At 46.8% G+C, this 72,089-nt stretch overlaps 1 protein-coding gene, 1 long non-coding RNA gene and 1 pseudogene across 2 annotated transcripts; all 3 read left to right on the top strand.

The window, feature by feature from the left end:
- Nucleotides 1–29,097: 29,097 nt before the first annotated feature.
- Nucleotides 29,098–32,731, top strand: LOC147100178 (uncharacterized). The gene is made up of 2 exons (XR_015073862.1): nucleotides 29,098–29,302; nucleotides 32,510–32,731. It is a non-coding gene; the product is annotated as an uncharacterized LOC147100178 (long non-coding RNA).
- On the top strand, nucleotides 29,787–32,731 carry LOC147100177 (uncharacterized; annotated as a pseudogene).
- Nucleotides 32,732–39,952: 7,221 nt separating this feature from the next.
- Nucleotides 39,953–67,655, top strand: LOC147100176 (uncharacterized). Its single transcript, XM_085968949.1, has 3 exons — nucleotides 39,953–40,028; nucleotides 42,410–43,295; nucleotides 66,581–67,655. The coding sequence occupies exons 2-3, from the start codon at nucleotides 42,434–42,436 to the stop codon at nucleotides 66,874–66,876; spliced, it is 1,158 nt and encodes a 385-aa protein (XP_085825075.1). The 5' UTR covers nucleotides 39,953–40,028; nucleotides 42,410–42,433; the 3' UTR covers nucleotides 66,877–67,655.
- The last annotated feature ends 4,434 nt before the right edge of the window (nucleotides 67,656–72,089 follow it).

Raw genomic sequence — 72,089 nt, 5'->3', positions numbered from 1 at the left:
TTCATGGATTCAGTGAGGGTAAGTCCATACAAGTTACACTTGAAAAAAGCATGTGTAAAGTTGCTCCAAGGCTGCGGAGGAAGATATATATTATCGTGGAGCTTCTGAAAGGCAATATTTTTGTTTGGGAAAGGGAGGAAAGTTATTTTAAGAAATGCTGAGGTAAGTTTTAAAGTTTAAATTTTTTTTTTTTTTAAACGGATTTTCAGTACGGTAGGTAGAAGGAGCAATTGTGGCTGTGTGAATTGAATGTGAGAATGAGTGTTCTAAAATGAGTAATGTAACATTTCCAACACTTTTAAGAAGGAAACTTTTCATCAGTAATAAGTAATTATGTATGTATGTCCGCACATATTCCTTTACGTATATGTATGTATGTTCTATATTCCTTTACTTATGTGTATGAATGTATGTTTTTAATTATGATTTTCCAATAAGTTACTTTCTCTGAAAGTCATAATTAAATACATACATTCATACACATAAGTAAAGGAATATAGAACATACATACATATACGCAAAGGAATATATACAGACATACATACGTAATTACTTAAAAGAATATATTACTGATGAAAAGTTTCTTTCTTAAAAATGTTGGAGTCATTTTCACATTTAATAAACACAGCAAATTCAATTCACATAGCCACAATTGATCCTTCTAACTACAGCACTGAAAACCCATTTTAAAAAACAAAAATAAACTTTAAAACATACCTCAGCATTTCTTAAAATAACTTTCCTCCCTTTCCCAAACAAAAATATTGCCTTTCAGAAGCTCCACGATAAGAAATATCTTCCTCCGCAGCCTCTGGAGCAACTGTACTCATGCTTTTTTCATGTGTAAGTTGTAAGGACTTGACCTCACTGAAAGCATGAATGAAAGCGGTGAATTTTACTGCGCACGCGCTGCCTGTACAGTCGCACGCGTTCTGCCTCTGAACCCCTTCGTTCAGAGGACAGGAAATGCCGGTTTTCCCCGCATGCGCTGTGCATGCTGATAACCGGCATTTCCTCCGGCCAGACGCGTAAGTACCCCGACCGTACTCGCGCATTTGGAAGGGAATTACTGGGCCAACATTTTACATGTCAATAAAATGAAAAATTTAACAATTGCACGATTTTCCCCCTCGCATCTGTGACTGAGGTCCAAGGAGGTGCATTGCGCAAGAGGTCATCGTCGTACGTATCCTCACACTGTTCCCTTTCGGGAACTGTATGAAGTGGTGGAAGGATTCCTGGCCACGTTAACACTCCTTCCGTGACCATAACCATCTTCATACCAGCCATTAGGGTGGTTAGTCCTATGGCGTGAGGGTTTTACGGGCTACCACAACCCATCTGAGGGGGGGGCCACCCACACCCGCGGACGCAGGTATCCCGCTGGATGTCCACCCAGAATTTATAGTTGGAGCTCCGACTCCACTTGCCGGTACTGTCTGGAGCGGGGTTCGAAACCCTACTCCTTCTGGCCCAGCGGTGGGGATGCTTACTGCTACGCAAAAGGCCCACTCCGCGCAAAAGGTGACACCCATACATTTCCTGTGCCTTTTCCCTCCCCGTGACTGGAGCCCTATGCTGCCACTTGAAAGACCAAGCTATCATCTGTCCTTTTTGCGGCGCCTTTGACTTCTCATTACCAATGATGAGCAGGCGCTGCGCCTCCACCTCATTGAGGAGATTGCTGAGGTCATCATCAGTTCAATTGTGAGTTCTTTAAATGCCGTGAATTGTGCACATTCCAGCCATTTCACGTTGCTAATCGGATTGGGCCTTTGGCGTAGCGGTAGGATCCCCGCCGCTGGGCCAGACAGGGTAGGGTTTCAAACCCCGCTCCAGACAGTCCCAGCAAGTGGAGTTAGAGCTCCGGCTCTAAATTCTGTGTTGACATCCAGTGGGATATTTGCGTCCGTGGGTGTGGGTGGCCCCCCTCCTTGTATAGCTTGTGGGAGCCCGTAAAACCCTCCCGCCATAGGACTAACCACCCTAATGTCTGGTTCAAAGATGGTTACGGTCACGGAATGAGCATTAATCATGGCCATAAATCCTTCCACCACTTCATACAGTTCCCCAAAGGGAACAGTGTGAAGACACGTATGACGATGACATTGCTAAATAAATAAATGGAATTAAAAAAATTCTTTTAGGGCTTTTAAAAGTATTTAAATTGCTTTAATTCTGTTTAAAACTACTTCAGATTCTTCAAAATAATGTAAACGTTTTTAAAAGTTTATAAAAGTTACCAAAAGCTTCATAAAAATACCAAAAACCTATTAAAAATGCTGCTTTGCATGTAAAAATGCTTAGCAGCTTGTGAGAAACATTGGGGGCGTGTCCTATTAAACTGAGACCTCAAGGGGCGTGTCTCAGTTGCACAGCGCGCTACAGGCTTCGCGTTGGCTGCACTCCTGGGCGGTGTGACATCAGACGCTGCCCGGGAGTCAACATTTTAAAACAGCAATTCCAGGCATCCCTGAAGCTCAACGGCCGGCGCGTCGGGTAAGTGCATATCGGGGGCTTGCACGCACGGCAAGCCCCCGACCCGAATTTCTGGGCCAATATGTTCAAGTCCCCTTGCCCGATTTCTATGTCTACATCGTCTTTCTCCATAGTGAACAAAGATGCAAAAAATTCATTTAAAACCCCGCCTACATCATCTGGCTCTACACACAGGTTGCCACTTTGGTCCCTAATGGGCCCTACCCTTTCCTTGGTTAACCTCTTGCCCTTAATATACTTATAAAACATCTTAGGATTTTCCTTTATTTTGTGTTATTTCATGGCCCCTCCTCGCTCTCCTAATTTCTCTTTTAAGTATGCCCCTGCACTTTTTATACTCCTCTAGGGCTTCCTCCGTCTTTAGTCTTTTGTAACTGCTAAAAGCCCCCCTTTTTTTCCTAATGCATTTTTGTATATCCCTTGTCATCCAAGGTTCCCTTTGCTTGTTGGTCCCACCCTTGACCTTTACGGGAACATGCTGGCGTTGTACTCTCTCTATTTCCCTTCTGAAAGTCTCCCACTGCTTTAATGTGGATTTTCCTATAAGTAGCTGCTCCCAGTCCACTTTGGCCAGATCCTGCCTTATCATATTAAAATCGGCCTTCCCCCAATTTAGAACCCTTATTTCCGGGCCGTCTTTGTCTTTTTCCATGACCACCTTAAATCTCACTGAATTATGGTCACTGTCGCCAAAATGCTCTCCTACTGACACTTCCACCACTTGCCCGGCTACATTCCCTAGAGTTAGGTCCAGTACCGCCCCCTCTCTTGTAGGACTTTCTACATGTTGGCTCAAAAAGCTCTCCTGGATGCACTTTAAGAATTCTGCACCCTCTAAGCCTTTCACACTCTGACTATCCCAATTAATATTGGGGAAGTTGAAATCCCCCACTATTATTACCCTATTATTTTCGCACTTCTCTGAGATTTGCCTACATATCTGTTCCTCTAACTCCCCCTGACTGTTTGGGGGCCTATAGTACACTCCCAGCAAAGTGCTTGTCCCCTTGGGGACGGAAAGGGTATGCAGATCTCAGGGAGGAAGTTTTAGAAGTAATGGGAGTGGACGATGGTAGTCCGTTCGACCATGTGGAAGGGGCCGTGCAGCTATCTGGAGAACCCCCACGGGTTTTTGCAGAAAGGCTGTGGCCAATGTATCGACGCAGCTGTCCGGGCATGCCTGAACGGGTTGCAATTAATGACGAACAGTGGGTTCATTGGCTCCGTTGCTTGGTTACCAACAGTTTGCCACAGATACAGGCCCTAGCCAGATCCTGGTTTGATCCCCAAGGTCCCGGTGTCATGGAGGAGACGGTGCTCCGCCAGCTCAATGTTGCGTATAAGAATTGTAGAAGTCAGGAAACACCTCCCCAGAAGGGAAAGCTGCATGAGGCAAAACCCGCAGCCCCAAGCAAGAAGGAGTGGCGTCAGGAGGGGAATCGCCCTACCCAATTGCTACGAGTGTGGGAAGGATGGACATTGGCGCAAGGACTGTAGAAATCCGTGGAAGGATAATAAGGGAAAATTTCCTGCAGCCGAAGCCCAAGCCCAGACCACCGCACCAAGCCATAGCTCCTGCCCCAGCACAAGGAGTTGATGCGGCTATGGATCCCGCTGTGATAGAATCAATTATAGAGACAATGCGGTCTCTTATGATCACGCAGGGGAAGATAGCCATTACCACTGGTCTTGTCGTTCTTGAAACCCCGACCGCTGTGCCCAAATGACTAGAGCCAGCGCAGCCTGTCGACCTGTGTCCTCTAGAAAGACATGCACACGAAGAGACCTCCTGTAAAATGGAGGAATACCTGCAGTGCCAGGTTGCGGAGGCTAAGTCAGTTGAGCAGGCTTTAAGGGAGGAGAACGCTAGTTAACAGCGAGGGCTGGCAGTTTAGAGGGTCAGCTAAGGGCTTCTAAATGGTTTCACATCAATCAGTGCAAACTGTTTAAGCCGGGTGCAAGAGTATCAGCAACCGAAGCCTGGTCTGAGGGTAAAGATCATCAGCCTGAGGCGTGCGATGAGTCACAGACCACACAAGCTGGTGTTGTAGTCTGTTGGAAGGAGAAGCTGTCCCGCCCACCTGGGGGGAGGCTTCCCCCATGGCCTGGGACAAGGAGGAGCCTGAACAGCAAGGCCCCGCCCTCGACATGATTCTGGAGGAGGTGGAGTCGGAGGACGGAGGTCCCACCCTCGACTCAAGCGTGGAGGAGGTAGAAATTGGGGGCGGAGATCCTCCACCTGCAGGGACAGGTGAGGAGGAGTCATCTGCCACAGACCCAAATCCCAAAGGGGCGGAGCCTGAGGGGAGGGAGCCAAAGCCCACAGTCATGGAAGAGCCACGGGCTGTGAGAGCTAAGGTCCCACCTGAAGGTCCACTCGCCAAGGGAGCCTGCCCAAATCCCAAAGGGGCGGAGCCTGAGGGGAGGGAGCTGAAGCCCACAGTCATGGAAGAGCCACAGACTGTGAGAGCTAAGGTCCCACCCGAAGGTCCACTCATTAAGGGAGCCACGCCCAAAGTACCTTTTCGCAGGTCGACTCGAACGCTTCAGCCAGTAAAACCTTGGCCCGAGTCCCCCGTTCCCAGTAAACACCGACTTGAGAAATCCTTGACAAAACGCAGTCCCCGATTAACAGCAAAAGGCTGCGGGGAACCCAAGCCACAGGTCACTGCAGCCCCGCCACAGGGAGCGGCGAGCTGCAGTCCAATCAGGGATTGGCAAGCCGCCCGGGGACGGGCAGCGCTGTACATAAGTTTAAGTTTTAAGTTTAAGGTGTGTAAATATTAAAGTGATTAGTGATAAGTAGTTTTGGAATCTGCCCAGTATGTGTGTTGTTTGGGATCGCGGTCGAAAGAGCTGATCATGCCGTCACCTAAGCCAGAATCTCTTGGGAGCCTGGCTATATTGTTTAATTTATTACAGGAGCCAGAAAAGATGAGTGGGATCCTCGTCACGTTCATGATGATCGGAGGGAGCTGGGCCTATCGGGGCTGCACCAAAGACTCCACAATTTACGGGTGCTCTGGCAACAGAGGCCCCATCGCGACTGATGGAACTGGCCCACGGGACTCTGAAGAGACTGCCATATACTTCCATGAAGGGAGATGGCAGGCTGGCTGGGGTCAAACTCTACTGAATATTCCAGCCAGACGGGGTTTGCATACAGAGAAACGTCTCTGATGTGCCCAAGGGTGCGGATCATTGCGCCCAGAATCAGCATCACCGTCGGGAAAAGGATTTGCCTTGTCTGCTATGGACATGTACCTTTGGATCGCTGGTGGTGGCTGCGCAAGTTAAGCAGCACCATGAAGAACTCCACGGTCGAATGGGAAAGATTGGGTAACAACACCCATCGGACTATTACAGGAACCCATGGGGGGTTGAGTGTCTGTTGGGACAAATGGTGGGAACCAGATGAGGGGATCTACATCTGCATGTGGGGTTCAGAACGCGGTTGCCCCACAGGCGTCTCCATCTTTTTCCAAAGGCAGTGGCAGGATGCTGGACAAGGAATGAGGTGGGACATCAGCACACGGGTGTGCAGAGTCCCATACTCTCAGATCCCAGTAAACACCACTGAGCTCATCACCCGACCCCGCAAGCCCCTGCCCACAATTCCGGTAGCTAAAGCCCTCAAGGAAGGGTGCCCCACCAGAACAAAGGGACCCGGGAACGGACTGGTATTGGTACCCACAGGTCAGGTGCTGTACCAAGGGGTACACTATGCGGTGGCTTCGGTGATTTTAAACCTCACCGAGGTGCGGTTGCCAGAGTGGTGCCCCAGGGAAATGGAGCAATTATACCAGGTCCTGTTAACAAACATGTTCAAACAGTTTTACGAATTCGACTTTGCCAATGTCGACAGAGCCGAATTGTACACCACACCACATGAGGTCCTGGAAAGAATAGGGAGACAAAGAAGGGGTGCAGTAAATGATATCTTTACAGCCTTTAACACAGGGACTTTCGTCATCAACACTTTGGATGATGTGGAGCTGCAAACCCAAATCAATGGTTTGAAAACACAGTTAAGAAAGATACTGACTGATGAGAATAAGGTCGTGGGTTCTGAGTTACATGAGGACCAGGCCATGACACTACACTTGTATGATTTGGACAGGTTGGGTGATTGGGCAGAAGCATGGCAGATGCAATATAATGTGGATAAATGCGAGGTTATCAACTTTGGTGTCAACAACAGGAAGGCAGATTATTATCTGAATGGCAATAGATTGGGAGAAGGGGAAGTGCAACGAGACCTGGGCGTCCTTGTGCACCAGTCACTGAAAGTAAGCATGCAGGTGCAACAGGCGGCTAAGAAGGCAAAAGGTGTGTTGGCCTTCGTAGCAAGAGGGTTCGAGTATAAGAACAAGGATGTCTTGCTGCAGTTGTACAGGGTCTTGGTGAGACCACATCTTGAGTATTGTGTGCAGTTTTGGTCACCTTATCTGAGGAAGGATGTTCTTGCCATGGAAGGAGTGCAGTGAAGATTCACCAGGCTGATACCTGGGATGGCAGGAATGATGTATGAGGAGCGATTGGGTCGATTGGGCTTGTACTCGCTGGAGTTTAGAAGAATGAGGGGGGATCTCATCGAAACTTATAAAATTGTAACAGGACTAGACAGACTAGATGCAGGAAGGATGGTCGGGGAGTCCAGAAGTAGGCATCACAGTCTAAGGATAAGGGGTAAGCCATTTAGGACAGAGATGAGGAGGAATTTCTTCACCCAGAGAGTGGTGAACCTGTGGAATTCTCTGCCAAAGAAGGCAGTAGAGGCCAATTCATTAAATATATTTAAGAAGGAGTTGGATATATTTCTTAAGGCTAAAGGGATCAAGGGATATGGATAGAAGGCAGGGACAGGGTACTGAATTTAGATGATCAGCCATGATCTCATTGAATGGCCTACTCCTGCTCCTATTTTCTATGTTTCTATAACCTTTGGGGTTAGAGGTAACGGTGGGAGAGCGCGAAGATAAGCCATTGCAGGATATTCTCTGGCTCAGACTGCATAGGTAAGAGTGGAACCAGGCGTGGGCAGTTCCACACAGCTGGAAAATGAAAGAGAGGCGTGGTCAGCCGAGTCAGAGACGCGAAGAATGGAGAAGGATAGTGCACTATGGCCACAGACACAGAGGATATAATTTGTGACTTCGATAAGGGCCGCTTCAAGTGCTGTGCAAAGGAAGAAATTTGATTGGACAGATTTAGACAAGGGATTGCGGGAAAAATGGACACGAATTTGGGAGGCGACAATACTTTCACATATTTTGACAGGAATATGATGATAGAGATGGGGCGGTGAATTGCAAAATTCAGAGGGGTCAATGGTGGATTTTGCAGGAGGGAGTGATGGCGGCAGGTGTGAAAGGGAAAGGGACAGCAGAGTGAACCTTTCACAATATCAGATGGCATGGGGCGAGGAAGAAAGATTGGATGGTCCGCAGTTTAATGGGAATGGGGTAAGGCAGCAGGAGGTGGTTTTCGTGGACAACATGAGCTTACACAATCGGTAATAGTGGAATTAACGGGAATACAGTAAGTGTTTAATTAAATTACAGAACAACTAAATTTAGGGGAATGCAACAACTCTTTAATTAAAATAGAATAATGGAGATTTTAGGGGAATACAACAATTGCTTATTATTATAAGTAGAATAACGGGAACTATAGGGAAACGCAGTAAATGTTTAATTAGAAATAGAGAACAGGGTAATTTTGAGGAATACATTAATAATTTAATTAGAAATAGACTAAAGGTGAGTTTACAGGAACACAGTAGCTGTTAAATTAGAGATAGAGAAGATGGGAATTTAGGGGAACACAGTAACTGTATAATTAGAAACTGGGGCCCGTGGAACATAATAGCAATGTATGTAGAAGTAGGTGACAGGGAAAACAGCAACAGCTTAATAACAAAATGAGGTCACGGGAATGTCCGGAAAACGCAGTGACTGTAGTGAGTAATAGAGAATTAAGGGAACACGGAAACTGTTAAATTAGGAACAGGGGGCAGGAGAATCATAACCATATGGGACTGAATTTGACACGGCAATGTAATGGTTAACCTGTTCATGCCTTTGCTCTCTATTTTACATGTTGATATAAGATGATGAGGTTGATTACACATCGCCTTCTCACGATTGTAGCTGGGTGCAGATGCATCGCTGACTGATCGGAATACAACCCCTGCCTGCTGCCTGACTCGTGACTTAAATATTGTTGGCCGCCTGAGTCCAGTTAAATGAGAATGTGTCAATTACACCGAACAGCCCGCAATTCACCACCACTTCATTCAGAAGCTAGATGCCCGCCGGATTGGCAGAACCTGGGCACCATGGGAAATAAAACCATGAGGGGTTTGGCATTTTGAACCAATACAGTGTAACGTTAGCAGATTCAGGACAGTCTGACTAACCGTTTCTTCATAGAGCCCCCTATATTGGCATTAGAGTATTTAAGGCCATCACTAAATAACATCTGATCACCATCATATTTCTATCTATGGCGCAGATCTCTAATCATTGGTTTTACACATGATCTCACTCTCTAGACCCACATTAACCATTTCATGTAGCGTGATGTCAGCGTGACTGACCATGTCATGGACCCGTTATTCGGGGCATTTCATCATGCATATCACATACTGGTTGTTTCACCTGCAAGACGTCACTTCTCCACACACAGTGATATTCTAGTATCATCCAGCACAAGCCATCCGATACAAAGCATCCCTGCCCTTTCTGGCGATCCATCAAAAGATCGGCGGTCTGGAGTGGTTTCTTTAGAATCTCCCCCGGAATGGTCACAATGTTTCGGGTAGTGACCAAGCTAGCAAATACATTCTTCTCATTGTTCAGCACCAGCAACGTCACAACAATCTCCAGGAGAAAGTTATCTATTAACTATCTTATCTAAACTTTCCTCAATTTAATTGGATTGTGCATTGACAACAGACTTGTATATTTTGGCGAGTGGTGCCCAGGGGATTTAAGTTAAAAAGGATAGAAGCAGACGGATTCCATTAGCTGAGAGATCAAGAACTAACGCAAATAGATAAAAGAAATGTCAGAGTTGTTGGATAACACACGTTACACAGAGAGTTCTGAGACTGTGGATTTCACGGATGCAGGGATTATGTCAATATTCAATATCAAATTGGATAGATGGTTGAACAAAAAGTGGTAGAAGGGATGTGGAGTCGGCCAGGTAATGAGTGTGGAACTATTTGCTCGGGTGGAGTGTAAAAGCCGACAAGGACTGGTTGGGTTCCAACATTATGATGGCCAGTTGAGATTTTCAGTAAATATCTGTGAACAAAGATGTCTAATGTCACATTGACGAGTGAAATTCCTACTGTCTCCATCATCAGACACTAATCAGGAGACAGGGCCCCGTTCTATTGGTCCAGGAGACAATGGGGGCGGAGTCTGATGGGGAGACGAGCGCCTGCAACCTTCACACCAAGATTACAGAATTACAAATAACCACCATTGTAACACATTGTTTCTACTTTAAAGGAAACTTTAACTATTAATTAAAGTGGGGCGTCTCATTCCAGTACCTGGTGTGAGGCAGTTAACGCTGACGCCCACGTGCTCTACTCCACTGCTGAAGGTCAGTCTTGACCGTTCGCTTTGAATCTTGAACGGGAAGGGCGCTGATTTATGGGGATCGATTATGTTTAAACGGGAAAGTAGCAGACATCAACCACACGGCACAAAGTGGAGGAAATATTTTGTGATACCTGTTTATTCTCACAACAACAATCCATTTCTTTCTTAACAGAAAGACGGCCATTCTAAAATGGAACATGGGCTGTAAGTTAACTCTAGTTTGAACAGGAAGCTTTGGTTTATTTTTACATTGATTGAAACAGAACAATCCATTTTCATCGTAGTAGAATTGAGCTCCAGTTTGGACAAGAAGGTTTGCTTTAATTTTTCATTTTTTAACTAAATTCCGAATGAATGTCCAAGGAGATTTCACCACGTTCTTTAGCTGTTCCCTGAATTTAGTTTGTGTAATTGCATAAATGCATGTGTTTGTACAGGAACTCAAATAATGGAGCATATATCCGGTTTCTGTGGCAATGTATGCAGGGGATGTATAATCGCCTCGGTAATGCGCGGTGTTTGTCAGTTTGGTAGTTAAATAACTTACGACAGCTGTCAGCCACAACACAATAAAACTGCCCGAAACACTGAACAGTAAAATAATGGATTTCCTTCGGCTCTCCATCTCTGGATCGCTCGGATTTTCACTGCTGTGACCCCGGAGTCCCCTGCGGGCTCTACTGGCCACTAAAATACGCCGCACTGTCAAACCATTAAACAAAAATATCAATGCAAAAGGAATCCATGCAATTAAAATACTTTGCAACCAGGAGTATGCTACACCTGCAGGCGATATAAAAAAGGCCACACTGTAGCGGCAACCCCAGGGAACATTGTTAATTTTTCGCTCAGTTTCATATGCAAACCAAAAGGGGATGTTCTCTAAACAGATCAGGACAGAGACCGTTGTTATAACCGCGGCCGCAGATCTCACTGTGCAATACTTTGTTTTAAAGTTCTGACAACATATAGCTACAAATCGGTCAATTGTGAAGGAGACGGTAAACCACACAGACATACATACGGTAGCAGGATTCACACACATAATTAACTTACAAACGGCAGTGTAGTTCAGGAATGAATATGGAAAGTGATAACTGAAAGTTTGGTACACTATTACATGTAAGATAATGACCAGTAGATCTGCTGTTGCCATGGCCACCATGTACACAGAGATACATTTGGAAAGGCCGCAGTTTCCTCCTGAGAGGATCACGATTGTCAATAGGTTCGCTGTGAGAAAAAGGGACAAGAGGTCAGTAACGGGGGTCACTCAGATCTCACAGGTTATTGTGGGGAAATGTTCGGATCTGTCCCTGCTTAGGTTCATAGACACTGATTATTTCTTTATAAAATAGGCGATATTTGGACAATTTGTTTAAAAGAAATAAAACATTGAACACTGGCGATAGAGGGACTGAATGTCGGCTTTTTCCAGCATCTTACTGTCAGACATCGTCAGCTATTAAATATAATTTACAAACAATTACTGGAAAGATATGAATTCAAATAATACATTCAGCTGAGGCACAAACATTGGATGTAGGTCGAAACTCTGCGCTTTTTCTATTTCTAATCAGCCCGAGGGAGCTGCTCGGTAACAGAGCGGGAGTTGCTGGAGCCGTGAAGGTTCTTTGCAGCCGAGGGGAGGGGAGCCGCTCCCTGAGCGGCAATTATAGCTCAAAATGTCTTTCACCGTCCTCAGATGAGAGTAGGTGGTTGCTGTGCGAGTAATTATCAATCTAAATAGAAAACGAACAAAGGTACAGATGAAATGATTACCATGGACCACGTGGAACACATTCTGTAGTGAGCTATATACTATTAGAGGGGCCTCGTCCTCCCTCAGTACAGGGAGGAAAATTGAGCTCCCGGTTCCCGCGATCTACCGACCAGTGGCCGCGCGGACAGATACGATTCCGGCTGATATTCACCAACTGATCCCGGTGGATAAATGACTCTGCAATGAAGACACGCTCGGATTTTGTTACATTGACACTGAGATATTCAACAGCTATTAGGCAACAGGATACATTGACTTACCTGGAGCCCCAAAGGCTGCGAGAATAGGATAGTAAATGTTCTTTATCTGTACCATTGTTGGCCGTTCCATTGTTGTAGTATTTGCGAATTCTGTGCAGCTTCACGGCACCGACTGCAGTTGAACTGAGATCCGTAAATGCTCCCCTCTTTATAGATGAATCGCTGCCCCGGTGAGAAAATCAGATTACCCCATAATTGGCGTTAGTTACAGTCACTTAACAAACAAGGGCCGATTTTCCGCTTCAGTGCGCCCGGGCCGACACTGGGGAAATTGAACAGCTCAGTCCATGAAATTTCGTCCGTTAAAATCAATGAACGGAATGTAATACTAAAGGGAATGTGCTCTGCGCATGCCCCACAAACCGTGAAGGAAACATTTCTCCCGGACTCTGCATTAGGACCCTGGAGCCTCATATTAATTCGTTGAAACCTACACACATACATTCCATAATTTAAATGAGTTATGTCCTGAAATAATAAACACTAAGGACTCGGCTCTAACATTACCGGCGAAGACCCTGCATTAACATAAAGAGTAATTACCATATTCTAACATTCATGATGGTGAACCTACTCTAACATTACTGGTGGTGACTCTACTCTAACATTACTGGTGGTGAATCTACTCTAACATTACTGGTGGTGACTCTACTCTAACATTACTGGTGGTGAATCTACTCTAACATTACTGGTGGTGACCCTACTCTAACATTACAGGTGGTGAATCTACTCTAACATTACTGGTGGTGACCCTACTCTAACATTAGTGGTGGTGAATCTACTCTAACATTACTGGTGGTGACTCTACTCTAACATTACTGGTGGTGACCCTACTCTAACATTAGTGGTGGTGAATCTACTCTAACATTACAGGTGGTGAAACTACACTAGCATTACTGGTGGAGATCCTAATCTAACAATATTGGTGGTGATCTTACTCTAACATTACTGGCGGGGAACCTACTCTAACATTAAAGGTAGTGACTACTCTAACATTATTGGCAGTGAACGTACTCTAACCTAACATTAATAAAGTGGTGACTGTACACCAACATTAATGGTTTTGAATCTGGTCAAACATTAGTGGTGGATACCCGACCCTAACATTAATGCTGGCGACACTACTCTAACATTACTGATGTTGACACTATTCTATCATTACTAGTGGCGACTCTACACTAACATTTCTGTTTATGGCCCTACAACAAAAAAATTACTGGTGGTGACCCTACTCTAACATTATTGGTGGTGATCCTACTCCAACATTACTGGTGATGACCCAACTCTAACATTATTCATGGTGCGCCTAATATAACATTACTGGCGTTGATGTACACTAATAGTCATGGTCGTGACCCTGCTGTAACATTACTGGTGGTGTCTAACATTACTGGTGGTGTTCCTGCTCTGACATTACTGCTGGTGACTCTACTCTAAAATTATTGACAATGAATCTGCTGTAACGTTACTGGTTGTGAACATTACTCATTGTGACACTATTCAAACATTACTGGAGGCGAACCTAATCTACCTTTACTAAGGGTCACCCTACTCTAACATTATTGGTGGTGAATCTACTCTAACATAACTGGTGGTGACCCTACTCTAATATCAATAAAGTGGTGATATTACGCAAACATTACTATTAGAGAAACTATTCTAACATTACTGGTGATAAACCTACTCTAACGTTACAGGTGGTGATTCTACTCTTACCCTACTGGTGGTGACCCTACTCTAACAATACTGGTGATGACTCTAATCTATCATTACTGATGGTGACATTCCTTTAACATTGTTGGTAATGATTCTGCACAAACATTATTGGTGGTGTCTCTAATGTAACATTACTGATGGTGACCCTACTCTAACATTGTTAACTCTCACACACTATACCCTGGGGCTCTCACACTATACCCTGGGATCTCACACTATACCCTGGGGTCTCTCACACTATACCCTGGGGTCTCACACACTATACCCTGGGGTCTCACACACTATACCCTGGGGTCTCTCACACTTTACCCTGGGGTCTCTCACACTATAACCTGGGGTCTCACACACTATATCCTGGGGTCTCACACACTATACCCTGGGGTCTCTCACACTATACCCTGGGGTCACTCACACTATACCCTGGGGTCTCTCGCACTATACCCTGGGGTCTCACACACTATATCCTGGGGTCTCACACACTATACCCTGGGGTCTCACACACTATACCCTGGGGTCTCTCACACTATACCCTGGGGTCTCTCACACTATACCCTGGGGTCTCACGCACTATACCCTGGGGTCTCACACTATACCTTCGGGTCTCTCACACTTTACCCTTTCTTAATCAGTCTTCTATGTGGTAGTTTGTCAAATGTCTTCTGAAAATCCATGTAGACAACATCCATTGCATTCCTTTCATCAATCCTCCCTGTTACTTCATCAAAAAATTCAATTAGATTAGTCAAACACAATCTGCCTTGTATAAATCCGTGTTGGCTCTCCTTAATTAGCTTATACCTCTCCAAGTGCCCGTTAATTTTTTCCTTGATTATTGTTTCTAGCACTTTACCCACTACTGATGTTAAACTGACCGGCCTGTAGTTACTAGGATTGTCCTTACACCCTTTCTTGAACAAAGGCGTCACATTTGCCACTTTCCAATCCTCAGGCACCTCCCCCGCCTCTCGGGAAGTTTGGAAAATTATGGCAAGCCCTACGGCTATCTCTTCCCCCAATTCCCTGAGCAACCTGGGATGAAAGCCATCTGGACCAGGCGACTTATCCACTCTAAGCATACCCAGCCTTTCTAGTACATCCTGTCTATCAATTTTCACCCCTTCCATTGCTTCTACCTTTTCCACTTCTACCGATATTTTGTCAGCATCCACCTCCTTAGTAAACACCGATACAAAGTGCTCATTGAGTATTCTAGCCTTGCCCTGCGCCTCTAAGCATATATCACCTTCTTTGTCCCTAATAGGCCCCACCCCGCCTCTTCCTAGCCACTTATTGTTTACATGCCAGTAGATTTTTGGGTTCCCTTTTATATTAACCGCCATTCTACTTTCATATTCTCGCTTTGCCAATCTTATTTTCATCTTCAGTTCCCCTCTCCACTTATTGTATTTGGTCTGGTTGTCCCTTGAAAAATTCACCTGACCTTCATCATATACCCTCTTTTTTTGTTTCATCATCTTCTCGATCTCCCTCGTCATCCAAAGAGCACTTGCTTTGGTTCCCTTACCATTCCCTCTTGTTGGAATGTAGCTAGCCTGTACTTGGAACATCTCCTTCTTAAAGATCACCCATTGTTCCATTACAGTTTTTCCTGTCAGTCTTTGGTTCCATTTTACCCTGGCTAGATACATAGACATAGAAGAAAGGAGCAGGAGTAGGCCATTCAGCCCCTCGAGCCTGCTCCGCCATTCAATGAGATCATGGCTGATCATCCAAATTCAGTACCCTGTCCCTGCCTTCTCCCCATATCCTTTGATCCCTTTAGCCTTAAGAAATATATCCAACTCCTTCTTGAATATATTTAATGAATTGGCCTCCACTGCCTTCTGTGGTAGAGAATTCCACAGGTTCACCACTCTCTGGGTGAAGAAATTCCTCCTCATCTCTGTCCTAAATGGTTTACCCCTTATCCTTAGACTGTGACCCCTGGTTCTGGACTCCCCGGCCATCGGGAACATCCTTCCTGCATCCAGTCTGTCTAGTCCTGTTACAATTTTATAAGTTTCAATGAGATCCCCTCTCATTCTTCTAAACTCCAGCGAGTATAAGCCCAATCGACCCAATCTCATACGTCATTCCTGCCATCCCAGGTATCAGTCTGGTGAATCTTCGCTGCACTCCCTCCATGGCAAGAACATCCTTCCTCAGATAAGAAGACCAAAACTGCACACAATACTCAAGGTGTGGTCTCAGCAAGGCCCTGTACAACTGCAGCAAGACATCCTTGTTCCTGTACTCGAATCCTCTCGCTACAAAGGCCAACATGCCATTTGCCTTCTTAACTGCCTTCTGCACCTGCATGCTTACCTTAATCGACTGGTGCACAAGGACACCCAGGTCTCGTTGTACTTCCCCTGCTCCCAATCTATTGCCATTCAGATAATAATCTGCCTTCCTGTTTTTGCCACCAAAGTGGATAACCTCCCATTTATCCACATTATACTGCATCTGCCATGTTTCTGCCCAATCACCCAACCTGTCCAAATCACCCTGGAGTTTCTCGGCATCCTCCTCACAGCACACACGCCCACCCAGCTTTGTGTCGTCTGCAAACTTGAGAGATATTACATCTGGTTCCCTCGTCTAGATCATTTATATATATTGTGAATAGCTGGGGTCCAAGGACCGATCACTGCGGTACCCCGCTAGTCACTGCCTCCCACTCGGAAAAAGAGCCATTTATTCACACTCTTTGTTTACTGTCTGCCAACCAGTTCTTTATCCAAGTCAGTACCTTGCCCCCAATCCCATAAGCCTTAACTTTACACGCTAATCTCTTATGCGGGACCTTATCGAAAGCCTTCTGAAAGTCCAAATACACCACATCCACTGGTTCTCCCTTATCCTCAAAAAATTCCAGTAGATTAGTCAAGCACGATTTACCTTTTGTAAATCCATGTTGACTTTGTCCGATCCTGTCACTAAGTGCTCTGCTATTACATCTTTTATCATGGACTCTAGCATTTTCCCCACTACCGCTGTCAGGCTTACCGGTCTGTAATTCCCCATTTTCTCTCTACCACCTTTTTTGAATGGTGGGGTAACATTAGCTACCCTCCAATCCATGGGAACTGTTTCAGAGTCTATCGAATTTTGGAAGATGACCAGCAATGCATCTACTATTTCTAGGGCCACTTCCTTAAGTACCCTGGGATGTAGATTATCAGGCCCTGGGGATTTATCGGCCTTCAGTCCCATCAATTTTCCTAACACCATTTCTCTACAAATACTGATTTCTTTCAGTTCCACCCTTTCATCAGGCCCTATGTTCCCCGGCATCTCTGGGAGGTTATTTGTGTCCTCCTTTGTGAGGACAGAACCAAAGTATGAATTTAGTTGGTCTGCCATTTCTTTGTTTCCCATTATAAATTCCCCTGATTCTGACTGCAAGGGACCTACGCTTGACTTCACCAATCTTTGTTGAATCCTAAACTGCTCCCAATCCTCAGGATTATTGCTTTTTCTGGCCAATTTATATGTCGTCTCCTTGGATCTTATGCTATCCCTAATTTCCCTTGTTAGCCACGGTTGAGTCACCTTTTTTGTTTTATTTTTATGCCAAACTGGGATGAACAAATTCTGTAGCTCATCCATTCGGTCTTTGAATGTTTGCCATTGCCTATCCACCGTCAACCCTTTGAGTGCCATTCCCCAATCAACCCTACCCAACTCGCTCCTCAGACCATCGTAGTTTCCTTTATTTAAATTGAGGACACTAGTCTCTGAGTCAACTACTTCATTCTCCATCTTAATGAAGAATTCGATCATATTATGATCGCTCAGACCCAAGGGGCCTCGTACAACAAGATTGCTAATTAATCCTTTCTCGTTACATAATACCCAGTCTAAGATGGCCTGATCTCTGGTTGGTTCCTCGACATATTGGTCCAGGAAACCATCCCGTAAACACTCCAGGAATTCCTCCTCCACAGTATTGTTACTAATTTGGTTGGCCCAATCTATATGTAGATTAAAGTCACCCATGATGACTGCTGTGCCCTTATTGCACACTTCTTTAATTTCCCTTTTCATGCCATCCCCAACCTCCGCCTTACTGTTGGGAGGTCTATATACCACTCCCACTAATGTTTTTTTCCCCTTAGTATTTCTCAATTCTACCCATACAGATTCCACATCATAAGAGCTAATATCCTTCATTACAATTGTATTAATCCCTTCTTTAACCAGTAATGCTATCCCACCTCCCTTTCCTTTTTGCCTATCTTTCCTGAATATCGAATACCCCTGGATGTTGAGTTCCCAGTCTTGGCCATCCTCCATTTGTGTCCTCCTTTGTGAAGACAGAACCAAAGTATTGTAGGAATGTCTAGTTCCTATCCAAAAGACTGAGGTCCACTCAGGCGATCAAATAAACGAGGTTTAATGAAAAGTAACAGAGTTTAACAGGAGAACATCGAATATAGGTCTAGTCAGTTCGGAGGCTCCACGAGGACTGCTCGGGCGGTCCCATGGCTGATGTCATGACGTTTTTGCCGCCGGTGGGGGATCACGTGATGAACGACATGACGTCATCACGTTTACCCACGCTATTAAAGTGATCGCGCTCTGTACATGTAAACAGTGAAAACAAAGATACAGACTCAGGCTGTAGCCAACATATTATTAAAGGGAATTATATACAATTGACTGGAGTCCCTTAGTGGCTACGCCACATGCGCCCCCCCCAGAATTGTCTTTAATAGCAAAAGTAAAATGGCGAGGAGGCCTGACAAGCCTGTCAGATCGACTTCTGTAGCCTTGAAGTGGAAGCTGATGGACGGCGGGCGAGCTGGCGGGTGGTTGCATTTGATCTGGCATGGCGACTGTGGGCGGTCGGCCACGTTTCGGCGGTTGTGCAATCTCGACTGGGCGGTCAAGGTCCAAGTGAGCCGGCTTCAACCGGTCAACCGAAATGTGGTCCGGTTTACCACCGAGATCGACCGAAAAAGATTTGTCTCCCGGCTCTATCACACAGAAAGGACCGGTGTAAGGGGGTTTGAGCGGGTCCCGATGAGCGTCGTGGCGGATAAACACATAGTTGGCGTTCTTCAGCTCAGCTGGGACATGGGAGCTCTGCAAGCCGTGATGCGACGTAGGCACTGGAGTGAAACTTCTGGCTGCCTCCTGGTGGCTGATGAGCTGCTGGGACACGGACCATGGCTCTGTTGGAGATGGAAGGAAATCCCCTGGTACGTGTAGCAGCTGGCCATATACGAGCTCCGCCAAGGACAATTGAAGATCTTCTTTAGGTGCTGTATGAAGACCCAAAAGGACCCATGGAAGCCTGTCCACCCAGCCCACGCCTTGAAGGCTGGCTCGCAGTGCGGTTTTGAGCGACCTGTGGAATCGTTCGCACAAGCCGTTCACCTATGGATGGTAGGCGGTGGTGCGATGTAGCTTGACACCGAGCCCCTGAGCCACAGCGTTCCAGAGCTCCGAAGAAAACTGCGGCCCACGATCGGACGAGATGTCCGCCGGTACCCCAAAGCGGGCAACCCACGAGGAGATGAATGCCCTGGCGACGTCTGCAGAAGTGGTGGAAGACAGAGGAACCGCCTCCGGCCATCGAGTGGTGCGGTCCGCCATTGTAAGAAGATGAGTAAACCCGTGCGAAGGCGGAAGTGGCCCCACCAGGTCCACATGCACATGATCAAACCTATGTTCCGGAACAGCAAAAGTGGCCAATGGAGCCTTGACGTGATGCTGCACCTTGGCCTTTTGGTAGACCACGCAGGTGTTGGCCCAGTCGCGAACATCCATGTGCATGCCCCGCCACACGAATTTGGACGACGTCAACCGTTGCGAGGCCTTCATGCCAGGGTGCGACAACCCGTGGATGGCATCAAAAACCTTTCGGCGCCAGGTGACCAGGACGATAGGGCGAGGATCTCCTATGGAGACATCGCAGAGTAGCGTAATGCCCGCGGCATGGAATTTGACGTCGGCCGCTTGGAGGCTAGAGGGGTTGGTTCTGTAAGATTAGACCTCTGGATCCGAGGCTTGATCCGCATCCATGAGGGCATAGTCGATGCCGAGCTGGACTGCATGAACGCTCGCGCGGGAGAGGCAATCCGCCACCAGGTTTTCCTTACCGGACACATGCTGAATGTCAGTGGTGAATTCTGAGATAAACATCAACTGACGTTGTTGCCGAGCTGACCACGGTTCGGCGGTCTTGGCCATAGCGAATGTTAGTGGCTTATGGTCCACAAAAGCCATGAACGGACGCCCTCTAGCAAGAACCGGAAATGGCGGGTGGCCAGAAAAAGGGCCAGCAACTCCCGGTCGAACGTGCTGTACTTTAGTTCGTTTCGCCGTAGTTGACGGCAGAAAAACACTATCGGTTGCCACGTCCCATGCACCCATTGTTCCTGCACTGCGCCGATGGCGTAGTCTGACGCGTCGCTGGTAAGGGCGATGGTGGCACCTGGCAGCGGGTGTGCCAGCATGGTTGCGTTGGCTAAAGCACCTTTTGTGTCGACGAACGCCCGGTCCATGTCGACCGTCCAGCTGATCGGATCCTTGCCGGACTTGCCCTTGAGGGCCTTGTACAGGGGCTGCATGAGCAGAGCTGCATTAGGGACGAACCGGTGATAAAAATTTACCATCCCGAGGAACTCCTGCAGGGCCTTGACAGACTGCGGGCGCGGGAACGAAGTAACTGCCTCCACCTTCGTTTGCAGGGGAATTGCGCCGTCTGATGTGATGCGATGGCCTAAAAAATCAATCTGCTGCAGGCCTAACTGGCACTTGGCCGGGTTGATGATCAAGCCGTGTTGACTGAGGCATCTAAAGAGGGTGCGCAAATGGCAGATGTGCTCCTCTTTATTAGGGCTGGTGATGAGGATGTCGTCGAGGTAGATAAATAGAAACTTGAGGTCCCGAAGCACGGAGTCCATCAAGCGCTGGAAAGCCTGTGCAGCGTTCTTCAATCCAAACGGCATCCGCAGAAATTCAAACAGGCCGAATGGGGTGATGACTGCAGTTTTCGGGACGTCTTGTGGGTGTACGGGGACCTGGTGGTAGCCACGGACAAGGTCGACTTTTGAAAAAATGGTAATTCCTGCCAAATGTGCAGAGAAATCCTGAATATGAGGGATCGGGTACCGATCAGGAGTAGTGGCGTCATTCAGGCGTCAGTAGTCACCGCAAGGCCGCCATCCGCCGCCAGGTTTCGGAACAATGTGGAGAGGCGAAGACCAGGGACTATTCAACCGGCGAATAATCCCTAGCCACTCCATCGTGTCGAACTCCGCTTTCGCAGCCGCGAGCTTGCCAGGTTCGAGGCGCCGGGCCCGTGCGTAGACCGGGGAGCCAGTAGTGGTGATGTGGTGTTCGACACCATGTTTTGTGGCCGTGGAAGAGAAAGTGGGTCTGGTCAGGTCTGGGAAATCTCCGAGGAGGTGAGTGAAGTCATCCGGAGGTGGGGACACGCAGGAGACAGTGCGTGCCATGGTGTTACCGCGGTAGCACGGGATGGAGTGAAAAGTGGCCGCATTGATCAACCGGCGGTGCCGTACATCCACCAGGAGGCCGTTGGCGCCCGAAAAATCCACCCCGAGGATGGCTTGAGAGACTTTGGCCGTGATGAAATCCCAGTAAAACCGCTGGCCGCCGAAGCACACCTGGACCCGCCGGCTTCCGAAGGTCCGAATGGCCCCGCCATTAGCCACCTGGGGGGAAGGGCCGTGCCCCCCAACTTGTAGATCGAGATCTGACATGGGTAGGATGCTACACTGCACCCCGGTGTCGCAAAGGAAACGTCGACCAGATAGTGAGTCATTGATGAAGAGGAGTTTTCCCGAATTACCGATTGCCATCGCAGCCGCGGAGCGCTCATTATACCCGGTCCTCTTTCGACAAGGTGGCTGCTGAGTTTTTTTGAGCGAAAAGCTGCAGGGAGGGCAGCAGCATCTTGCTTTCGCACCAAAACGGGCGTGCTGGAAGCACAACCCCGCAGGTTGAGGGGCTGGAGCGGCGTCTGTGGGGGATGGGCGCCTCGTGGCAGCGCAGTACTGCTGTGTCACCACGAAGATCTTGTCCGCATCGGCAGCCAGCTCTGCGCAGTCGGTGACTTCCGACCTGGCTAGGGCAGCCTGAACTTGCTCCGGTAGCTGGCTGAAGAATAGCTCCCTGAAGAGGAAGCATTCCGGTTCGGAGCCCAGGAGCATGAGCATTTGGCTCATCAGCTCGGACGGCTTGGAGTTCCCGAGGCCGGGCATATTGAGCAGCCGGCGGGTGTGCTCCGACTTCGTGAGCCTGAAGACCTGCAACAACCGCGCCTTTATCGTATCATACATGCGATCTTCTGGTGGATTACCAAGCAGGCTGACAATCTGTGAGGCTGTGGCGCTGTCGAGGGTGGAGACCACGTGATAGTAACGGGTCTGATCCGCAACTGTTGTGTATGTACCTTTAAGAGAATAACTGGTCTCAGACTGCAGTACCGGCAGTGACCACCCCTGTATAAAAGGCGCTAGCAAGCCTCTGTAGTTTCAGTTTCCCGATTGACTCCTTTCAGTAAAGACTTGTTTTGTTCAACTCCTGCTGTCCGTGTCTCAATCATACACGGACATAATACTGGCGACGAGCAGATACAAACTTACCTACAGTCTGCACCACCTCCTGGGATCCATTCCTGAAGCGAAGTGAGCAGAGGTTGAGGCCAGAAGGAAGAAAGAAGCAGTAGAAATGGGCGTCGACTGTGGGCATCCGCCCCTGAGTTAGCGGAGTTGAAGATTGCTGGAGAAGCTGTCGAAAGCGGGGCCTGGTTCCTGTCGACGGTGCTTCAGCTAATCGAGCTGGTGGCAGGTAGTACACTGATCCTTCCTGGGCTGCGGCGGTCGTGAACTCAAGCAGGTGGCTTGCAACGGGGCCGAGCAGCGTTGTCGGGAAGAAGAGAGAGAGAGGGTGGAGCACACAGGGCGCGGCCGGTGCTACGAAGCCGGGCTGCGTACAGACCCGAGAAGAGGGAGGCAAGAGTCCCACAGGGTTGTTCCACGACGGGAAAATAATAAAAAAAGAAATATTAAACGCGCAGGAAACCGCGAGGAGCTGCAGGTTACAACGGAAACCGCGGAAAGCAGCGCTAGCAACAGCGGGGAAGAAGGCAAAGCGCAGGAGGCGCCATCTTAATCAGCGGGGAAGAAGGCAAAGCGCGGGAGGTGCCATTTTGTTAAATCAGGGAAGAAGGCAAAGCGCGGGAGGCGCCATTTTAGATTTTCAAGATGCCGAAGACTGGCTGTATCACTGCCTTTGATAATACAATAGAGGACTGGACCACGTATGTGGAAAGAGTCGAGGTATATTGCGAGGCAAACGAAATAGCCGATGAGAAAAAGGCATCGGTATTGCTAAACTTAATGGGCGCTAGAACGTACAGCCTATTGCGGGACCTGACTACTCCAGCCAAACCGAAGGCGAAGAGTTTTAACGAAATTGTTGATGTCCTACAGGAACACCTAAACCCTGCACCGCTGCTGATAGCAGAAAGATTTAAATTCCACAGGAGAACTCAGCATAAAGATGAGAGCAATGCTGAGTACCTTACGGAACTATGCAAGCTATCAAAGCACTGCCAGTTCAGAGCAGGACTGGCAGATACCCTACGGGACAAATTTGTCTGTGGACTCCTGAGTGAAGGAACACAGAAGAAGTTACTCTCAGAGAAAGAGCTGACGCTAGATAAGGCTTTCAGCGTGGCAGTATCATACGAAGCAGCAGCCAGGGGAGCTGCGGAAATACAACAAAAGCCACAGGAATACGGCACCCACGAAATGACACGGGGATTTGCAAAATGTTATCGCTGCGGCAGAACTAACCATGACCAGAAGGACTGCTGGTCCAAGGACAAAATATGCAGGCAATGCGGAAAGATGGGACACATTGCACGAGTTTGCAGGTCTGGGAAGAAGACTAGCGACAACAAAAAGGCTACTAAGGAACCATACAAGAAAGTACAAAAGATGACGGACAGTAGTTCCGAAGACCAGATGAGCGATAGTGAATCCGGGACCAAGAGACTAAGCTGTCTCAAACTTCACAATGTAATCACAAAAGAGGATCACCGAACCATTTGGGTCACCCTCACAATAGCAGGGTCCCAAGTTAAAATGGAATTGGATACAGGATCAGCGCTAACCGTCATGAATCGACGAGACTACGAGCCTTGACGACGTATACGGGGCGTATAAGAGGAAAAATAAGGGTGCCTGTCGAATACAACGGCAAGAAAATACAGAAATTGTATCTCTACATACTGCAAAATGGTGGACCACCGTTATTGGGACGTGAATGGATCAGGAAGATAAGCTTAGATTGGCACTCCATTCATGCAATGACGGTGGATGGTAAAAAAGATGAAGACGTCACTCCTGGACGATTGTCAACAATCTTAGCTAACGCCAAAGAGGTATTTCAACAAGAACTGGGCACTCTTAAAGGCGTAACCGCCTCGATAGAAATAGAAGAGAATGCAATTCCCAAGTTTTTCAAAGCAAGACCGGTACCATATGCAATTCGCCCAGCCGTCGAGGCAGAGCTGGAGAATCTGGAGAAGGCAGGCGTGTTGTCTAAGGTCGACTGGAGCGAGTGGGCGACTCCCATCGTTCCTGTCATGAAGAAAACGTTAAGCAATAAGTCTGAGGAGCCAAGGAAGGTTCGCATCTGTGGGGATTTCAAGGTGACGGTGAACCCAGTCCTTCACACAGTACAATATCCTCTTCCAAGGATAGAAGACATCTTCGCCTCACTATCTGGAGGGAAGCGTTTTACAAAAATTGACCTAGCACAAGCATATTTGCAGATGGAGGTTGAAGAATCCTCTCGGAAGTATCTCACGATAAACACTCACAAAGGTCTTTACCAGTATCATCGATTGGTATTCGGAGTAGCATCGGCTCCGGCGATATGGCAAAGAGCGATGGAACAAGTCCTGCAAGGAATTCCGGGAACTCAGTGTTACTTGGACGACATCCTTGTGACAGGTAAAGATGACAGTGAACACCTTAACAACCTAGAACAGGTGCTCACTAGACTACGGGAACATGGGCTACGAGCCAACCGCCCCAAGTGCGAGTTTTTTAAGAAACAGATATCGTATTGTGGCCACGTGATTGATGAAGAGGGGTTACATAAGTCCCCTGACAAAATTGAAGCGGTTGTTAAGGCCCCAGCGCCTGAAAATGTGTCGCAACTGAGGTCATTCCTCGGATTGGTGAATTACTACCATAAGTTTTTGCCGAATTTGTCCACAATTCTGCACCCACTGAATGCCCTACTACGAACGGGAGTAGCATGGAAATGGAGCAATGACTGTAAGCGGGCCTTTCAGAAGAGTAAGGACTTAATCACTTCAAGGGAAGTATTGGCTCACTACAACCCAGCACTGCCGATCAGACTGGCGTGTGATGCGTCTCCCTACGGCATTGGGGCGGTACTGTCACATAAATTCCTTGATGGTTTAGAGAGGCCGATAGCTTTTGCGTCACGCTCATTAACTTCTGCCGAGCGTAATTACGCCCAGATTGACAGAGAGGCCCTCAGCCTAGTGTGGGGGGTGAAGAAGTTCAATCACTACCTGCACGGTCAAAAATTTACTCTGCTAACCGATCATCAACCTCTTGTCTCCATTTTCAACCCTCAGAAGGGCGTACCGATAATGACAGCGCAACGGCTGCAGAGGTGGTCCCTTTTCCTAGGGGCACACCAATATGACATCGAGTACAAAGGAACTAAACAGCATGGGAATGCTGATGGATTGTCACGCCTACCGTTGCCGACGGTGGAAGAAGAAGACCTTGCAGTGGATCCAATGGAGATATTCCACTCGACCATAGTCGAATGTCTCCCTGTGACGAATGCAAACATAGAAAAGGAAACACGAAATGACCCGACACTATCACGGGTCTATGATTTAACGGTGAAGGGATGGCCAGCACATGGCGAACCACTGCTGCCAGCATTCTCGCCGAGAAGAGAACAGCTGTCAGTGTGCAGAGGAACCTTGATGTGTGGATCCAGAGTAGTAATTCCACCTAAGTTGACGGATAGAGTGCTCAATGAGCTTCATGAGGGTCATCTGGGTGGGGTAAAAATGAAGAACTTAGCCAGAGCGTTTGTGTGGTGGCCGGGAATCGATAGAGAAATCGAAGAGATGACCAAGAGCTGTGCAGGATGCCAGAAGGTCCAAAACGCCCCACCACAAGCTCCTGTACATCCATGGGAGTGGCCCTCATCACCATGGCAAAGGGTGCACATTGATTTTGCTGGTCCCTTCATGGACTCGATGTTTTTAATTGCGGTGGATGCACATTCAAAGTGGCCAGAGGTAATAAAAATGTCCTCAAACACCACAGAAAAAACTATCACCGTTTTACGAACCATATTCGCCAGGAATGGGCTGCCTGAACAGATTTGCTCTGACAATGGACCACAGTTTGTGTCTGAAGAGTTCCGGAGGTTCTTAAAGAACAATGGTGTTAAGCATTACACATCTGCCCCATATCATCCAGCCACTAATGGATTGGCCGAGAGGTTTGTTCAAACATTCAAGAAGGCTATCAAGGCAATGTGTAATGAAGATATACCCCTACAACACAAGGTGGACAACTTCTTGTTTGCCTACCGGAATGCGACACATGCGGTTACCAACCAAACTCCAGCCATGATGTTCTTCAATCGAAGACTACGATGCTGCTTGGATTTGGTTAAGCCAAACGTCCGAAGAGATGTGGAGAACAGGCAGTTTCAGAATATGAATGAAAGGCCGACCAGGAGTTTTAAGATAGGTCAACCAGTTTTGGCCCGGGACTACCGCACTGAGAAATGGCAGCCAGGAACGATTTGTACACGGCAAGGACCTCTCATGTATACCGTGGACGTTGGAGAGAGCATTGTAAGACACCATGCTGACCAGATTCTAGAGTCACTGGAAAACGTCAACTCCACACCACGATCTGATACACCTGGCAATGAAATCGATGTATCAATTGCAGCTACCGCAGAATCGGTGATATTGGAAGCAGATGAACCAAACAACGACATTGATCCCGACTCAACCTTGCCAGAAGAACCTGATACCCCAAAGAGATGTTATCCAGACAGAATCAGGAAGCCTCCTCAAAGACTGAACTTATAATTGCTTAAACTCAACCAATGTATTTAGCAACCGTAATTGTGATTGTAATTAGTTATTATTTAGTTGTTAATTGAATGTTATGTACTGTTTATCTAAAAGGGGAGGAATTGTTGTGTATGTACCTTTAAGAGAATAACTGGTCTCAGACTGCAGTACTGGCAGTGACCACCTCTGTAGTTTCAGTTTCCCGATTGACTCCATTCAGTAAAGACTTGTTTTGTTCAACTCCTGCTGTCTGTGTCTCAATCATACACGGACATAATAGCAACGATGTTCCTGATTGCGAACTGGGCTTCAGCCTGGATGAACCACGTGGCTGGCTGTTGCTCCCAGAACTGTGGTAGCTTCAAAGCAACGGCATTCGATTCCATGTTCAGTAACTTCTGCGAAAACCGTTCGCAAAAGTCGAGGTCACCAATGTAGGAATGTCTAGTTCCTATCCAAAAGACTGAGGTCCACTCAGGCGATCAAATAAATGAGGTTTAATGAAAAGTAACAGAGTTTAACAGATAACTACAGGAGAACATCAAATATAGGTCTAGTCAGTTCGGAGGCTCCACGAGGACTGCTAGGGCGGTGGGGGATCACGTGATGAACGGCGTGACGTCATCGCGTTTACCCGCGCTATTAAAGTGATCGCGCTCTGTACATGTAAACAGTAAAAACAAAGATACAGACTCAGGCTGTAGCCAACATATTAGTAAAGGGAATTATATACAATTGACTGGAGTCCCTTAGTGGCTCCGTCACAGTATGTATTTAATTGGTCTGCCATTTCTTTGTTCCCCATTATAAATTCCCCTGATTCTGACTGCAAAGGGACCTACGCTTGACTTCACCAATCTTTTTCTCTTCACATATCTATAAAAGCTTTTACAGTCAGTTTTTGTGTTCCCTGCAAGCTTACTCTCAATTAATCCCTTTGTCCTCCTTTGCTGAATCCTAAACTGCTCCCAATCCTCAGGTTTACTGCTTTTTCTGGCCAATTTATATGTCCTCTCCTTGGATCTTATGCTATCCCTAATTTCCCTTGTTATCCACGGTTGAGTCACCTTTTTTGGTTTATTTTTAAGCCAAACAGGGATGAACAAATTCTGTAGTTCATCCATGCAATCTTTGAATGTTTGCCATTGCCTATCCACTGTCAACCCTTTGAGTAACGTTCCCCAATCAATCCTACCCAACTTGTGCCTCATACCATCGTAGTCTCCTTTATTTAAATTCAGGACCCTAGTCTCTGAGTCAACTACTGCACTCTCCATCTTAATGAAGAATTCTATCATATTATGATCGCTCCGACCCAAGGGGCCTCGCACAACAAGATTGCTAATTAATCCTTTCTCATTACATAATACCCAGTCTAAGATGGCCTGATCTCTAGTTGGTTCCTTGACATATTGGTCCAGGAAACCATCTTGTATACACTCCAGTATTTGATCCTTTCGCATTCCATTGAAGTTAGCCCGATCCAGTTCAGAAGTTCTACTCTAGATTGTTCCTTGCTCCTCTCCATTGCTAATCTAAATCTTAAGATCCGATGATCACTCATACCCAAGTGTTCTCCCACAGACACTTGGTCGACCTGGCCCACCTCATTCCCCAGCACCAGATCCAGCAATGCCTTCTTCCTAGTTGGGCCAAGAACATACTGATCAAGCAAATTCTCCTGAACACATTTCAGAAATTCCTCCCCCTCCTTTCCCTTTACCCTAGCATTATCCCAATTGATATTTGGGTAATTAAAGTCCCCTGAAGTAAGATATAAAATTGGACAGAACAAGGGCAAGCAGAAGTAACTCATTTAAAGAAAAACAAGTTCACAACTGTCAAATCACAGAATGTTCCAAAACAAAATGTACTGACCATACTTATGCTTAACTTGCAGAACAAGAAATGAACATGCAACTTCGTGAACATTTTGTACAAATTGTGTGACATTGTATAAAATTGAAACTGCCGCTCCCGGGTAACATGTGATGTGTAATCTTTAATTTGATTGGATCTCCAAGGAGGTATGGCAGCTAAAGTGTGTATAAACATGTGTATTTTTGAACGGCTCGGGGGAGTTGGACTCACGCAGTAAGAGGTTCTCCCCAGGCATGAGTAAAACCATTTTGACTTTGATTACTGGTCTGTCTTTCTTACAACAAGCCGGTGACATCGACCTTGTATATCACTTGGTCCGCACCATGGGGGCTCACTTCAATTGGCGACGAGGATGGGATGCGCGATCTGAACAAAACTCTCGGACAGCAATAACCTATGACAGGTGAGTACGTTTAAATTACCACCTGTAAAATTAGAGGTTAATCGCTGGCGAGACGTCAAGTAAGATCGATGTACAAAAAGAACTATAAGAAGACACCTTTAATTGAAGGCGGTTAAAACAAACCCGTGAGGCGAACCCGTGAGGCAGGAAATCATTGTAAAGCCGAAGGCGGCGGACCCGTGAGGCGGGGAATCCTTATAAAGCCGAGAAACGGCGAACCCGTGAGGCGGGGAATCCTTGTAAAGCTGAGAGGCGGCGAACCCGTGTGGTGGGAAATCCTTGTAAAGCCGAGAAGCAGCGAACCCGTTAGGCGGGAAATCCTTATAAAGCTGAAGGCGGCGAAACCTCAGTAAACGAAACGGAGTGATTGACAGGAAGTAAGGAACTAACTAAGTTAACGCTATAGTGGCGAACAACGTAGCGTACAAACCTAATTTACCAACAACGTGAATTAAGTATTAAACGTAACATTTGGATATGGCTAATGTGTGCCTATCAGAAAATACGGCAAGATGACAGCAGCGCCCAGAGCAACAATACACCCCGAAAGTTGTAGCTACCGGAGTCTCCAAAAACTGCACTTTGAAGGTGTGCTCTGACCCTCCTTTGACTGAATTCGTAAGAAGGGTTTCCCCAAGAAATAAAAGGCAGAAAATAGAGGTCACGCTTGTCTATGTTGAAATTGATTCTGACTCTTCTGAGGAGCCTTTGTTCAGAACACATCTTAATGTAAAGTCAACATTACAGCAAAAAACCATAACTCAAAAAGAGAAAGTTGATCGATGCGACAATGATGAAAAACCTTTTGAGGGAAAGAAATCAAAATTATCTAAACCAGTACTGGAGGAACTGTTTTCATCAGACATGGATGATAATGAAGTGTTAGAGGATACTGCAAACACAGATGCTGGTGATTATTCCTGTGCAACTGAATCTGAGACGGAACAAAAACAAATGATTGCGAACAAATCTGAAAGTAGCTTCTGTAGCCCAGAGGCACCTGGCAAGATGCTTAGCTCTCCAGTTGATAACGCAAATGAGAGCTCCTTGCAAGTTACTGAAGAAAGGGTGAATAGGCAAAATTGCATTGACGGAAACACACTTTTCAGCGACCGTGCAACGCCTTTTTCAGAAAAAAAATTGAACAAAGCTTTGGAAAATAAGGGAAAAAATCATCAGTAAATCAGACCAAAAAAAAAGAACTAAACCTTTGCAGCTGGTCAATCAGCTTGCAAGAGCTGATGGGAGTTTAAGAAGCAGCCTAACTGACATGAATGAGAACAAGATTGATAATTTCCCAAGCAGTGAAGAACCAGTGAAGGTGGAACTAGCAATGAGGACGACCAGAAGAAGCAGTAGACTGAAGCTTCTGGATGAAGAGTTGATCATGCAAGACAAAAACCGAGGCAAGCAATCTAAACTGACCAGCTTGCATTCACCCCTCAAGCCTGGTGCAGGCATTGCACCTTTAGTAGAACCGAGTGAAGAAAATACTGATGTCGGCATGTGTAGAAACTGAGAGTCTACCATTGCAGGATATTATCGTTCAAATCTGCAATGAGCCGTTACCTAACGCTAACTATTCAAATCAAGATTCTGTGGCATTCCGTGGATCACTTGGGTGTGGTAGAGGAGCTTGAAGACAGTGCCGCACGAAGAAACAATTCAGGGACTGTGATAAAACAGCAGAAACTGATGATGCTAGAGGGCCAGCTGAATGTCCACCGTGCCCTGATCGTTCAACCTTCACAGTAGCTTCTGCCACACAGTCGGAGGGTTCAGGCTCACAGACCAGCTTGATGCTACCTGCACCTCAGCCTGTTCCTGGGGAAAAACATAGTGACCTGCGAGTGCATTCCAGTTGTACAGAAAAAGGTGAGGTGAACCCAAATGGTACAACATGTTTGTCTGGGAGTCATTCCAGAGTAGGAAGTGTAAGCAGTGAAGAGAACAGCAGCGAGGAAGTGCCTATAAAACAACAGACAAAATCGAAGGAGACAACTGAAGACAGTGAAGTGGACACTGAGCTTCTTCTAAAGTCATTCAAATTATCAAAACGAAGATCTTTCATTCTTTTGCCAGCCACAGAGCATCAGTGTGTAGAAGATGGATGTCCAACAGCTCCAGCTTCCAAATGTATTGATGATGTGTCTGCTGATAAATCAAAGGAGATCCATCGAGGTGTTGCAGTAAATAGAGTATGATGGAAACTCTGCTACATCTCAGAAAACTGGAAAAGTGAATTTGGATAAAACTGATTCTCCAATCAAAGAAGCTAAGGTTGCCAATGGCATCAAACGTAAACCAAGTAGCTCTGAGTTAGATAATGAGCTGCAGCTATTGAACAGAGCAGATCGAGATTCTGTTGAAATTGTGCCTCCGACAGCCTCGACCCTTGGATCGCCTCTTCCTCCTGTATTTCCACAGCATGTCCAGCAGGTGGTGCCTCTATCAAGTAGCAGGACAAAGGGAGGAAGGAGCACCAGGTTGCTCAGAAGAAAAGGATCGAATAATAGTAGTTCACTGGTTACTACAGAGGAAGACATATTTGATTCTGACAAATCAAGCCAAACCACAGCTAGTGAGCACTTAAATAGCAACACAAACAACCTTTCTTGGCTTAAAAAAAATACAAAGGCAGAAGAAGATAGAGTCTTAAAAGTAGCAATCGGCCAAGAGGTTCAACAAGATGTTTTAGGTACAGGACTTGAATCCAACGCCCATCCAGAGTCTGAATTGTTGTTTTCAACTAGAAGTCAGCTTGGACAGGAAGCAACTGAAAAAGATATCTATCAAGAGAAGAAATCAGATCAACTGCTAAAAGAGAGAAAGTTTTACAAAAATAGTGAATTACCTCAAAAAGTTCCTACGGTTAAGGAAAGCAATACAGAAAGTGAATTGGATCAATTAACTGATGCAGCAAGAAACCACTCTGAGCCTATGTTTACTAATGCACATGTATAACCTAGACTGGTAGAAGGCCAGAGAATGTACGCTCAGGGAGACACCAGGAAGTGGAAATACATGTTGACCTGTATTGGAACAATTGTCCAAAAGGTCAAAAGGGGGGACTGAAGTAAGATATAAAATTGGACAGAACAAGGGCAAGCAGAAGTAACTCATTTAAAGAAAAACAAGTTCACAACTGTCAAATCACAGAATGTTCCAGAACAAAATGTACTGACCATACTTATGCTTAACTTGCAGAACAGGAAATGAACATGCAACTTCGTGAACATTTTGTACAAATTGTGTGACATTGTATAAAATTGAAACTGCCGCTCCCGGGTAACATGTGATGTGTAATCTTTAATTTGATTGGATCTCTGAGGAGGTATGGCAGCTAAAGTGTGTATAAACATGTGTATTTTTGAACGGCTCGGGGGAGTTGGTTCTCCCCAGGCCTGAGTAAAACCGTTTTGACTTTGATTACTGGTCTATCTTTCTTACAACAAGCCGGTGACATCGACCTTGCATATTACTTGGTCCGCACCTTGGGGGCTCACTTCATCCCCCAATATCACCACTCTATAGCTCTTGCATATCTCTGCAATTTCCCTGCAGATTTGCTCCTCTACCTCCCTCTCACTATTTGGAGGCCTGTAGAATACCCCCAATAGCGTGATCATACCCTTTTTGCTCCTCAACTCTAATCAAAGGGATTCTGTCCTTGTCCCCTCAAGAACATTCTCCCTTTCCAACACTACAATGTCTTCCTTAATCACCACTGCCACCCCACCTCCCTTTTTTCCTTCCCTATCTTTTCTGAACACCTTGTACCCGTGACTATTAAGTGCCCAGTCCTCACCGTTTTTAAGCCATGTTTCCATTATTGCCACATCATATTGCCACACGGCTAATTGTGCTTGTAGCTCACCAACCTTATTCACCACACTTTGTGCGTTTACGTACATGCATTCTAAACCCATTTTTGAATTTTTCGTGGTCTTTCTTAGTCTGCTCCTAATATGGTACTACTTCTGGCTCCAGCACTACCTTCCCCTCCAGTACCATCCAGAACCTGTATAAAACACTGGTTCAGCCACAATTGAAGTATTGTGCCCAATTCTCAGCACCGCACTTTAGGAAGGATGTGAAGGCCTTTGAGAGGGTGCAGAAAAGATTTACAAGAATAATTCCAGGGATGAAGAATTCGTTTTGTGGATAGACTAGAGAAGCTGGGGTTGTTCTCCTTAAGAGCAGAGAAGATTAAGAGGACATTTGATAGAAGTATTCAAAATCATGAGGGGTCTGGACAGAGTAGATAGAGAGATTGTCAGAAGATCCAACATGAGGAAAAACTTTTTTATGCTGTGAGTGGTTATGATCTGGAATGCACTGCCTGAAAGGGTGGTGGAGCCAAACTCAATCGTGGCTTTCAAAGGGGAATTGAAGAAATACTGTACGGATAACCGTAGCTGTCGTAAAGACAGCGGGGTTTGATTGACAGCTGGTTGACGGCTGACGTCATATCCGGGGGCGGGATCCGACGCCATCTTGGCCATGCTTGAGGTACTGTACTAAGAGACACAGAGTCAGGACTGAATAAATGGCACTCCACTACAACTGCTTGGGAGACTCGTAATTACGTTATTAAGATAACATTACATGGTACCAGGATTTATAGAACTCACGATAAGGACATACTACAACAATGGAAGGAATAAATCCTCCGGCTAGCCTGCAACTAGAAGGAAATGTGGATGAAAATTGGCGTGTCTTCAAGCAACGCTTTCTTCTCTACCTCACAGCGATTGACGCTTCGACTAGCTCTGGAACACGTAAAGTAGCTTTGTTGCTAACAGTGGCGGGCTCGCAGGCAATCGAGCTGTTTAATACATTTACGTTTGCAGCCAAAGATGATAAAAATGATCTGGACAAGGTGATAGAACGGTTCGACGAATACTGCACTCCAAAAAAGAATGAAACGTATGAGAGATTCGTGTTTCGCTCCCGCGTGCAAAAGCAAGGAGAATCCTTTGATTTTTTTTGATGGACTTGAAAATAAAAGCACAAACATGCAACATTAGGGACCTGAAGGAATCGATGATACGTGATCAAGTCGTTTTTGGAATACTCGACAAGAAGGTGAGGGAGAGAATGCTTAGAGACAATGACCTAAATTTGGATGCAGCAGTGAAAATATGTTATGCTAGTGAACTCTCAGCCATGCACACAAAAACTTTCGAAGGGAGCAGCACAGCAGCGGGCAGGAGCACCCTGGGGCTGAAAAACCTGCCGGTGGATGTGGTACACAAAAGGGACACAAGTGGGCCCACGGAGTTCAAGACGATGACGCCTTACGAATGCAGACGGTGCAGTAATAAACACGTAGCCAGACAGTGTCCTGCTTATGGGAAGAACTGTGCAAAATGTAAAGGCAGGAATCACTTTGCCAAGATGTGTTTTTGGGAAGAGAAAACTGAAGGTAAAAAGACAGTGCATGCTATTGAGACTGAAGAGACAGGAGCAGAGACTTTGTTTGTTGGAATGGTGCAAAATGAGTCAAAACAGGGCAAAAATGCTAATAAAGTGCACTCTGTAGGACCAAAGACTGAAGTTTGGATAGCTCCCTTGCTGGTAAATGGCACCATTGTTCCCTTTAAGCTAGATACAGGTGCTAAGGCAAGCCTCATAAGTTGGAGTGATGCACGGAATCTCAAAGTGCGACCTAAAATACTGAACAAGACAGTGTTTTTGAAGGCATACAATGGACAAAGCATTGCAACAAAAGGCACGTGTAGGCTGAATGTTAAGGTAAAAAATCACATTCACCCTTTGACCTTTGTTATAGTGCCTGAAGGACATGAGTCACTGTTGGGGGATAAGGCCTGTGTGGATTTGGGCTTGGTAAAACGAGTCTATACTATCAATGAACTGAACTGTGTGCAGAGTGCCCCCCAAGATAGTACAAATCTGACTCATGAGACTATAGCACACAAATATGTAGATGTATTTCAGGGTTTCGGAGTACTGCCCTTTACATACTCCATCAAACTGAGAGAGGATGCACAACCTGTGATTCACGCACCCAGGAGAGTTCCAGTGGCTCTCCGTGAAAAACTGAGGAAAGAGCTAGACCGCATGGAGGGACTAGCTGTCATAAAGAAAATTGAGGAACCGACTGGGTAAATTCCATGGTCTGCGTCAATTCAAAGAAAACTGATAAATTGCGTGTCTACATGGATCCCAAGGACCTTAACACCAATATCAAAAGAGAGCACTACCAAATTCCAAAGAGAGAGGAAATAGTCAGCGAAATGACAGAAGCGAAAGTCTTCTCCAAGATGGACGCCTCGCATGGTTTCTGGCAGTTGAAACTTGATGAAGAAAGTGCTAAGCTGTGCACTTTTAACACCCCGTTTGGTCGATACTCCTACCAGCGTCTGCCCTTTGGTATTAGCTCCGCCCCAGAAATCTTTCACAGAGCAATGGAGCAAATCATCGAGGGCCTGGAGGGAGTGCGGGTGTATGTGGATGATCTGGTAGTATGGGGCTCCACTCAGGGGGAGCACGACACCAGGCTGGAAAAAACACTTCAGAGGATACGGCAGTATGGACTCAAACTAAATAAAGACAAATGTCAGTTCAGTGTCAATGAAATCACATTCCTCGGAGACAAGGGCCTAGAAATTGAGTTGACGCCGCGCCAGGGCTTTAGCGCCGGAAATTTAGCGCCGGCGCTAATTCCCTTGCGCGCGCCAAAAATTCAGTAGCGCCGCGCCCAGACGGCTGCCGGCGCTACTGGCGGGCGTGAGCGCCTCCCAATGGGCGCTGAGTGCCGAATTGCGGCGCTAATCCGGCGCTGCGGCACCCGATGCGGTGCGGCAGGCTGGGGAAGTGCAGGCCTCCTCCTTCAGTTAAGGAGGAGCTGCCTGCACCCGCCCGCTGTCCGTTCAAATATTGAAAAAATGAGCCCGGCACCTCGGACAAGTGCCGGGCTTGCAGGCCAGACGCATCTGTTACGCGGGGGGGGGGGGTGGAGGAGTCCGGGGAGGGAGGTGCGGGCAGGCAGCCGACGGGAAAGCGGCCGGCCGCCGCGCGACCTTAATGCGCCGGCGCTAACTCGGGGAAGACTCGGTTGCCAGAGTCTTAGTTGCGGCTGCCACGGGCGAGGCGGCCGCAACTGAATTTCGGCGCTGGGGCCCGTCGGCATGGCAACCGGGACGCTGCGCACACCGATGACGTCATCGGTGCCGGCGCAGCGCTACCGGCTTAACGCCGACGGAAGGGCCCCACTCAATTTCCCAACTGGCCATAACTCCGGCGCTAGGCCCTCTAGCGCCTCAAATGCGGCGCTAAGGCTACTCAATTTCTAGGCCAAGATCTCTACAGAGGGGATTCAGCCAGACAAGTCAAAGGTAAAGGCTATACATGACATGGAGAAACCAAAGGACAAGAAAGGGGTTCAGCGGGCCCTTGGCATGGTTAACTACCTAGGAAAATTCATTCCAAATCTAGCAGTGAAAATTGTTCATCTGAGAAAACTGCTGCACCAAGAGACAGAGTTCCAATGGGGGCATGAACATGAGAGAGAATGGAAGGGGCTGCTACACATTCTAGCAAGTGAACCCCTACTGAAGTTCTTCTGCCCTAAAAAGAGGACAAAAGTGTCCACAGATGCCTCTAAGAATGGATTAGGGGCTGTCCTTCTACAGGAAGATGAAGGAGAATGGCGACCAGTGGCGTATGCGTCATGCTCCATGACGGCTACAGAGTGCCGGTACGCGCAAATTGTGAAGGAGTGCCTTGGCTTGGCATTTGGGTGTGAAAAATTTCATACCTACATCTATGGTCTTCCCAAGGTTATCCTAGAAACGGACCATAAGCAACTGCTAGGGATCGCAAAGAAGAATCTGTGTGACATGTCACCACGGATACAACGCCTAATGATGAGACTTCAACGTTACGATTTTGAGCTAACATATGTGCCAGGGACACAAATGTTCATTGCAGACACATTATCCAGGGCTGCGCCTTATGCCACACCAAACAGTGAATCAGAAGAGGATGTGGCTCTTCATGTGGATATGGTCTACGCAGCATTGCCCGCCACACAGGAACAACTATCAGTGATAGTCACAGAGACATCAAAGGACCCAGTCCTGAGTAAAGTAATGAGAAATCTTCAAGAGGGCTGGAAGAAAGGGTCATGTAAACAATATTATCACATTCAGTCTGAGCTCTCTGTGGTCAATGGACTACTGCTTAAGTGTGACAGGATAGTAGTGCCCACCTCTATGCGACGAGAAATGCTCAACAGGATACATGAAGGGCACCTGGGTGCAGAAAAGTCAAAAAGGAGAGCATGTGAGGCACTCTACTGGCCAAACATGAACTCTATATTGACCAGTTGATCGGCGAGTGTGCTACATGTCAGGAGTATCACTACAAGCAAACAAAAGAGCCCCTCATTACCACAGAGCTCCCATCACAACCTTGGGAAAAGGTCGGAACTGATATATTTCACTATGAAGGAAATGACTATTTGTTAGTTATTGATTATTATTTCAATTATCCGGAGATGGCTCTCTTGTCCAGTACCACATCAAGAGCTGTGATAACTCACCTGAAGTCAATCTTTGCCAGGCAGGGCATCCCTCTAACCCTGGTCTCTGATAATGGCCCTCCCTATGCCAGTCATGAGTTTCAGTCATTTGCTTCAGAGTATGAGTTTAATCATGTAACCTCCAGTCCGCTCTATCCTCAGGCTAATGGAAAAGCGGAGAAGGGGGTACAGATTGTGAAAAGACTATTAAAGAAAGCAGCACACAGCAACACTGACCCATATTTGGCCCTGATGTCGTACAGGGCGGGCCCACTAGCAAGTGGCAAGTCTCCAGCTGAGCTCTTACTGGGTCGGAAAATCCATACACGACTTCCCAGTTATGTCACACCTGACCACAGAGATGAGGTGTGGGCAGACAAAGCTCGGAAACTGCAACAGAAACAAAAAGCACTTCGTGACCGCACAGCCACTACACTAGTGCCTCTACAGGAGAAGGATATAGTTCGCATTGAAGGGCCTGAGTCATGGCCTAAAAGAGCCACCGTTCTACAACAGGTCACCCCCCAGGTCATACAGTGTCATGACAGAGAACGGCAATGTGTTTAGCAGAAACAGGAGGCACGTACTGAAAACCATAGAGACCTTTCAGCCTCAGGAGGACAGAGAGGATGATGAGATGAGGGAAATGCCACAAAGAGACGAGATGAGGGAAATGCCACAAAGTGACGAAGGACAGCACAGTGGCATAGTGGTTAGCACTGTTGCCTCACAGCGCCAGGGACCCGGGTTCGAATCCGGCCTCGGGTGACTGTCTGTGTGGAGTTTGCACATTCTCCCCGTGTTTGTGTGGGTTTCCTCCGGGTGCTCCGGTTTCCTCCCACAGTCCAAAGATGTGCGGGTTAGGTTGATTGGCTATGATAAATTGACCCTTAGTGTTAGGGGGATTAAATACGTGGGGTTACGGGGATAGGGTGGGATATGTGTTGGTGTAGGGGTTACGGGGATCGGGTGGGATATGTGTCGGTGCAGGCTCGATGGGCCGAAATGGCCTCTATCTGCACTGTGGGGTTTCTGTGATTCTGTGGCACAGTAGTGATAATGTGACAAGGGACCTGTGTGGTACAGACATGAACTTAAGGGATACAACTGGGGTGGTTCAGCAAACACCCATTCAGCCACGCAGGTCACAGCACACCAGAAAGCCTGTAGTTAAACTTGACCTGTAGATAGGGATTGATAAGACTGGAAACAGTTAATGGACTCCTGGGTGTGGGTAAGGTTTATACCTACCTGCAATTAGTTCAACGGTGTAGTTACACTGACTGTTTCTATATGATGTTAACAAGTGGTCTATGTGTTATGTTATGTTGTTACTGTGTTATATCTTCATTGAAGGGGGAAGATGTACGGATAACCGTAGCTGTCGTAAAGACAGCGGGGTTTGATTGACAGCTGGTTGACGGCTGACGTCATATCCGGGGGTGGGATCCGACGCCATCTTGGCCATGCTTGAGGTACTGTACTAAGAGACACAGAGTCAGGACTGAATAAATGGCACTCCACTACAACTGCTTGGGAGACTCGTAATTACGTTATTAAGATAACATTACAAGTACCTGCAGGAAAAAATTTTGCAGGGCTCCAGGGAAAGGGCGGGGGAGTGGGACCAGCTGAAGTGCTCTTGCAGAGAGCCGGCACGGACTCGACGGGCCGAATGGCCTCTTTCTGTGCTGTAACCATTCTTGGATTCTAGCACCACCTTCTCAAGGGCAATTCGGGATGGGCAATAGGCCTTGCCAGCGATGTCCACATCCTGTAAATGAAAAATATATATAAGGGGGACTTAAATACAAGTTCTTAGATGAAATGTTTAATTGACAGTAATGTTTTACTACAATTGCCGTGAAGCAAATCTCTCCAACACAGCGACATGCAACTCCACCAATGGCGGATCGTCCCCGCCGGAGCCCGGCCGCGCCGCAGGGAGAGGCGCGCATGCGCAGCAAGCAACAGTCAACGGAGCAGGGCGCATGCGCAGCAAGCACCAGTCAACGGAGCAGGGCGCATGCGCAGCAAGCACCAGTCAACGGAGCAGGGCGCATGCGCAGCAAGCAACAGTCAACGGAGCAGGGCGCATGCGCAGCAAGCAACAGTCAACGGAGCAGGGCGCATGCGCACAGAGCGCTGCGTTGGCTTGTGGGTGGACGCCATATTGAGGTAAGAAGCTTTGTCCTCAATACCCGGAGAGAGAGAGAGAGAGTCTCCAATACCCAGAGAGAGAGAGAGAGAGAGAGAGAGAGAGACTCCAATACCCGGAGAGAGAGTGTGTCCTGCACCCGGGGAGAGAGAGAGTGTCCCCTGTACCCGGAGAGAGAGAGAGAGAGAGTGTGTCCCCTGTACCCGGAGAGAGAGAGAGTGTCCCCTGCACCCGGAGAGAGAGAGAGAGAGAGAGAGAGAGAGTGTCCCCTGCACCCGGAGAGAGAGAGAGAGAGAGTGTCCCCTGTACCCGGAGAGAGAGAGAGTGTCCCCTGTACCCGGAGAGAGAGAGTGTCGCCTGCACCCGGAGAGAGTATCACTACGACGCCCTGAAATGCCAAGAGCTGACCATAAAGAAGAATACCCTCAGTCAACTAGTCCTGGGACTCAATAAAGTAACTAATAACAATACTAACAATAACCAGCCCCAGGACAGTGACAGGGTAACACAAAGAATTCGACCCAACACAATCGTCGCTAAGCAAAAGGAAAAATATCTGCCCAATGGCAGAAACAACAAAAACCCAAAGCAAACTCAATTGCTACTTGGCCCTAAACAGACAATACAACATAGCTGATTACCTGACCATGGTAAAGGATAACAAACTGAGAAGAACCTTGACAAGGTACAGACTTAGCGAACATAGCCTAGCGATCGAAAAAGGCAGACACAGGCAGACCAGGCTGCCAAGAGAAGACAGGATATGCTCTCACTGCAGTCAGGGAGTAGTTGAGACAGAGATGCACTTCCTCACAGCCTGTGGAAAATATCAGGGCATCAGAGAGAATTTCTATCAAAAATTCTCACAAATATGTCCTGAATTCAGAAATCTGACTGACAACCAAAAACTCCCATTCCTACTGGGGGAGGAGAGAAGCTGTGTAACACTGGCGGCACACTATGTTACAGCTTGCCATGAACAGAGGGACAACCAGTAAACTAAGACAAGAGTATATATAAACAAGGCGAAAATATATTTATAAACTCAGGGATATACCTGTTTATACACTGTATGAATGGAACCGCGTTTATGTGTTCAACCATAAATGTATTTTGATGCTTTGGCAACATAAGATGTACCTTATCATGCCAATAAAGCGATTTGTATTGTATTGTATTGTATTGAGAGAGAGAGAGTGTCCCCTGCACCCGGAGAGAGAGAGAGAGAGAGAGTGTCCCCTGTACCCGGAGAGAGAGAGCGTCCCCTGTACACGGAGTGAAGGAGGGAGGGAAAGAGAGAGAGGGGGAGATAGAGTCCCCTGTACACGGAGGGAGGGAGATTCCCCTGTACACGGACGGAGGGAGGGAGGGAGAGAGAGAGTCCCCTGTACATGGAGGGAGGGAGAGAGTCCCCTGTACATGGAGGGAGGGAGAGTCCCCTGTACATGGAGGGAGGGAGAGTGAGTCCCCTGTACATGGAGGGAGGGAGAGTCCCCTGTACATGGAGGGAGGGAGAGTCCCCTGTACATGGAGGGAGGGAGAGTCCCCTGTACATGGAGGGAGGGAGAGAGAGAGAGTCCCCTGTACATGGAGGGAGGGAGAGAGAGTCCCCTGTACATGGAGGGAGGGAGACAGACAGTGAGAGTTCCCCAAGTCCAAGTCATTAATGTATATCAAAAGCAGCAGTGGTCCTAGTACTGAACCTTGGGGAACTCCACTGTATAACTCCCTCCAGTCCCAAAAACCGCCATTCACCACGACTCTGTTTTCAATCCCTCAGCCAATTTTGTGTCCGTGCTGCTTGTATCCCATGGGCTTCAATTTTACTTACAAGGCTCATATGTGAACTTTATCAAATGCCTTTTGAAAGCCCTTCTACACCAACTGCATCCACCCTCTCTGTTACCTCATCAAAAAACTTAATCAAGTTAATCGTACGCAATTTGCCCTGAACAAAGCCATGCTGGCTCTCCTTTATTAGTCCAAGTCCTGAGTGACTTTTAATTTTCTCCCGGATTATTGTTTCTAAAAGCTTCCCCACCACCAACGTTAAACTGACTGGCCTGTAATTGCCAGGTTTATCCTTCTCCCCTCTTTTTGAACAAGGGTGTAACATTTGCAATCCCCAGTCCTCTGGCACCACCCCCTGTATCTGAGGAGGATTGGGAGATTGTGCTCAGCAGCTCGGCAATTTCTACCCTTCCTTCCCTCTAACCTAGGATGCATTCCATCCAGACCGGGTGACTTTCCACTTTAATTACTGTCAGCCTTTCTAGTACCTCTTCTTCATCTATTTTTATCTTGTCCAGTGTCCCAACAACCTCCTCGTTTACCACAGCAGACAGCTCCAAATTCCACTCAATCCAGAACTAACCGCAGGAATTTTGTTCTGTTTCTTTAGGTTTGGGAGACGAAGCCCACCAACATGGAACTGCTGAAAGAATCTGAGATATTAATTGATGGACAGACAGAGTCGTCTGAGATGCCTGGGCCCAGCCAGCTTCCCCTGGGCATCCCAGGGGGCCATGCCTTTTGGTGCATGACGTGTGGGAAGGGGTTCCGGTGGCGCTGCCTGCTGGATGCCCACCTGCGGGTCCACACTGGCGAGAAGCCCTTCGAGTGCCTCCTGTGTATGAAGCGATTCAGCAAGTCCAACGAGCTGCGGGTTCACCAACGTGTCCACACTGGCGAGAAGCCCTTTGAGTGTATTGTGTGCAAGAAGCGCTTTTACCGCTCCAGCCACCTGAACCGGCACCAGCAGTTCCACACGGGCGAGAAGAAGTTCGAATGCCACGTTTGCACAAAGCGCTTTTTTACCTCCAGCCACTTGACGCGGCACCAACGCATCCACACGGGCGAGAAGCCCTTCGAGTGCCCTGAGTGTGGCAAGCGCTTCAACAGCCCCAGCGACTTGACGGTGCACCAGCGGGTTCACACCGGCGAGAAGCCGTACGAGTGCGTGGACTGCAAGAAACGATTCAACCGACCTGGTGATCTGACTGTTCACCGGCGTATCCACACTGGTGAGAAGCGGCTGGAGTGCCCCGAGTGCAAGAAGCAGTTCAGCCGGCCCAGTGAACTGGTGGTGCATCAGCGGGTTCACACCGGCGAGAAGCCCTTTGAGTGCGCTGTGTGCAAGAAACGCTTTTACACCTCGAGTCATTTGATTCAGCATCAGGGAATCCACACCGGCGAGAAGCCCTTTGAGTGCCCTGTGTGCAAGAAGCGCTTTTACAGATCCAGTAACCTGACTAGGCACCAGCGAGGAGAAGGACATGACGAGAAAGGTAAAGCACACCAAGGTCATTCTACACTGATCTGATTGAAATAGTTCAAAGGATGCAGATATGTCTCCACAATTTTATCACAGCAGCTTTTCTCATTTTGCAGGATGTGGGCAACGCTGGCCACGTTTATTGCCCATTTCTCCGCCCCCCCCCCCCCTCCCTTTGTCCTGAGAAAGTGGGGGAGGGCCTTCTATTGCGAGGGGCTTGTCCGAACACTTCAGAACCACATAGTGTGGGGCTGGAGTTGTTTGGGCCAGACTGGGCAAGTGTACTAGGTTCCCCTCCCTGAAGGACATTAGTGAACCAGCGTCAGCCTATAAATACCAGATTTATTGAATTCAGTTTGACAACTTGACACAAAGGGATTTGAGCTTGCAGTTTCTGGTTTGCTAGTCCAGTATTGTAAACACTACACTTACGTACCTGGTTTACTAGTATGGTTTTTACTGCCATATTAAATGTATGGGTTGGTGAGCGAAATGTTTTTTTTAACACTAAGGCTTGGCTCAGTTTGTATTGTATCCACCCTCTTGAGTTGGAAGGTTAACTGTTCGAGTGCCAGTCCAGGACGTGAGCAATTTTAAACTAATTTGCAGGGGGATGGGCACCAGGATGTAGCATTAGGAAGGAGAAACAAGGTGCACAAAGGATTGGGAGAGACAGATAGCACTAGAGTAAGCAATAGTACGGTATTAGGTGGGGTCAGACTAAGGGAGAATACAAGAAGGTCTAAGATAGGTTTACAGTGCATGTGTGTAAATGCATGAAGTGTGGTAAATAAGGTTGGTGAGCTGCAGGCGCAAATAGACACATGGGAATATGACCAATACAATAGCAAAATACTGCGGATGCTGGAAATCTGAAATAACAACAGAAAATGCTGGAAATACTCAGCAGGCCAGGCAGCATCCGTGGAGAGAGAAACAGAGTTAACGTTTCAGGTCTGGGACCCTTCATCAGAACTGGAAAAAGCTGGAGATGTAACAGATATTAAGCAGGTGCAGAGACAGCGGGGGGGGGGGGGGTGGTTAGGAGGGGAGGAAGGAATTGAAAGAACATCCTGTACTTTTGTAAGAGGCAGGAAAGATAAAATGTTGCAAATGGGAATGGCAAAAATTATACAGCATGAAAAATGGGGGCAGGGATTATTATCTGAAATTGTTGTACTCGATGTTGAGTCCGGCAGACTGTAAAGTGCCCAATCGAAAGATGAGGTGCTGTTCTTCGAGCTTACGTTGAGCATCATTGGAACAATTTAATAGGCCGAGGACAGAGAGATCAGAGTGGGAGTGGAGCAGTGAATTAAAGTGACAGGCGACCGGAAGCTCAGGGTCACCCTTACGGACTGAACGGAGGTGTTCCGCAAAGCGGTCGCCCAATCTGCGTTTGGTCTCCCCAATGTTGAGGAGACCGCATCGTGAGCAGCGAATACAGTATATTAAATTGCAAGAAGTACAAGTAAATCGCTGTTTCATCTGGAAGGGGTGTTTGGGGCCCTGGACAGTGGGAAGGGAGGAGGTAAAAGGGCATGTGTTGCATCTCCTGCGCTTGCACGGGATGGTGCCAGGCGAAGGAGAAGGACTATTGGGGGTGATTGAGGAGTGGACCAGGGTGTCGCGGAGGGAGCGGTCCCTTCGGAATGCTGAAAGGGGAGGTGAGGGGAAGATGTGTTTGGTGGTGGGATCATGTTGGAGGTAGCGGAAATGGCGGAGGATGATACGTTGAATGTGGAGGCTGGTGGGGTGAAAGGTGAGGACAAGGGGAACCCAATCGTGGTTCTGGGAGGGAGGGGAAGGGGTGAGAGCAGAAGTGCGGGAAATGAAGCGGACACGGTCAAGGGCCATGTCAACCACAGTAGAGGGGAATCCTCGGTTGAGGGGAAAGGAAGACATGTCGGAAGCACTGGTATGGAAGGTGGCATCGTCAGAGCAGACGCGGCGGAGACGGAGAAACTGGGAGAATGGAATAGAGTCTAAGGATAAGGGGTAAGCCATTTAGGACAGAAATGAGGAGGAATTTCTTCACCCAGAGAGTGGTGAAACTGGAATTCTCTACCACAGAAGGCAGTAGAGGCCAGTTCATTAAATATATTCAAGAAGGAGTTAGATATATTTCTTAAGGCTAAAGGGATCAAGGGATACGGGGAGAAAGCAGGGACAGGGTACTGAATTTGGATGATCAGCCATGATCGCATTGAATGGCGGAGCAGGCTCGAGGGGCCGAATGGCCTACTCCTGCTCCTATCTTCCGTGTTTCTATGTTTACAAGAAGCGGGCTGGGAGGAAGTGTAGCCCAGGTAGCTGTGGGAGTCAGTGGGCTTGTAGTGGATGTTTGTCGAAAGCCGATCGCCAGAAATGGAGACGGAGTAGTCAAGGAAGGGAAGAGAAGAGTCGGAGTTGGACCATGTGAAGGTGAGGGAAGGGTGGAAATTGGAAGTAAAGTGAATGAACTTATCTAGTTCAGGGCGAGAGCAGGAAACGCCACCGATACAATCATCGATGTACCTGAAAAAGAGGTGAGGGAGGGGACCTGAGTAGGACTGGAACAAAGAATGTTCCACATAGCCCATGAATAGGCAGGCATAGCTAGGGCCCATGCGGGTTCCCATAGCAACACCTTTAATTTGGAGGAAGTGAGTGGAGTCAGAGGAGAAGTTGTTCAATGTGAGAACAAGTTCAGCCAGGCGGAGGAGGGTGGTGGTGGATGGGGAATGGTTGGGCCTCTGTTCAAGGAAGAAGCGGAGCGCCCTCAGGCCATCCATCCTGGTGGGGGATGGAGGTGTAGAGGGATTGGGCGTCCATGGTGAAAAGGAGGCGGTTGGGGCCAGGAAACTGTTAAAGTGACGGAGGGCATCGGAAGAGTCGCGAATGTAGGTGGGAAGAGACTGGTCAAGGGGAGAAAAAATAGTCAAGATAGGAAGAGATAAGTTCCGTGGGGCAAGAACAGGCTGAAACGATGGGTCTACCAGGGCAGTCCTGTTTGTGGATCTTGGGAAGGAGGTAGAAGCGGGCTGTGTGGGGTTGGGGGGCTTTGAGGTTGGCGGCCATGGGGAGCAGATCGCCAGAGGAGATGAGGTCAGTGACACACTTGGAAACAATGGCTTGATGTTTGCTAGTGGGGTCATGGTCCAGGCGGAGGTAGGAGGAGGTGTTGGAGAGCTGGCATTCAGCTTCCGCACGGTAGAGGTCGGTTCGCCAAACAACAACCGCACCACCCTTATCAGCAGGTTTAATGATGATGTTGGGGTTGGATCGGAGAGAACGGAGTGCTGCAAGTTCAGAGGGAGTTAGGTTGGAGTGAGAGGGGAGCAGAGAAATGGAGACGGCCGATGTCACGTCGGCAGGTAGCAATGAAAAGATCTAGAGAGGATAAGAGGCCAGAGGGAGGGGTCCAAGTAGAACGAGAATTTAAAAAGCGGGAGAAGGGGTCAGCTGTGCGAGGGGAAGACTCCTGGCCAAGGAAGTGGGCACGGAGACGAAGGCGACGGAAAAAGAGCTCAGCATCATGCTGTGCTCGAAATTCATTGAGATGGGGGCGTAAGGGGATGAAGCTCCGGCCTTTGCTGAGGGCAGAAGGGATAGTGAAAACAAGGCGGGGTGAGATTGGGAGATGGGATCAGAGGAAAGTGACTGGGAAGAAGGTTCCAGAGGGACGTTGGTGTCCAACAGTTGATGAAGCCTGCGATCCTTGACATCAGAAAGGAAGAAAAAAAGTTTTTTGTTGAAGTGTCTGATGAGTTGAAGGATGAAATGGAACTGTGGACCCGGACAGCTTTGAGATAGAGTGCGTCGGTGCTGCTGAAGAGAGAGGTCGAGAGTGTTCATGTGGCGGCGCATGGCGTTGAGCGTGGATCTCAAGATGCGGCAAGAGCAGTAGTTCGAGGAACGATGAATATCGCGGAGATATTTGTAATCCTGGGTGGATCTGAAACATGAAGGGTGGAAGTTCAGATGGAATCCACGTGGAATAACTCAGAACCGGAGACAGTTACTGAGGAAAGAGATGTGGCTGTGAAACCGAGTCTTGGCAGATACCTGGTCAAACACGAGAAGGGAAACAAAGCAATGACGATGAACAAGGTTGAAGAGACAAACGGAAATCACGTCGGAGAGAAGAGCAGAACTTCTTCAAGGTGGGCATTTCTAGAAGAGAGGTGGCAGTGAACCAAACACTAATACAATAGCAAAATACTGCGGATGCTGGAAATCTGAAATAACAACAGAAAATGCTGGAAATACTCAGCAGGCCAGGCAGCATCCGTGGAGAGAGAAACAGAGTTAACGTTTCAGGTCTGGGACCCTTCATCAGAACTGGAAAAAGCTGGAGATGTAACATATTAAGCAGGTGCAGAGACAGGGGAGACCAAACGCAGATTGGGCAACCGCTTTGCGGAACAACCTCAACGAGAGGTGCTCAACGTAAGCTCGAGGAACAACACCTCATCTTTCGATTAGGCACTTTACAGCCTGCCGGACTCAACATCGAGTTCAACAATTTCAGATAATAATCCCTGCCCCCATTTTTAATGCAGTATGATTTTGCCATTCCCATTTGCAACATTTTCACAGTATGTTCTTTCTATTCCTTTCTCCCCTCCTTAAACCCCCCCCCCCCTCCGTCTCTGCACCTGCTTAATATCTGTTACATCTCCAGCTTTTTCCAGTTCTGATGAAGGGTCCCAGACCTGAAACGTTAACCCTGTTTCTCTCTCCATGGATGCTGCCTGGCCTGCTGAGTATTTCCAGCATTTTCTGTTGTTACATGGGAATATGATGTTGTGGTGATAATGGAGACTGACTCGAAAAAGGGCAGGATTGGGTACTAAATATTCCTGGATATAAGGTGTTCGGGAAAGATAGGGAAGGAAAGAAAGGGGGTGGAGTGGCAGTATTGATTAAGGAGAATATTAGTGCTGGAGAGAGAGAATGTCCTGGAGGGTTGCCATTACACTACTAGATGTATTCTATAGGCCGCCAACTAGTGGGAAGAATATAGAGGAGCAAATTTGCAGAGAAATTAGAGAGGTACAAGAACGATAGAGTACTGATAATGGGGACTTCAACTATCCGAATATAGACTGGGATAGGAATAGAGGGGGAAGAATTTCTGAAGTTCAGGAGAAATTTCTTGATCAATACGTTTCCGACCCAACGAGGAAGGAGGCATTGCTGGATCTGGTTCTGGGGAATGAGGTGGGTCAATTAGAGCAAATGTCAGTAGGGGAACGGTAATCACAGTATCATAAGGTTTAGATTGGCTATGGAAAAGGACAGGGAGCAATATAGAGTAAAAATACTTAATTGGAGGAAGGCCAATTTCATTGGGTTGAGAATGGAACTCATAGAAAGTTAAAGCACAGAAGGAGGCTATTTCAGCCCACCATGTCTGCGCCGGCCAACAAAGAGCTATCCAGCCTAATCCCACTTCCCAGCTCTTGGTCCGTAGCCCTGCAGGTTAGAGCATCCCAAGTGCACATCCAAGTACTTTTTAAATGTGGTTAGGATTCCTGCCTCTACCACCCTTTCAGGCATTGAGTTCCAGACCCCCACAACCATCTGGGTGAAGAAATTTCCCCTTGAATCCCCTCTAAATCTTCCCCCAATTACTTTAAATCTGAGCATCCTGGTTTTTGAACCCTTAGCTAAGGGAAATAGGTCCTTTCTATCCACTTTATCTAGGCCCCTCATAATTTTATACACCTCAATAAGGTCTCCCCTCAGCCTCCTCTGTTCCAAGGAAAACAGACCCAGCCGATCCAGTCTTTCCTCATAGCTAAGATTCTCTACTCCCAGCAACATCCTTGTAAATCTCCTCTGTACCCTCTCTAGTGCAATCGCATCTTTCCTGTAATGTGGTGACCAGAACTGCACGCAGTATTCTAGCTGAGGCCTACTAGTGTTTTATATAGTTGAAGCATAACCCCCCTGCTCTTGTATTCTATGCCACGACTAATAAAGGCAAATGTTTTTACAGAGGCCAGTGTCGGGAGGAGCAGAGAGTGGCGGTACAGTGAGTACTTAAACTCACTTTCGCAGGCTTTTTTTTTTTTTTTTACAGAGGCCCGTGTCGGGAGGAGCAGAGAGCGGCAGTACAGTGAATACTGAAACTCACTTTCGCGGGCTTTTTTACAGAGGCTTACCAATCTCACTGACCGGCGGTGGCGTTCCGGAGCCACATCACGATTCAAAAAGTGACAGAGGCAAGAGGAAGCAGCTGATTGGGTGAGTACGGCCAGGTGAGTATTTATACTACTCTATAGTTTGACAGTTAAGATTAATAGTTTATACAATTTAGAAGGTCTTAATTTTTGTGGTTATAGTTTCTAAGGTCTGTGTTGTGTATCGAGGAGTGCTAGTAACCAAGGGCCCTTGAGTATATCATTTAATTGTAGTGCAATTAGTGGTATTGATTTGATTTAAATGAATTTGAAATAATTAAAGGGTAAGTCATGGCAGGACAGCTCGGCCCCGTGGCATGCTCCTGCGTTATGTGGGGAATCAGGGACACTTCCTGTGTCACTGACGACCATGTGTGCGGGAACTGTATCCAGCTGCAGCTACTGACAGACCGCATTGCGGCACTGGAGCTGCGAATGGATACATACTGGATCATTCGCGATGTTGAGCACATCATGGATAGCACGTTTAGGGAGTTAGTCACACCGCAGGTAAAGGCTGCACAGGCAGGAAGGGAATGGGTGACCACCAGGCAGAGTAGTAGGCACAGGCAGGTAGTGCAGGGGTCCCCTGTGGCCATCCCCCTCTCAAACAGATATACCACTTTGGATATTGTTGAGGGAGATGGCTTATCGGGGGAAGGCAGCAGCAGCCAACTTCCTGGCACCATGGGTGGTTCTGCTGCACAGGACGGGAGGAAATAGAGTGGGAGAGCTATAGTGATGGGGGATTCTATTGTAAGGGGAATAGATAGGCGTTTCTGCGGCCGCAAACGAGACTCCAGGATGGTATGTTGCCTCCCTGGTGCAAGGATCAAGGATGTCTCGGGGCAGCTGCAGGGCATTCTGGAGGGGGAGGGTGAACAACCAGTTGTCGTGGTGCATATAGGTACCAACGCTATAGGTAAAAAAAATGGGATGAGGTCCTAAAAGCTGAATATAGAGAGTTAGGTAAATTTAAAAAATAGGACCTCAAACAATCTCAGGATTGTTACCAGTGCCACATGCTAGTCAGAGTAGAAATAGAAGGATATTTCAGATGAATACGTGGCTAGAGGAATGGTGCAAGGGGGAGGGATTCAAATTCCTGGGACCTTGGAACCGGTTCTTTGGGGGGGGGGGGGGGGCGGTGGGACCAGTACAAACTGGACGGTTTGCACCTGGGCGGGACCGGGACTGATGTCCTAGGGGGAGTGTTTGCTAGTACTGTTGGGGAGGGTTTAAACTATAATAAAAGAGGGGTGGCTGGGAACCTGTGCAGGGAGACAGAGGAAAGGGAAACAAGGATAGAAACAAAAGACAGGAAGGAGAAAAGCAAAAGTGGAAGGCAGAGAAATCAAGGGTGTAAATCAAACGGCTACAGTAAATAATAATTCTAAAAGGACTAAGTGTTAAAAAAACAAGCCTGAAGGCTTTGTGTCTTAATGCGAGGAGCATTCGTAATAAGGTAGATGAATTAGCTGCGCAAATAGATGTAAACGGATATGATGTAATTGGAATTATGGAGACATGGCTCCAGGGTGACCAAGGCTGCGAATTCAACATCCAGGGGTATTCAATATTCAGGAAGGACAGGCGAAAAGGAGGTGGGGTAGCATTGCTGGTTAAAGAGGAGATTAACACAATAGTAAGGAAGGATATTAGCTCTGATGATGTGGAATCTGTATGGGTAGAGCTGAGAAATAACATGGGGCAGAAAACATTAGTGGGGGTTGTATACAGACCCCCAAACAGTAATGCTAAGGTTGGGGATGGCATTAAACGGGAAATTAGAGACACGTGCAATAAGGGCACGGTAGTTATCATGGGTGACTTTAATCTACATATAGATTGAGCTAACCAAATTAGTAACAAAACTGTGGAGGAGGAATTCCTAGAGTGTATACGGGATGGTTTCCTGGACCAATATGTCAAGGAACCAACTGGAGATCAGGCCATCTTAGACTGGGTATTATGTAATGAGAAAGGATTAATTAACGATCTTGTTGTGCGAGGCCCCTTGGGGAGGAGCGATCATAATATGATAGAATTCTTCATTAAGATGGAGAGTGAAGTAGTTGACTCGGAGACTAGGGTCCTCAATTTAAATAAAGGAAACTACGATGGTATGAGGCGCGAGTTGGCTAGGATGGATTAGGGAACGTTACTTAAAGGGTTGACGGTGGATAGGCAATGGCAAACATTTAAAGATCGCATGGATGAACTACAGAATTTGTTCATCCCTGTTTGGCATAAAAATAAAACAAAAAAGGTGACTCAACCGTGGCTAACAAGGGAAATTAGGGATAGCATAAGATCCTAGGAGAGGACATATAAATTGGCCAGAAAAAGCAGCAAACCAGAGGATTGGGAGCAGTTTAGGATTCAGCAAAGGAGGACAAAGGGATTAATTAAGAGGGGGGAAATAGAATATGAGAGTAAGCTTTTAGGGAACATAAAAACTGACTGTAAAAGCTTCGATAGATATGTGAAGAGAAAAAGATTGGTGAAATCAAGCGTAGGTCCCTTGCAGTCAGAATCAGGGGAATTTATAATGGGGAACAAAGAAATGGCAGACCAATTAAATACATACTTTGGTTCTGTCTTCACAAAGGAGGACAGAAATAACCTTCCAGAGATTTCGGGGAACATAGGGTCTAATGAGAGGGAGGAGTTGAATGAAATCAGTATTTGTAGGGAAATGGTGTTAGGGAAATTGACGGGATTGAAGGCCGATAAATCCCCAGGATCTGATAATCTACATCCTAGGGTAATTAAGGAAGTGGCCCTAGAATAGTAGATGCATTGCTGGTCATCTTCCAGAACTCAATAGACTCTGGAATAGTTCCCATGGATTGGAGGGTAGCTAATGTAACCCCACTATTTTAAAAAGGTGGTAGAGAGAAAACGGGGAATTATAGACCGGTAAGCCTGACATCGGTCGTGGGGAAAATGCTAGAGTCCATTATAAAAGATGTAATAGCAGAGCACTTGGAAAACAGTGACAGGATCGGACAAAGTCAACATGGATTTACAAAAGATAAATCATGCTTGACTAATCTACTGGAATTTTTTGAGGATGTAACTGGTAGAATAGACAAGGGAGAACCAGTGGATGTGGTGTATTTGGATTTTCAGAAGGCTTTCGACAAGGTCCCGCATAAGAGATTGGCGTGCAAAGTTAAAGCACATGGGATTGGGGGTAAGGTACTGACTTGGATAGAGAACTGGTTGGCAGACAGGAAGCAAAGAGTTGGAATAAACGGGTCTTTTTCTGAGTGGCAGGCAGTGACTAGTGGGGTACCGCAGGGATCGGTGCTAGGACCCCAGTTATTCACAATATATATTAATGATCTAGACGAGGGAACTAGATGTAATATCTCCAAGTTTGCAGACGACACAAAGCTGGGTGGGAGTGTGTGCTGTGAGGAGGATGCAGAGAAACTCCAGTATGATTTGGACAGGTTGGGTGATTGGGCAGATGCATGGCAGATGCAGTTTAATGTGGATAAATGCGAGGTTATCCACTTTGGCGGCAAAAACAGGAAGACATTATTATCTGAACGGCAATAGATTGGGAAAAGGGGAAGTGCAACGAGACCTGGGTGTCCTTGTGCACCAGTCGCTGAAGGTAAGCATGCAGGCGCAGCAGGCGGTTAAGAAGGCAAATGGTATGTTGGCCTTCATAGCGAGAGGATTCGAGTACAGGAGCAAGGATGTCTTGCTGCAGTTGTACAGGGCCTTGATGAGACTACACCTCGAGTATTGTGTGCCGTTTTGGTCGCCTTATCTGAGGAGGGATGTTCTTGCCATGGCGAGAGTGCTGCGAAGATTCACCAGACTGATGCCTGGGATGGCAGGAATGACGTATGAAGAGAGATTGGGTCGATTGGGCTTGTACTCGCTGGAGTTTAGCAGAATGAGAGGGGATCTCATTGAAACTTATAAAATTCTAACAGGACTAGACCAACTAGATGCAGGAAGGATGTTCCCGATGGCGGGGGAGTCCAGAACCAGGGGTCACAGTCTAAGGATAAGGGGTAAGCCATTTAGGACTGAGATGAGGAGGAATTTCTTCACCCAGAGAGTGGTGAACCTGTGGAATTCTCTACCACAGAAGGCAGTTGAGGCCAATTCATTAAATATGTTCAAGAAGGAGTTAGATATATTTCTTAAGGCTAAAGGGATCAAGGGATATGGGGAGAAAGCAGGGACAGGGTACTGAATTTGGATGATCACCCATGATCTCATTAAATGGCGGAACAGGCTCGAGGGGCCGAATGGCCTACTCCTGCTCCTATCTTCTATGTTTCTAAGCATTCCGTATGCCTTCTTATCCACCTTATCTAATTGGCCTGCTACCTTCAGGGATCTGTGGACATGCACGCCAAGGTCCCTTTGTTCCTCTACACTACTCAGTGTCCTACCATTTAATGTGCACCCCCTTTCCTTGTTAGCCCTTCCCAAATGCATTATCTCACACTTCTCCGGATTGAATTCCATTTGCCACTGTTCTGCCCACCTGACCAATTTATTGATATCTTCCTGCAGTCTACAGCTTCCTGCTTCAGTATCAACCACACAGCCAATTTTAGTATCATCTGCAAACTTCTTAATCATACCCTCTATATTCAAGTCAAGATCATTGATATATACCACAAAAAGCAAGGGACCTAGTACTGAGCCCTGCGGAACCCCACTGGAAATAGCCTTCCAGTCACAAAAACACCCATCAACCATTACCCTCTGCCTCCCGTCTCCGAGCCAGTTTTGAATCCAACTTGACACTTTGCCTTGGATCCCATGGGCTTTTAACTTCGTGACCAGTTGCCATGTGGAACCTTATCAAAAGTATTGCTAAAGCCCATATACACTACATCAAACGCACTACCCTCCTTGTTACCACCTCAAAAAATTCAATCAAGTTTGTCAGACATGACCTTCCCTTAACAAATCCGTGCTGACTATCCTTGATTAATCTGTGTCTCTCTAAATGAAGATTTATCCTGTCCTTCAGAATTCTTTCCAATAATTTACCCACCACCGAGGTTAGGCTGACTGGCCTGTAATTACTCGGTCTATCCTTTGCTCCCTTTTTAAACAAGGGTACCACATTAGCAGTCCCCCAGCACCACAGCTGAAGCCAGAGAGGATTGAAAAATGATGGTCAGGGCCTCTGCTATTTCCTCTTTTGCTTCGCTTAAATCTGGACCTGGCCCAGGTAAATTGGAATCAAAGATTGGCAGGCAAAACTATAATGGAACAATGGGCTGCCTTTAAAGAAGAGATGGTTCGAGTACAGTCGAGGTACATTCCCACGAGGGGGAAAGATAGGGCAACCAAAGCCAGAGCTCCCTGGATGACGAAAGAGATAGTAAGATGAAGCAGAAAAAGGAAGCGTATGTCAGATGTCTGGTTGAGAATACAAGCGAGGACCAGGCTGAATAGAAAGTTCAGAGGGGAAGCGAAAAAGGAAATAAGAAGAGCAAAGAGAGAGTATGAGAATAGATTGGCAGCTAACATAAAAGTCTTCTATAGGCATATTAACAGTAAACGGATAGTAAGAGGAGGGGTGGGGGCGACTAGGGACCAAAATGGAGATCTACGCACGGAGGCAGAGAGCATAGCTGAGGTACTAAATGAGTACTTTGCATCTGTCTTTACCAAGGAAGAAGATGCTGCCAAAGTCACAGTGAAAGAGATGGTTGAGAAACTGGATGGGATAAAAATTGATAGAGGCACTAGAAAGGCTGGCTGTACTTAAAGTAGATAAGTCACCAGGACCGGATGGGATGCATCCTAGGATGCTGAGGGAAGTAAAGGTGGTAATTGCGGAGGAACTGGCCGTAGTCTTCCAATCCTCCTTGGATACGGGGGCGGTGCCAGAGGACTGGAGAATTGCAAATGTTACACCCTTGTTCAAAAAAGGGTGTGAAGATAAACCCAGCAACTACAGGCCAGTCAGTTTAACCTCGGTAGTGGGAACACTTTTAGAAACAATAATCCGAGACAAAATTAACAGTCACTTGGTCAAGTGTGGATTAATTAAGGAAAGCCAGCATGGATTTGTTAAAGGCAAATCGTGTCTAACTAACTTGATCGAGTTTTTTGATGAAGTAGTAGAGAGGGTTGATGAGGGCAATGCGGTTGATGTGGTGTACATGGACTTCCAAAAGGCATTTGATAAAGTGCCATATAATAGGTCAGCCAGCAAAGTTGAAGCCCATAGAATAAAAGGGACAGCATGGTTACAAAATTGGCTAAGTGACAGGAAACAGAGTAGTGGTGAACGGTTGTTTATCGGACTAGAGAAAGGTATACAGTGGTGTTCCCCAGGGGTCTGTACTAGGACCACTGCTTTTCTTGATATATATTAACGATTTGGACTTGGGTGTACAGGGCACAATTTCAAAATTTGTAGATGACACAAAACTTGGAAGTATAGTGAACAGTGAGGAGGATGATGATAGACTTCAAGAGGACATAGGCTGGTGGAATGGGCGGACACGTGGCAGATGAAATTTAACGCAGAAAAGTGCGAAGTGATACATTTTGGTAAGAAGAACAAGGAGAGGCAATATAAACTAAAGGGTACAATTCTAAAGGGGGTGCATGAACAGAGAGACCTGGGGGTATATGTGCACAAATCGTTGAAGGTGGCAGGGTAGGTCGAGAAAGCGGTTACAAAAGCATTCGGGATCCTGGACTTCATAAATAGAGGCATAGAGTACAAAAGCAAGAAAGTTACGAAGAACCTTTATAAAACACTGGTTCGGCCTCAAATGGAGTATTGTGTCCAATTCTGGGCACCACACTTTAGGAAGGATGTGAAAGCCTTAGGGTACAGAAAAGATTTACAAGAATGGTTCCAGTGATGAGGGACTTCAGTTACATGGATTAGACTGGAGAAGCTGGGGTTGTCCTCCTTAGAACAGAGAAGATTGAGAGGAGATTTGATGGAGGTGTTCAAAATCATGAGAGGTCTAGATAGAATAGGTAGAGAGAAACTGTTCCCATTGGCAGAAGGGTCGAGAACCAGAGGACACAGATTTAAGGTGATTGGCAGAAGAACCAAAGGTGACATGAGGAAAAATATTTTTACGCAGCAAGTGGTTATGATCTGGAATGCACTGCCTGAAAGGGTGGTGGAGGCAGATTCAATCGTGGCTTTCAAAAGGGAATTGGATAAGTACCTGAAGGAAAAAATTTTTGCAGGGCTCTGGGGAAAGGGCGGGGGAGTGGGACTAGCTGAAGTGCTCTTGGAGAGCCGGCATGGGCTTGACGGGCTGAATGGCCACCTGTGCTGTAACCATTCTATGATTCTTTTGTCCAGACTGATACCCCAGTGCCAGCCATTCAGTGTTGGTATCAAGGCCCACTAGGCATTTCATTGAAACGGCCTAAACTTACTTCACTTCGGACGCTTACAGCCAGAGAAACCTTTGTCCCATCTGGGACGTATTTTCAACCCAGGCCCCAGACGTGAAAGTATGTTGTCTGACAACACTGGAGCGGTAGCATAGTGGTTATGTTACTGGACTAGTACTCCAGAGACCTGGACTAATGATCCAAAGATAAAAACAGAAAATGCTGGAAATACTCAGCAGGTCAGGCAACATCTACAGAGAGAAACAGAGTTAATGTTTCAGGTCGATGACCCTTCTCCAACTTCTTCCAGTTCTGACAATGTAACCGGTTTTTAAGCAAGTGTAGGGGCAGGGAGAGCGGGGAGGGGAGGAAAGAACAAAAGGGAAGGTCTGTGATAGATCAAAGGCAGGAGAGATTAAGAGACAAAAGGGATGATGGTGCAAGGCAAAAGGAGATGGTAATGGGACAAGTTAAGAAACAAAAGATGACTCTAGATGAGGTGTAAACGGCAATGGCAGAATCATCAACAGCTGCCATGTGAGAGAAAAAAAAGATAGGGGCCGAGGTTATGGTCTGAAATTGCTGAACTCGATGTTGAGTCCAGAAGGCTGTAAAGTGCCTAATCGAAAGATGAGGTGCTGTTCCTCGAGCTTACGCTGAGCTTCATTGGAACAGCGTAAGAGGCCAATGACAGAGAGGTCAGAGTGGGAGTGGAGCGGAGAATTAAAGTGACAGGCGACCAGAAGTTCGGGATCACGGGACTGAACGGAGGTGTTCTGTAAAGCGGTCACCCAATCTGCGTTTGGTCTCCCCAATGTAGAGGAGACCGCATCGTGAGCAGCGAATACAGTATACTAGATTGCAAGAAGTACAAGTAAATCGCTGTTTCACCTGGAAGGAATGTTTGGGGCTCTGGACAGTGGGAAGGGTGGAGGTAAAAGGGCAGGTGTTGCATCTCCTGCGCTTGCACGGGAAGTTGCCCGGGGAAGGGACGTTGGGGGTGATAGAGGAGTGGACCAGGGTGTCGCGGAGGGAGCGGTCCGTTCGGAATGCTGAAATGGGAGGTGAGGGGATGATGTGTTTGGTGGTGGGATCACGCTGGAGGTGGCGGAAATGCGGAGGATGATCCGTTGAATGTGGAGGCTGGTGGGGTGAAAGGTGAGGACAAGGGGAACCCTATCGTGGTTCCGGGAGGGATGGGAAGGGGTGAAAGCAGAAGTGTGGGAAATAGAACGGACATGGTCGAGGGCCGTGTCAACCACGGTAGAGGGGACTCCTCGGTTGAGGGAAAAGGAAGACATGTCGGAAGCACTGGTGTGGAAGGTGGCATCGTCGGACCAGATGCAGCGGAGACGGAGAAACTGGGAGAATCGAATAGAGTCCTTACAGGAAGAGGGGTGGGAGGAAGTGTAGTCCAGGTAGCTGTGGGAGTCAGTGGGTTTATAGTGGATGTTTGTCAATAGCTTATCCCCAGAGATGGAGACAGAGAAGTCGAGGAAGGGAAGAGTCAGAGATGAACCATGTGAAGGTGAGGGAAGGGTGGAAATTGGAAGCAAAGTGAATTAAATTTTCTAGTTCAGGGCGAGAGCAGGAAGCGGCAACGATACAGTCATGAATGTACCGGAAAAACGGGTGAAGGAGGACTAAATAGGACTGGAACAAAGAATTTTCCACATATCCCACGAAAAAGTTGTTCAGTGTGAGAACAGCCAGGCGGAGGAGGGTGGTGTGGATGGAGACTGGTTGGGCCTCTGTTCAAGGAAGAAGCGGAGCGCTCTCAGGCCATCCTGGTGGGGGATGGAGGTGTAGAGGGATTGGACGTCCATAGTGAAAAGGAGATAGTTGGGGCCAGGAAACTGGAAACTGTTAAAGTGGCGGAGGGCGTCGGAAGAGTCGCGGATGTAGGTGGGAAGAGACTGGACAAGGGGAGAAAAAAGTGTCGAGAGAGGAAGAGATAAGTTCCGTGGGGCAAGAACAGGCTGAAACAATGGGTCTACCAGGGCCGTCCTGTTTGTGAATCTTGGGAAGCAGGTAGAAGCGGGCTGTGGGATTGGGGAACTATGAGGTTGCCGGCTGTGGAGGGAAGATCTCCAGAGGAGATGAGGTCGGTGACGGTCTTGGAAACAGTGGCTTGATGTTTGGCAGTGGGGTCATGGTCCAGGGGGAGGTAGGAGGAGGTGTCAGAGAGTTGGCGTTCAGCCTCCGCTAGGTAGAGGTCAGTTCGCCAAACAACAACAGCACCACCCTTGTCAGTAGATTTAATGACGATGTTGGGGTTGGATCTGAGAGAATGGAGTGCTGCAAGTTCAGAGGGAGGTAGATTGGAGTGGGTAAGGGAACAGAGAACTTGAGACGGCCGATGTCATGCCGGCAGTTTGCAATGAAATGATCTAGAGAGGTTAAGAGGCCAGAGGGAGGGGTCCAGGTGGAATGAGAACTCTGAAAACGGGAGAGAGGGTCAGCTGTGCGGGGGGAAGACTCCTGGCCAAAGAATTGGCACAGAGACGAAGGCAATGGAAAAAGAGCTCAGCATCGTGCCGAGCTCGACGAGTTCTTTCTCTCTCTACAGATGCTGCCTGACCTGCTGAGTATTTCCAGCATTTTCAGTTTTTATTTCAGATTTCCAGCACACTCAGTATTTTGCTTTTGTATTAATAATCCGAAGACATGAGCTCAAATCCCACCACGGTAATCAGGGAATTTAAATTCAGTTGATTAAATCTGGAATAAATAGTTAGTATCAGTAAACTACTGGATTGTCGTAAAAACCGATCTGGTTCACTAATGTCCTTTAGGGAAAGAAATCTGCCATCCTTAGCTGGTCTGGCCTATATGTGACTCCAGACCCACCGCAATGTAGTTGACTCTTAACAGTCCTGAGTTGTACCAAACTGTTACAAAGAGTTATCACCACACGGACTGCAGCGGTTGAAGAAGGCAGCTCACCACCGCCTTCTCATGGGCAGTTAGGGATGGGCAATAAATGCTGGCCTTGCCAGTGACGCCCACATCCCGTGAACGAATTTTAAAAAAGTCACTGACACTGAGTTCCTCCTGCCGGGCTGAATTTGATCTCTGGAACAGAGGTGAAAGGCCAAGTGGGATGTATGTCATAGAGTTATACAGCACAAAAAGAGGCCCTTTGGCCCATCGTATCCACGCCGGCCTTCAATCCCTGTCTAATCTAATCCCATTTTCTAGCACTTGGTCCGTAGCCTTGTATGCTATGGCGTTTCAAGTGCTCATCTAAATGCTTCTTGAATGTTGTGAGGGTTCCTGCCTCTACCACCCTTTCAGGCAATGAGTTCCAGATTCCAACCACCCTCTGGGTGAAAAAGATTTTCCTCAAATCCCCTCTGAACCTGCCCCTTACCTTGAAACTATGTCCCCGGGTTATTGACCCCTCTACTAAGGGGAAAAGTTCCTTTCTGTCTACCCTATCTAAGCCCCTCATAATTTTGTACACCTCAATCAGGTCCCCCCTCAGCCTTCTCTGCTCCAAGGTAAACAACCCCAGCCTGTCCAGTCTCTCTCCATAGCTGAAGCGCTCCAGCCCAGGTAACATCCTGGTGAATCTCCTCTGCACCCTCTCCAATGCAATCACATCCCTCCTATAGTGTGGTGACCAGAACTGCACACAGTATTCCAGTTGTGGCCTAACTAGCGTTTTGTACAGCTCCATCATAACCTCTCTGCTCTTGCCTTCATTAGCCGAGGCATAGAATATAAGTATCCCATATGCCTTTTTAACCACCTTATCTACCTGTTCTGCTGCCTTCAGGGATCTATGTACATGCACACGGACGTCCCTCTGATCCTCTGTCCTTCCTAGGATCTCCCATGTGGGACTTTGTCAAAAGCCTTACTGAAGTCCATGTAGACTACATCAACCGCACTACCCTCATCCGCGCACCTAGTCACCTCTCAAAATTCAACCAAATTGGTCAGATATAATCTCCCCCTGACAAAGCCATGCCGACTATCCCTGATTAATCCCTGCCTCTCCAAGTGTAAACTAATTCTGTCCCTCAGAATTTCTTCCAATAATTTCCCTACCACTGATGTTAGGCTCACTGGCTTGTAATTCCCTGGTTTATCCCTACTACCCTTCTTGAATAATGGTACTACGTTAGCTGTTCTCCAGTCCTCTGGCACCTCTCCTGTGGCCAGAGAGGTTCTGAAAATTTGTGTCCGAGCCCCTGCAAATCTATTCCCTTGCCTCACACAGCAGCCTGGGATACATCCCGTCAGGGCCTGGGAATTTATCCACTTTTAAGCCCGCTAAAACTGCTAGCACCTCCTCCCTCTCAATACTAATTTGTTCAAGTATATCACAATCCCCCTGCCTGATGGCAGGAAATAATGTTTTGTAAACAGGAAGTCAGCACTGATCATTAATGTGTTTTTGTTTCAGGAATGAGGCATAGGGTGGGTTTTTAACAGATGCTTCAGTCATGGTCTTAGAAGAGCAGCCATGTTCCGATTCAATGGTAGAGCAGGCTCGACTGGCCGAATGGCCTGCTCCTGCTCCAATTTCTTATGTTCAGTCCTAAATTTCATCATTTTACCCAAGAATTTATCAGATGCAACAGATGTTATGGGACTTTAGGAGATTTAAATCTGGATACTTTGAAAATGTGTTTGTGGTTTAGAATGGCCCCTACCTTGGATAAAATTGGTAATCTCAGTCAGCCCGGCCATGGTTGGTCAAGGGTCTTTGTCAGAAATTAGTGCTGGTTTCAGAGGTGCTGCCTCTCCCTGTTCACCTGCTCTTTCTTTTCTGGAGCTGGTTGCCTTCCAACATCTTCAGCTTAGATTTCAAATCTGATACCCAGCTTTTTAATGTTTTATTGCATTTACTGAAGCCCACTGACTCAGCTATTCACACATCCTCTGTTTCTTTGTCTCTCAGTTTTTTCTATGTTCTTGTATTTGACAATGCGACTTGTCCTCTGTAGAGGCAGAGGACACGGCTAAAGTACTAATGAAACTTTTCATCTGTCTTCAAAAACAAAGCAAATGATGTGAAAGTTACACTAAAAGAGATGGGGGAAGTTATGGACAGGATAATAATAGATAGAAAAGATGTATTAAAAAGATCAGCATTACTGAAAGTTAGTAAGTCGCCTGGTCCAGATGAAATTCATCCTCGGTTGCTGAAAGAAGCAAAGGTAAAAATAGCAGAGGCACTGGTCACAATCTTTCAATCTTCATTGGATACAGGAGTAGTGGCGGAGGACTGGAGGGTTGCTAATGTTATACCACTAGTCAAGAAAGGAGAGAGGGATAAACCAGGGAACTACAGACCAGTCAGCCTAACATCAGTGGTGGGGAAGTTATTGGAAACCATTATCGGGGACAAAATAAACTTTCATTTGGAAAGGAATGGGTTAATCGAGGAGAGCTGGCATGGAATTGTTAAAGGCAAATCGTGTCTGACTAACTTGATTGAATTCTTTGATGGGGTAACAGAAGGTTGATCAAGGTAGTGCAGTAGTAGATGTATGTATGGACTTTCGGAAGGCATTCAATTAACTGCCACACAAGAGGCTTGTTAATGAGTTGGAAGCCCATGGAATTAACGGGAAAGTGGCGGTATGGATGCGGAATTGGCTCTGACAGGAAGCAAAGGGTGGTGGTGGATGGATGTTTTCAGACTGGGAGGTGGTTTGCAGTCGTGTTCCCCAAGGGTCAGTTTTGGGTCCATTACTCTTCAATTTTTATAAATGACCTAAACTCGGGTGCAGGGAGCAGCATTATAAAATTTGCAGATGGCGCGTTGGATCATAAACTGGCTGAGTGGCAGGAGGCAGAGGGTGATGGTCGAAGGTTGCTTTTGTGACTGGAAGCCTGTGTCCAGTGGGGTACCTCAGGGATCGGTGCTGGGTCCCTTGTTGTTTGTGATCTACATAAATGATTTGGATGAGAATGTAAAAGGTATGATCAGTAAGTTCGCAGATGACACGAAAATTGGTGGGGTGGTAAATTGTGAGGAGGAAAGCCTCAGGCTACAGGACGATATAGATGGGTTGGTCAGATGGGCGGAAAAGTGGCAAATGGAATTTAACCCTGAAAAGTGCGAGGTGATGCATTTTGGACGGACAAATAAGGCAAGGGAATACACAATGAGTGGTAGGACCCTAGGAAGTACAGAGGGTCAGAGGGACCTTGGTGTACATGTACATAGATCCCTGAAGGCAGCGGAACAGGTAGATAAGGTGGTTAAAAAGGCATATGGGATACTTGCCTTCATTAGCCGAGGCATAGAATATAAGAGCAGGGAGGTTATGATGGAGCTGTACAAAACGCTGGTGAGGCCACAGCTGGAGTACTGTGTGCAGTTCTGGTCGCCTCACTATAGGAAGGATGTGATTGCTTTGGAGAGGGTGCAGAGAAGATTCACCAGGATGTTACCTGGGATGGAGCGCCTCAGCTATGAAGAGAGGCTGGACAGGATGGGGTTGTTTTCCTTGGAGCAAAGAAGGCTGAGGGGGGACCTGATTGAGGTGTACAAAATGATGAGGGGCATAGATAGGGTAGACAAAGAGGAACTTTTCCCCTTAGTAGAGGGGTCAATAACAAGGGGGCATAGATTCAGGGTAAGGGGCAGGAGATTTAGAGGGGATTTGAGGAGGAACTTTTTCACCCAGAGGGTGGTTGGAATGTGGAACTCAATGCCTGAAAGGGTGGTAGAGGCAGGAACCCTCACAACATTCAAGAAGCATTTGGATGAGCACTTGAAATGCCATTGCATACAAGGCTATGGACCAAATGCTGGAAAATGGGATTAGACTGGACAGGGATGGATGGGCGGCGCAGACACGATGGGCCGAAGGGCCTCTTTCTGTGCTGTAAAACTCTATGACTCTATGATATGAAACTTGGCAAGTAGTAGACCATGATGAGGATAGTTATAGACTTCAGGGTGACAGACAGGAGGGTGAAATGGGGAGAAGCATGGCAGATGGAGTTCAATGTGGAGAAGTGTGAAGTGATGCACTTTGGGAGGACTAATATGGAAAGACTGTTCAATAAATGGCACGATTTTGAAAAGTGTAGATGAGCAAAGAGACCTTGGTGTCCATATACAGATGGCAGGGCAAGTTGATAAGGTGGTTTAAAAAGCATATGGGTTAACTATAGGCCAGTTAGCCTAACATCTGTCATTGGGAAAATGCTGGAATCCATTATTAAGGAGGTAATAGCAGGACATTTAGAAAATCATAAGAATCAAGCAGAGTCAACATGGTTTTATGAAAGGGAAATCATGTTTGACAAATTTGCTAGAGTTCTTTGAGGATGTAACAAACAGGGTGGATAAAGGGGAGCCAGTAGATGTAGTGTATTTGGATTTCCAGAAGGCATTCGATAAGGTGCCACATAAGTGGTTACTGCACAAGATAAGAGCTCATGGTGTTGGGGGTAATATATTAGCATGGATAGGGGATTGGCTAACTAACAGGAAACAGAGAGTCGGGATAAATGGGTCATTTTCGGGTTGGCAATCAGTAACTAGTGGGGTGCCACAGTGCTGGGGCCTCAACTATTTACAATCTATATTACTGACTTGGATGAAGGGACCGAGTGTACTGTAACCAAATTTGCTGCTGATACAAAGATAGGTGGGTTAGCAAGTTGTGAGGAGGACACAGAGAGTCTGCGAAGGGATATGGATAGGTTAAGTGAGTGGGCAAAAATTTGGCAGATGGAGTATAATGTGGGAAAATGTGAGGTTATCCACTTTGGAAGGAAGAATGAAAAAGCAAATTATTATTTAAATAGAGAGATTTTACAAAATGCTGCAGTACAGAGGGACATGGGGGTCCTTGTACATGAAACACAAAAAGTTAGCATGCAGGTACAGCAAGTAATTAGGAAGGCTAATGGAATGTTGGCCTTTATTACAAGGAATATGGAGTATAGAAGTAGGGAAGTTTTAATGCAACTTTACAGGGCGCTGGTGAGACCGCACCTGGAGTACTGCGTACAGTCTTGGTCTCCATATTTAAGGAAGGATATACTTGCATTGGAGGCAGTTCAGAGAAGGTTCACTAGGTTGATTCCTGGGATGAAGGGGTTGACGTATGATGAAAGGTTGAGCAGGTTGGGCCTATACTCATTGGAGTTTAGAAGAATGAGGTGATCTTATTGAAACATATAAGATTCTGAAGGGGATTGACAGGGTGGATGCTGAGAGGATGTTTCTCCTAGTGGGGGTATCTAGAACTAGGGGGCATAGTTTCAGAATAAGGGGTTGCCCATTTAAGACAGAGATGAGGAGGAATTTCTTCTCTCAGGGTCGTGAATCTTTGGAATCTCTACCCCAGAGAGCTGTGGAGGCGGAGTCATTGAATATATTCAAGGCGGAGATTGACGGACATTTGAACTACAAGGGGTATGGGGAGAGAGCGGGAAAGAGCGGGAAAGTGGAGTTGAGGCCAAGATTGGATCAGCCATGATCTTATTGAATGGCGGAGCAGGCTCGAGGGGCTGATTGGCCGACTCCTGCTCCTGTTTCTTATATTCTTACTTGGGTTTAAATAGAGGAATAGAATATAAAAGCAGCAATTATGCTGGAACTTTATAAATCACTGGTTAGGCCTCAGCTGGAGTATTGTGGACACTTCTGGGCCCCACACTTCAGAAAAGATGTCAATTCCTTAGAAAGGATCCTTCACCTGACGAAGGAGCAGTGCTCCGAAAGCTTGTGATTTCAAATAAAGCTGTTGGACTATAACCTGGTGTTGTGTGACTTCTCACCTTAGAAAGGATACAGAGGAGGTTTACCAGGGATGAGGGACTTCAGTTATGAGGAGAGATTGGAAAAGTTAGGGCAGCACGGTGGCATAGTGGTTAGCACTGTTGCCTCACAGCGCCAAGGACCCGGGTTCAAATCCAGCCTCGGGTGACTGTCTGTGTGGAGTTTGCACATTCTCCCCGTGTTTGCGTGGGTTTTCTCCGGGTGCTCCGGTTTCCTCCCACAGTCCAAAGATGTGCGGGTTAGGTTGATTGGCTATGTGGGGTTACGGGGATTGGGCTTGGGTGGGATGGCTGTCGGTGTAGGGACCGGGTGCTAGGGTTTGGATGATCAGCCATGATCTCGTTGAATGGCGGAGCAGGCTCGAAGGGCCGAATGGCCTACTCCTGCTCCTAGTTTCTATGTTTCTATGTTCTCCTTGGAACAGAGAAGGTTAAGAGACGACCTAATAGATGTTTTCAAGATGATAGGTTTTGATAGAGTAGATAGAGAGAAAAACGATTCCCTCTGGTGAGTGGGTCAATAATCAGAGGTCATAGATTTAAAATCACTGGCAAAAGATCTCGAGGGGCGATGAGGAGAAATGTGTTCAGTCGGAGAGTTCTGGGGATCGGGAACGCTCGACCTGAAAAGGTGGTGGGAGCTGATTCCATCAATAATTTTAAAGGGAGTTGGACGGTTCTGGAGGGTGAGAAACTGACAGGGTCACGGACAAAAAGCGGGGGTGTGGGACTGAGCACAACTGCTCTTGCAATGGGCCGAATGGTGGCCTCCTGTGCTGTAACTTCCTATGATTCTACTTGCCAGATCTGTTACCTCATTCCACTGATGATTGTCTGTCTGTCTGTCTGTTTTTCAGTTCTGGTTGAAGAATATGAGCCCAGAGCTTTGCCCGTCTGTTCTTTCTATTGGTGCTGAGCCTGACTGACCTGCTGTGCATTTCCAGCTTTGCTGCAGAGGAGTGTCCAAAGCCTATATGCTAATCTATTGCTTTTGTTTGCTCAGGTCTGCTGGATGGGACATGTGCAAACAAGGTGAAGAGAAGAGCCAGGAAGGAAATAGTGAAAGAAAGCGAATCTTCTGAGGCGCCAGTGCCCGTCCCCATCCAGCGTGGATCCGGTGTCAAGGAGGGGCAAGGGTTCCGTTGTACTGTGTGTGGGAAGAGGTTCCGCTGGCCCAGCCTCCTGGATACACACCTGCGTGTTCACACCGGAGAGAAACCGTTCGAATGCACCTTCTGTACAAAGCGTTTCTGCACCTCCAATGGGCTGCGGGTACACCAGCGAACCCACACCGAGTAGGAGGCAGCTGGCCCAACGGCATGGCAGCCATGAATTGATCCCGGGGGCACCACTGGCTGCTGCCGCTCCTTGCATGCAATTATCTCTTTCTCGTGACTTGGTTTCAGAAGATCACCAGATAATTATAGATGAGGAAAGCTATTCAGCTCATAATCCGCCCACCCAGAATGACCCTGCTCTGTCTCCCACCAATCCCTTCTGTTAATTAGTTCTTAAATGATTCCAAGATATTTGGCACCTCTACTACATCCAATAGTTCAATGTATTATCACTTTATGTGATGAATTTCCTGCTATCAGTCTATAATTACATTTTGCTAGTTTGGGCCATGTCCGTTTGTTCTACACTTGCAATTTAATTTAAAATAATATTCCACATTTCCTTTTTCCACTCTTCCCTCTCTTTATATATCTCCATAAGATCGCCTTTCAGATGCATCCAGTCTAGGCTGCAAAGTTTCCCCATAACCCTGATGTTGGTCTCAGACATGAGCCTCTTTGCACTGCCTCCAGCACTTGTGTCTGCCGTGTAGCTCAGCAACCAAAGCTGAACACCACTCTACAATTGGATCAGCCTTCCTTTGAATCGTATTCTACTGTTCTGGCTGTGTTGTTAATATTCTATTGGCTGTGTTTCTCCATATGTTTTAATAATAGTGGAGTGGAATAGAAATTGATGTTTGATAAAATTAATGGAATGTAATATACTGTGAGCTGGAATGGAAAGAATGATGGAATAAATCAATGATGGATTAAAATGAATGATGTAACAGAATAGAACAGGAGTCGCCATTCAGTCCCTCGAGCATGTTCCATTCAGTTAGATCACGCCTGTATCTTAACTCCATTTACCTGCGTTTACTCCATCTATCTCAGTTTTAAATTTCAATTACCCCCTCAGCATCCACAGCATTTTTGGAGGAGAGTGTTCCAGATTTCCACTATACTTTGTGTAAAAAAGTGCTTCCTAATTCACAACTGGCTCTAATGCTAAGATTGCCCTCTTGTTCTGGATGAATGATGGAGTAGAAATAAATCATGCATTAGAATGAATGATAGAATAAATTGAGGATTAAATCAAATAGACTACTGATGGATTTCCTGCTATCAGCCTATAATTACATTTTGCTAGTTTGGGCCATGTCCGTTTGTTCTACACTTGCAATTTAATTTAAAATAATATTCCACATTTCCTTTTTCCACTCTTCCCTATCTTTATATGTCTCCATAAGATCGCCTTTCAGATGCATCCAGTTGGATAGAATGGAATGAAATATACGGAGTGGGATAAATGAGGGAAAGGAATGAATGAAAAAATGAAATAGAATAGATGGTGAAGTGTAATTGATTGAATGTTGGAATGAATTGAATGATTGAGTGAAATGAACAATATACTTGAATGCATAATGGAATTTTTGTTTTCTTGGAATGTGGGCTGCAGTGATATCCCTTCTGTAACCCCCCCCCCCAAATCTTCGCTCCCTCAAGTCCAACGGGTGCATATGATGCTCAGCTGGTTTAGCCATTCATCGCCAGATTTAGCTGAACCACATTAAGCACCATCAGGTCCTACTCTCCTCTGCCGAAATCGCTCACTACTCCAGTGAGATATCAGAATGCAAAGATGGACCCCAGTTTATTTTCTCCACTACCAACCATGTCCTTAAACCCCTCTCCCTTGCCTCCTCCACCCTCCCCTCCAACAAGTGTGAGGAGCTCATGGACTTCTTTGTCACTAAGATTGAGACCATCAGTTCAGCTACCTCTGCCGCTTCCCTCCTCCGAGCCCACCAGGCCAGAGTTCGCCCTCGCCCTGACCTCACATCTTTCTCTTTCCCTCCCATCTCTCTCTTTGTCTCCCATCTCTCTTCATGCTCTATCAGCTCAACTTATCCCTGGGACCCACCTACTGCTTCCTTGACACTATCCTCACTAAACTTCTGACCACTCAACTTCCCTTCACGGAGTTTGTCACGGAGTACAGCTGGAACAGAGTGAACAACTTGGGAGTTTAGTAAGTGTGGGAGTGAATCTTAAGGGTTAATCTCTGCTTGATAAAATCCAGTCTTGTGTGCTTGCAATTAGCATTTAACTTAATTAAAACTTAAAACAGTAAATTTTTCTTCCAGGCTTGGGCAGGACTAAGCAAGCTCTGTACTGGAGAGTGGGTGGGGCTAGGCAGTTAATTAACTGGTCTAATCTGGTTCTGCAACTGCCAGAGAGCTGACTCCTAAATCTCAGCATTATAAACGAGAGGTTGGAGTGCAGTTTGTCAGAGTAAAGAAACTGAGAGTTTGGTAAGTCTGGGAGTTTGATGAAGTGGGGGCAGGAGGTGCTTGCTTTGCCTAACTTCTTCCGCAGAGGGGACCTTCTAGGCGGACCTGAGTGGGCGCAGACCGAGGCCCGAGAGTGGGGATAAAAGCAGCAGCAGACCTACAACTACAAGAGAAAACTACAGTGTGACGTCATGGGTAAGGCAGGTAAGTGATTGGTAGTGACTGTGGGCTAAGTTTTAAGTTAACATATAACTAAATTTTAAAAACTAAATTAATAAACTAAATGAGGTAAATCATTTGATTAACACTAAACTAATTAATTAAATAAATAAAAATGGGAGAACAGGAGATGTGTTGCTGCTGCAATACTTGGGTATTTTTGTCCAGGGCAACTACATTTGCGGTAAGTGTGGCTCGAGGAACTTCGACTCCGAGCTGAGGAGCTGGAGTCCGAACTGCAGACATTGCAAGACATCAGGGAGGGAGAAGTTACCTGGACCTTTTGCTCCAGGAGGCAGCCACACCCATTAGATTAAATACTTGGTATGGGACAGGAGGATGTGACGGCGAGTGAGGCAGGTACGGGGATCCAGGAGGTAGTATTGCAGGAGCCTCAGTCACTGAATTTCTCCAGTAGATTCGAGGTTCTTGCAACCCTTGCAGACAAGTGCGGGGACTGTGAGGAGGACAAGCAAACTGACCACAGCACCGTGGTACAGGAAGCCACTCAAGTGGGGGGAGTAAAAAGGAAGGTGGTTGTAGGCGGCAGTATAGTTAGGGGGATAGACACTTCTTTGCAGCCAGGAGCGTGAGTCTCGAAGGCTCTGTTGCCTACCTGGTGCCAGGGTAAAGGACATCTCCGGGCTGGAGAAGAACTTGGAGTGGGAGGAGGAGACATAGGTAGGACTAAGAAAGAGGTACTGCTGAGTGAGCAGCTAGAGACTAAATTAAAAAGCAGAACCACAAAGGTCATAATCTCTGGATTATTACCGGAGCCATGAGCAAATTGGCATAGGGTCAATAGGATCAGGGAGATGAATGCTTGGCTCAAAGATTGGTGAGGGAGAAGTGGGTTTCGATTCGGGGGTCACTGGCACCAGTATTGGGGAAAGAGAGCTGTTCTGTTGGGACGGACTACACCTGAACCCTGCTGGGACCAGAGTTCTAGCGAATTGAATAACTCGGGAGGTAGATAGGGCTTTAAACTAAATAAAGTGGGGGGGTTGGTGGAGAGAAATCTAGAAAGCTAAAAATATAAGACAAGGAAGCAGTGCAGGAAAGTGATTGGGGTAAGGATAACCAGATTGTGTCAGGAAGGGACAGAGCGTACACACAAAGGAGTGCACCAACAAATAGGGTCCGGGTAAGAAAAAATGGTAAGACAAATAGGGCCATAGTACAAAAAAATGTTTAGATGTCTCAAAATGTTAAAAAAGACAAATCTAAAGGCACTATCTGAATGCACGAAGCATTCGTAATAAAGTACACAAATTAACAGCACAAATAGATGAAAATTGATACGATATAATTGTGATTATGGCTGCAGGGTGACCGAGGCTGGGAGCTGAATATCCAAGGATATTCGATATTTAGGAAGGGCAGGCAAAAAGGAAAAGGAGGTGGGGTGGAGTTGGTAGTAAAGGATGAAATCAGAGCAATAGTGAGAAAGGATATTGGCTCAGAAAATCAAGATGTAGAATCAGTCTGGGTGGAGCCAAGAAGCACCATGGGGCAGAAAACATTGGTGGGAGTTGTCTATAGGCCTCCAAACAGTAGTGGTAATGTAGGGGATGGCATCAAACAGGAAATTAGAGATGCATGTAACAAGGGTACTACAGTAATCATGGGTGACTTTAATCTACATATAGACTGGCCAAACCAAATTAGCAATAATACTGTGGAGGATAAATTCCTGGAGTGTGTACGAGATGGTTTTTTAGATCAGTACGTTGAGTCAACTAGGGAACAGGCTATCCTAGAATTGGGTATTGTGCAATGAGAAGGGGTTAATTAATAATCTTCTTGTGCTGGCTCCTTTAGGGAAGAGTGACCATAACATGATAGAATTCTTCATTAAGATGGAAAGTGAAGTAATCCAATCCAAAACTAGGGTCCTAAATCTAAACAAAGGAAACTACAAAGGTATGAGGAGGGAGTTGGCTATGATAGATTGGGGAGCTTCATTAAAAGGCATGACGGTGGATAGGCAATGGCTAACATTTAAGGAACGAATGCATGAATTGCAACAGTTATACATTCCTTTCTGGTGCAAAAACACAAAAGGAAAAGCGGGCCAACCATGACTAACAAAAGAAATTAAGGATAGTATTAGATCCAAAGAGGAGTCATATAAATTTGCCAGAAAAAGTAGCGAGCCTGAGGGTTGGGAGCAGTTTAGAGTTCAGCAAAAAAGGACCAAGAGATTGATTAAGAGGGGAAAAATAGAGTATGAGAGTAAACTTGCAAGGAACATAAAAGCAGACTGTAAAAGCTTCTACAAGTATGTAAAAAGAAAAAGATTAGTGAAGGTCCCTTACAGTCAGAAATGGGAGAATTTATAATGGGGAACAAGGAAATGGTTGAGCAATTAAACAAATACTTTGGTTCTGTCTTCACGGAGGAGGACACAAATAACTTCCCAGAAATGCTAAGGGACCAAGGGTCTAGTGAGAAGGACCCCACCTGACGCAGGGTCATCCAGACTCGAGTCGACATTGGCTTGTTCTCTCTACACAGATGTGGCCGGGCCTGCTGTGATTTCCAGCAAAAAAAAATGTTTTTTGTCTTTTTTGTTTTTCATACAGACCCCAGCATCTGCAATATTTGATCCCTTGTGACCCCACCTCATTGTTCTTTGATGTAATGTTTTCCTGACTGACCTGTTTGGACACCATTCACACCTTTGATTGCTGTGATTATCTCTCTGCCGAGGTGTGAT

Source organism: Somniosus microcephalus, chromosome 27 (genome assembly GCF_052327205.1).
Source record: "Somniosus microcephalus isolate GS21.2 chromosome 27, FLI_Smic_1.0, whole genome shotgun sequence".
NCBI lineage: Eukaryota > Metazoa > Chordata > Chondrichthyes > Squaliformes > Somniosidae > Somniosus > Somniosus microcephalus.
The sequence above is the reverse complement of the archived record's forward strand: the minus strand, read 5'-3'. Positions and strand labels throughout refer to the sequence as shown.

Coding starts and splice junctions, on each gene's coding strand:
- LOC147100176 (XM_085968949.1), top strand. CDS start 42,434: ATGGAACTGCTGAAAGAATCTGAGATATTAATTGATGGACAGACAGAG. Junction 43,296..66,580: donor AGAAGGACATGACGAGAAAG/GTAAAGCACACC, acceptor TTGTTTGCTCAG/GTCTGCTGGATGGGACATGT.